We start from the raw sequence: 71227 nt of genomic DNA on the forward strand, positions 1-71227 counted from the left end.
AACTCCCGGAGCGCTCCAATTTAGTGGGGGTCAGGTCCGCACGAACACACGTCTCAGACAAATCCATAGCAAGAAGGAGAGTCTGAATTGGTTCATCTTCATTCATCTCGGGTCTTGGTTCTCTGGGATTCACACCTTCAGGGTTCTGGGGCTGCGGCAATGTCGTCAGGACCATGTACCAGCTTTAGTTCTGGATAAGAAGTCCATTTCCAGACAAACACATTTAATAATAATTCTAAATTTTATTATTAGGTTTCAAATAGTTGTTTTCATTACAATATAGCGAATGTGTTATTTTCTATGTCAGTGATTTACTGGAAATCCCCATCTTAAGTTTAAAGAGGCATCCTAAATCGCCCTACCAACGATGGAAAAGTCAAAGTTATTCTCTTGAAGATAAATGCATATTGTGGAACAGAAACAATTTAAGTGTTAGGAACAACACAATATCTCATAACATGAATCTTTGACAAAAATGTTGTCAATTTTCTGACAGTAATGTTTTCAAATGCACACAGGATCGAGAATCAGGTGAAGGTGTCTAGAAACAGAGGACACTGAGGTCATTGTTACCTACTTTTAGGCCTGCATCCTAATCAGCATTAGCTGGCAATTAATATACACGAACCACATAAATGACAATTCAAAAATATTCCGTTAAATAACGATCGTGCAGATTTTTATTGTTGGGTTGAAGACGTTTCAAGGAACTTTCCAACTGTCAATGCAGAGTCCATTAAATGACTGAATGTTTCCTTTAAATAAAGTAGTCAAGATCATTGATTTTATATTTCTGTACAAAGATGTATATTTTTTATCTACAAATTGAACATAATATTAGTCTGACGCAGTATCTTTAAGGGGAAGGATCTGCAACGATTTTTAGACTAAGAACACATTATTATTATTATTATTATTATTATTATTATTATTATTATCTTGGTGAATGAGACTCCACTTCATTTGATACTCATCCCCTTATTCAGGTCTGAAAATGACGTCATTTCATCATTATAACAGAGGGCCAATTAACTCATAGCCTCTTCTGCCAAATCATTACTTTTAAACGGTTTGTGTTCAAGTTTTGATCATAAACTTTAATGGCATTACTGTGACCTTCTTATTTGAATAAAGGGACACATTAATAGTATTCATTTTAATACTGAAAGTACACCGTGTTTTTTCCCCTCAACATTACTATATACTGCACACATGTTTTAACATGTATGTGTTTGCGCCACTGTTGATATGTTTAAAGATCCATACGGTGTTTGTGTTCTTTGTTTATTGCAGGTTGGCTGCAAATATACAGGAGCTGGCAGTAAGATAGATACTGAAAATACAATTGCCTAATCTTCTAATGTACCTACGCGATTTGATGAAGTTGAAGGTGTTTGCAGGCGGGACAAGGGTTGGACATTACCTCACTCTGAACGCTTACTGGGGGGAGAAACGAGCGAGTAATTAGCTGATTAGAGGCCCGTCAGAGCCGCTCTGCCTCCAGCCAATGGGAGCAGGACGGCGGACGGACAGGGACGCGCACACCTCTGTTGTTTGTGAAGTTGGTGTTGGACATCAAGACGGACGGGATGTGCAAACAGTTTCTTGAAGAAATTAGTCGATAACCCACTTGTCGATAGCGTGTTGATACTCATTTTGAATTTTCTGATCAATCCAGCTCGAACTTTTACGAAAGAAGAGAATATATGAGTTGGTGACTCTCTCAGGCTCGGCTGTCTGCGCGCTGACGCACAGCACAGGTGCGCGCACCCACCAAACTTTACGCATTCGTTTATTCCTCAATCATCTTGGGTGAAGCCCGTCATGGAGAAATCCAGAAACTTCAGAATCGACGCTCTGTTGGCTGATGAGACCAACCGGGTGAACAGAGACCTGTCCCCCGGTCTGAGCAGCGACAGCCCCGCAGGCAGCCCGGTGTCCTGTCGGCGCGCTGACACCCCGTCTCCGCGGGCCGCACAACTTCAGACTGGAATAATTCCCAAACCGGGAATCCTTAATCTTCCACATCCAGGACTCGCTTCAATTCCCGGCATGTATCATGCACCCATGTACCCATTGCCGGCTTTGGGTGGCCAGCACCCCGCATTCGCATATACAGGCTTCACACAACTAACACAAAACTACCCAGAGCACATGAAGGCGGCTGCCTTGGCCGGATCTCTGCCGCTGGAGCACTGGATCCGCGCTGGGATTATGATGCCACGACTGCCAGATTACGCCTGTAAGTATATGATCATAATGATTTCAGATTAAAAATGTCAAAACTTTAAAAACGCACGGATCACGTACAACGAGGGTATTTGACATTTACAGATTTTCTTCTTCTTCTTTTAATTCAAATCCCCTACAGGTTATAGTCTGTCAATTATGAACCGCTTTACTTATCAGTTTTACAGATAGGATGAAATCAGGCGGCTTGACTTCAAAGAACCGCTGTGGCGTCACAGAGTCAGGAACGCAGTAAAGTCATTCTGATTGACGTCCCGATGATGATGCTGATGATGATGACGGTTTTTTATTTTTATTATTATTGGAATTTGTGGTATTGATATTATAACATACATACATCTTAAAATAGCATATATACAATATAAAACAAATAAAATAATCATACGCATAATCATTTTGTTAATCGTTTCTGATTATTTTCTTTTTCAGAATTGTCAAAGATTTAATAGGACTATATTCTCTCTGTTAGATTTCTTCAGCTGACGTTTCTTCCTCAGCTTTAGATTTTGTTAAGATGAGAAAAATATTCCTGATCTAAACCAGGGTCAGGCAGTTTCCTTAATTCAAGAGGATAAAATCTTACTGACACCAAGAAACAACAGGCAGTAGAATTACATATTTACAAACAGTTTTTAAATGTACTTTTTGGATCTTTAAATATTTCACGTGAATAACAGACAAACATACTATCTTTAGTACACTTGCCTCATTTTATTGCTTTTCAGTCATATTATAATTTTTGGCCAATTTATCCCTCTATAAATGCCAACTCGATGAAAATTGTCTTTGTGTGATGAACAAACTATAAACAAACACCTAAAACGTTCTGTAGTTCATCAATAAAATCCCCAAAGCCTTCATTGAATTTTCATTAAGTTAATGGCATGCCTGTGTTTTTATGGCCTCTGCACCCGCTTCTGCTTTGTCCCCCATCAACAATAAACTGGAGTAAAGCTATTATAGTTAATGATGGCCAGAGAGTGCGGGCATATGGGTGCCTGTTCCCACCCACAAAATTACATTGAACTTCCTATGTCCTTGGTATCATATAAATAAGACAATAGTCACAGTTAATGGTCAGATACATCTGATTCTTCTCTGAAGGACAGATACCATAAGATAACTTCAAGTTGAATTGTTTAAACGAGGATTTTTCTGTTGATATCAATGAGAAACTCGTCATAAAATGTGGAAATGTAACTTCACACTTACATGAAGTTAAAATAAAATCTTTGCTCTCTCTCCTATAGCGGGCCCTCAGTCTGGTCTTCTAGGGAAGTGCCGGAGGCCCCGCACCGCTTTTACCAGTCAGCAGCTGCTGGAGCTGGAGAACCAGTTTAAACTCAACAAGTACCTGTCCAGACCCAAACGCTTCGAAGTGGCCACCTCACTCATGCTGACCGAAACACAGGTGAGAAACCTCATTCGGCTCCAGCAGCACACACCTCACTGTGGAGGAGAAACCATCAGAGTTCAAAGGCCGAAAGAGTACTGAACTTATGATGGAGATGATGATGATGATAATAATTGTTATTATTATTGTTATTACTATTATTATTATTATTTTGTGCAGTTGTATAACAGTATTTTAAGAGAGTAAACCTTCAGTATTTTAAAATCCACTCATATTTTGATATGTCATGTCTGTGACACTTTTATTTATTTTTTTCAGTTACTTGATTTTTCTAGAAATTCAGGATCATGAATATACATGTGACTATAAGGTTATGAACACCATTACAAATAGGATTGTATACATAATTTTATCGTATAAAACAACAACAGCAACAACAACAAAGACGACTATAAATAAACTATGAGCTAAAGAATTACGTATAAAAAAATATACATTTCATAAAATAGTCACTTCATGTACCAATTTAACAGAGAATTGATGTATTAAATAAATGTTAGTCCTGTAGATGTGCTCATTGTTCTACTGATCCATTAATGTTTGTTTCTGCTTCATTACTTTCATGATATTTAACTTCCAAGAGTTTTAACATCTCAGTTTTGTAATATCATTTAGATTATAACTGAATTTATATTTTCAATTCATACATCTAAATAATCCTGGTAATACTGATGAATTTCAATTAATATAGATCATAAATAATGATGTATTGCAAGTTATTTATAACTCTAAACCACATAAATAATATTTTCAATTTTTTTTATGGTCGGGTTGTTTTTAATGTCAAATGTCCCAGGCATTTGCAGATAAATATAAATACTCTGTGGCTAAGACTGGATCCTTCTTTAACGATTGCCATTGAGAGAAACTATTGAAAGAATATCAAAAATTCCAACAATATTTTTGTGACATTTCTCATTTTTTTCCACACAAACTCATCTAACTATCTAACTGAATATATCTATCTGACTCTTCCATCCTTCAAGGTCAAGATCTGGTTCCAGAATAGGAGGATGAAGTGGAAACGCAGCCGGAAGGCGAAGGAGCAGGCCACCGCCTCGGCCCAGTCTGAGGCGCAGCGACTACGCAGCGGAGGAAAAGCAGCAAAAGACAAATCTGACGAGAGCAAACCAGCAGCAAACACAGACGACATCGAGCTCGACTTGGATGACGGGGAGGAGGAGGAGGAGGACGATGAAGAAGAGGAGGAAGAAGAAGATGAAGCTCAGCATGGTTTTAATGCTGGAATGGCACGATCCACAGACTTTATGCAACACAGTACTACTGATATTGCCTACAACCCCCACAGTCCTTTCTCTGAAGATGAGCTTGGAGGGGTTCAAGTAGGGGGAGGTGACAGGAAGATTGGGGCAGGGCTGTGAGAAAACAGACATTTACACGACATTTGGGACATGAGTTTGTGGTCACTAGAAAAGACAAGCTTAGATCTTTGTCTCGTCTGCTCTGTGAATGTTTCTGTGGTCAAGTTGGGACATTTTGGGGATCACAAACTCATCACCCACGTGACCAAACATTCACGACACTGTGAGTGACGCAAATATACTGCATAATCTGTCTGTCAATAAAACCATCTCTGAGGATTTCATTGCATGTGAAAAAGTTGTAACTCCCCCCCTTCAAAGTTAGTTGTTTGTGTTGGCATCTCCCCACATCGCCTTCTGTTCCCCGTGTCTCTGCTCCATCCACCCAGTGGAATCACGACATGAATGAAGAATGTGAAGAAAGACAAGCAAACTGTGCTGCGTTCGCATTATTTGAGAATGTGCAGTACGTGTAGCTGCCATCACGACACGGAAACAAAAAAAAAGAAACATGCCGTGTAGAAAAACACTGGTATTACATTCACTTTTGTGTATTTCACATGTACAATAATGTTTTGTTTTTTTGAAAACATGATGTTTATGAATTTGTCACTTACATGTAAATGAACATAATTTATTTGAATGATTGCAAAGATGATTATAACTTGTATTTATCTGAAACTTGTTTGTTGGTGTAACTGAAATAAAATTCAAAAACATAAGAGGAAAAACGGTAATGTGTCAATAAAACGGGACGTGCTGACATATAACACTGCAGGTATTTTTATATATATATTTAGATATAATATTTACCATTAACCATAGGTTTGTTATGTTATGTGAACAGGTCTGACCACAGTTAATGTTATTTGTTGAGCAGACATTTGTCCTTGAGCTAAAGATCTTTTTGTTGTTCAATGGCGCTTAAAGAAAAGTCAGGACCACCATGGAAAATAATAACTTGTTCTGACTCAGAATGATGAACAGCCTGGAGAAGAAAAAAAACAAAACGCTGAATTTGGTAATTATTATTAATTTGATAATTTAATGTGGACTGTAACTGCCCTGAAAATATAGTGATTAAAACACCGATAATATTATTATTATAAATAATTATGTATAATAGTATTATATAATACCTCAATTATAAATGATAATTGAGTAACAATAATAACAGTTAACTTTTGGCCCCATGATGAGCTGGCATCTTGTCTGGGGCGTGTGCCGTCTTCCAGCAGACCTGTGGGTACACGGAGGATATGATCCTGAGGATGGGGCAATTGGTATTGTCTCGTCTACGAGAAGATGGAAGGTTGGACAAAGGGACAGATGGATGGATGGATGGATGGATGAATGGATGGATGGATAGACGGACAAACAATAAATATGGCCCACAACACTTTATATTCATTGATAGTAAAATAATGAAATTCGACAATAAAAAATAGATTAAAAATTGTAAAATAAAATAAAATGGGAAAAAAAACATTAAATGAACAACAATTGAATGGTAAATATTAGTTAGTACAAATAAATTAAAAAGCTTTTGAGACATTGTTTTAAAATGCTCCAGAGTTTGAATCTCCATGTCTTGCAGGGCGTTCTGGGGTTTTGCAGTTCGAAAAAGCTGTGCTGCCTATTTCCTGCAATGGATCAAAGAAAAACCATTAAGTGCTGCATAAAGAAGTACGTAAAATGTACTTTATTCTAAAACATACTTTTAGATGAAGAAATCACTAAAATCCGTAATATTCTTTCTCTTTCATGTCTATTTAAATGTTCAGTAACACTGTTCTGTAAATATAAGTTTGTAAATTCAATGCTTCAGAAGACTAGTAAAATGAGCATTAATAGCCTCATCTAATTAAAATAAAAGTATAAAGCAATTGTTTTTTAAACACCTTTAAAGTCCGTCTATGGGAACACAAATATACTTTCATCACAACCTGCAATTGTTGGAATATTATAGTCAGCATCAAAATTGGCTTCAAGACAGTCTTGTTGGTGAAGAAAAGAAAAATATTACAGAAGTGAATGCAAACTTCATTGAAGAATAAAATATGTTTTCATATACAATATACTGTATATATACTGTGTGTATATACTGTATATATACACAGTGTGTGTGTATGTATATATATATATATATATATATACATGTGTGTGTTTATATATATATACACACACACACACACACACACATATATACATATATTTTATATATATATATATATATATATATATATATATATATATATATATATATAGTATATATGCACACACAATATATATGCAGCATAAAAATCTCTTCACATCCCCTTCGGTCTTCCCTGTTACTCTCCATCCACTGTGTTTCTTCTGCTTGCAAAGCAAAGCAAAATTAATTGTCAATTCACAGTTTTAATTTACAGCAAAGGCTCTTAGATATTAATTACTCGGTGAGGTTTACTGATAGCCAAATAATTAAGTTAATGAAGAGGAAGTAAAGCAATCAAAAGCCTGATGCTGATGTCCCACAGACCCACTTTAATTTCCAAGAGCAACAGCGTGATGAGTGTGTGTAACTGCAGCAGGGCGTTTTATTGGGCGGCCGGGTAAGGAGTTGTGATTAAAGACCAGGTCTGAGGACGAGCAGGACGGTGTCGTTTGGCCCCTTCTTAGACCACAGTCACATGTTTACAACATGCTAAGATTCATAACCTTTCTTACCATCAGGACAGTAGCATGATGAGAAGTGGAGCCATTTATTTTGTAGTCCTTGGCATTCTTTTGGCGGTGATGTCTCAGAATTAAAGAATATTATCCCATTTGGCATAAATCTCAATTCAATGATAATCAGATTACATTTTGGTGATCAGAGTTCAAATGTCAACATCACTATGACCTCCATTTCATCCAGAACTAATGAACACAACATCACAAGAGTGCCCAAACAGAACTGTCCACTTGGACTCAATGCTAAACCCATTAGAATGGGAATTTAAAATTATTTTATATTTACCATATGAACTGAAAAATTTAGTGGCAACTGTAAATTAATTGTCAAAAATATCGTATGGCATACATTTCAAAGTGAGGAGACATTTTCTATTCAAAAGGTCAAAGGTCAGCCTCCCTGCGATATCATAATATTTTGCAGAAACAAGACTTGATATTAGTGGAATGGTAGTGTTATCCAGATTGATTCACACATTTTTATAACAATGGGCATCACCACAGTGGGTAGCGCTGTCGCCTCACAGCTTGAAGGGTTTCTGGGTTTAATGCCTTTCAATGAGGAGTTTGTATGTTCTTTTCTTGTCTGTGTTGGTTATGTCCTGGTTCTCCAGCTTCCTCCCACCTCCAAAAACATGCAGCTTAGGTGAACTAGTCACAACAAATTGTCTGTAGGTGTGTGGCGTCTCATCCGGGGTATACCCCTCTTCTTAGGTGGCTACAGGTGATGTTCTAGCAGTACCAGTCTTTCAGATTCGCTGACACAAGAGGATAACCTAGAGTAGTTCATGTTGTCAGATAAGACACTGGTGTAACACACTTATCCAGTTTATTCTGCCACACAACATATTTGGTTGACAATTTGTAATAATGGATGTGATTTTTTTTTAAAATTCTTTTTGACTAATGGGAAAATGAAAATCCTCACGATAGGAATCACCCAGGAATAACTTTGTTTGTAATTGAAGAGCTGATTCTATTCATTCATTCGTTTACCAGTTGCATGTTGAACTTAAAGGGTTTCAGCGGAGTTTGGGTTGAACTTTTTACACTTGATTTAAGAGGGGAGAATGGAATATATTACAGACCTGCAGACTAGACCACTATCAAACTGCATCTTTTAATTTGGCTGATGAAATATCCTGCAAATCAATAGGAACTCATTTAGTTGTATAACTTGTCAGCTCTATGACGAACACTATTTGGCCTGCTTTATGACACAGGACCCTGACACAGAACAAAAATCACAGCTAATTGATAATGCCGTGGAACAATATATGGAGGTCATTGATTCTGTTTCTCTTCTAATTTCATCTGAATGCACCAGTCATGTTGATTAAAAATTTGCTCCATAAATTCCAGCTACAGCTGATAATACTGTCAGTTGTTCTCAACTGCCTGCCACTAAAGTGCTGACAGCCTTCTTACATTTGTCTTTGTTTTTCTTTTTTTTGCCAATGACAGTGAGTCTGAGACTTTCTATAAAAATGCTTCACTGTCTATTAAATAACTCAAGTCTGTCCTGAGGTGGAACAGTTACCAGAAACTCCAATTTTCATATTTAGACAAATAAATCGGTGTGTTGTTTGCTTTGTCGGATTGTAAATCAGATGCCTCTTCAAATATTTACTCCCAGTTGTTTAATCAATCAGCAAATGTTGCTCTCATTACCTAAATATCAACAGATTGTGCGGTGTTTTAACGTAATCACAGGCATTGGTGCAGGTTTCTCCCGGCCCCGTCCTGTCACTTAACTAATGGGGGAGTCAGAGTGAGTGACGGGCCCCAATAAATTCACATGTGCCTGACTTAAAACACTGTTCTAAAGCATAAAAAAGGCACCGTTTTTGCCAGTAAAGTTTATTGAAAAGGCGTGGCCGAGGGTGGGGTGGGGGGGGGGGTGTATTCATGAGCGTCATTCATTGTTGTAGGAAATGCATGTTACAGGTGTTTTGCAAATTACAGTGGGTACCCCGTGATGTTCGTGGCCCTTCTTTGTGCCGTTGTAACCTTCAGTTTTGCTGAGTTGCAGTGTCAAAGAATAGAATGCCAACATTAATATAGTTGTCAGATAAATCAAACAAAAGAATATGGAATTTCAAAAAACATACACACGTCTTAAGGTTTTTGACATTCATAACAAACATTGGGATCACATTTTCAATAAATATTTAAAAACGTGGTAAATAGATGAAAATCATTGCTGGGACTGTAAACTAGAAAATGAAATGTAGCAGCATGCATTCATACATGATCAGTCAGTCTAATGTTGTCAGTAGTGTTAAAGTAGAAATTAAAAATAGAGAAAATGCATTTCATATTTGCATTGCTACCTCTGACATGTGCAATGGCAATAAACCTGGGTCTAAATCTAATAATAAGTCATAATAAGTCTTTTTGTGTGTGTGTGTGTGTGTGTGTGTGTGTGTGTGTGTGTGTGTGTGTGTGTGTGTGTGTGTGTGTTTTGTCATTTTTTTGTGTTGTGTCATTTTTTTGTGTTGTGTCATTTTTTTGTGTTGTGTCTAGAGGTTTTAAATGACATTTGAATTACGTTCACATCACGTCTGAATCATCAGAAATACATTTTCAAAGCCAAACAGGCTGGACCGAAGCAGCCACAGTTGGGAGTAATGACGCCTCAAATTTTAGAGCTACATGGAAAGACGCTTCACTGACTGCCCTTATTTTGCTTTCGTCTAAAGACCTGATAGACAGTCAACACACTACTGTTACCGCAAACAAATTAAAAAATGAATGCTGGCAACTCTGACTTACAGTATTTGTTTTGACACTGGCCTGTCCTGCCAGCATGCAGTCATTATGCCCACTGTAAATGGTGGGTCACGGTACAGATCTGTCCACAAAGATATCAGATGAGGGCCACACACACACACACACACACACACAAGAATGTGGACAGTGATGGAAATAGACCACGTTTATAAAAAAGAAATAAGTCGATTCAACCTTCAACCTTACAGTAAACGCAGACCCTCCGTGGAGCAGAAACATCCACCCATCACCAAGGCTCACGTTTGCCCTCTTGTGGCGAAATGAAAGAAGACAGTTCGTCAGACTTCCCCCAGGCTTTCATCAATACAGTATTTATTTGCAAAGATGTGTTTCTCTTTATTACAAAACAAAAGGGCACAAAATGTTCCTATTGAAGTCGTCCACGATGGATTTATAACATCTTTTTTTGTAGTAGGTGACATCAGGTTCTATCAAAAAACGACTGACACATAGAGAAATTAAAAATGGTACTTTATGTATAATTTATTACAGTGTTTTTTTTACATGCGGACTTATATAGAGCTCTAGGATATATATTTAGCGACATTAACGGTGCGTTTTGCACAACTTTACGCACTGAAATGCGCATTTGGAGCGCCGTCGGCTGGATGTGGGGGTGTGCTCGTTTGTGAGGGGCGGTCCGGCGGGGCGGTCCGGCGGGGCGGGGCCGGGACTTTGTGAATTGAAGCACATGATGGATCCATGAGGAACTTATATTGTCAGCCTCAACGAACCCACGCTGCAGTTTCTGCAGGGTTACGCGTGGACGGAACGAACAGGAACCCGGTGGGACACCCACGCAGAGTCTTGTGGAACAAAAACTGTGAACATGGCCGCTTCAGAGCTCGGTGAGAGGTCTCTCCTCTGGATTTAATGGTTTAATTCACCCACTTTCGGTATTAAAAAGTTTGGGTCTGCGGTGCGCACAATGCTAGCTCAGGCTAACGTTAGCCAGCGTGTCCAGCGCGTATTTATCCACAGTAGACTTCATTTCTCCTCCGTGTTCTTCACATAATGAATGAATGATCGTGTTCTTTATTCGTCTTCACAGCTCTTTTGAGTGTCTCAGACAAAACCGGACTGGTGGATTTCGCCAGAAGGCTGGTTAAGGTGGGACTGTCTCTGGTCGCCTCGGGTGGAACAGCCCAAACCCTGCGTGACGCCGGGCTGGATGTCAGGTGCGCAGGAGTCACTTTTTAAAGTTTTAAAGGAGATCCACTTTAGTTCTATACATAAACCTCGTAAATGCCCCTGTGAGGTCTAACCTGTCTTTGTCTCTGCGGGACAGCGACGTGTCTGGGCTGACGGGACATCCAGAGATGCTTGGGGGTCGAGTGAAGACCCTGCATCCAGCTGTCCACGGAGGCATCCTGGCCAGGAAGACCCCTACTGACCTAAAAGACATGGAGAAGTTTGGCTACAGTTTGGTCAGGTGGAACAAAGTTTCAGCTCCTGATTATAATAAGGGATATTCATTTATTTCTTAGTTAGAAGTCATTTTTACAAATCTACAATCAAAGAGCATGCTGAGAAGTTGATGCTTCTCATGTACGTAGTTCCAAGTATAGAAATGTCTTGTGTCATTAGGAGACACGAGTAGTTAATTTAAATGTTGAAATCTGGTCCTGCGTTTTCTGGTCTTGTGACTTCCATTAATTTTACACTACAGGGATGGGATCAGATTAATTAGATTACATAGATTAGATTCCACAGTAGTTTTGAAAATGAAAACCACACACGTGATGAACAGAACCGATTCCATAGAGTATCGTGGTCTTTGTGTTTCCTCAACTGGGTGTGTGCATCGGATAAAGATGTTGAGATTAGATAATGATCATGATGAATCGAAGATGTTTTGATGGGGATCACACCAGGATCTACCCGTTCAAACGGCATCAACAGAATCATTAAGATTCTACCAGATAGTGGTTTCGCATGGCATTGAAATCTTTGTATTTCTGTTTTGCTAGGCAATAAAAAAAGAAATAATTGTTAACTATTTAAGTCACTTAATGTAGGAAGTCTAAGATTTACTGTTTCAAGTTTGCAAATGTGAATATTTACAACTTTTAAAAAATTGTTTCTACAATCTAGAAATTGTCTGTGTGAAATTAGACTGTTTGGATTGAAGAACCAACAGAAAATTTCACATGCATGTTTTTCACCCTTTGTCTTTAGATATTTTGGAAGTTTGAAAAAGAATCAAAGGATGAATGGTAACAGTGTGTTGTCTCAGCTGCTAGTTTGTTATATTAGGATTATTATTTCATATGAAAAAGTGAAAAAAAACTGACTGTGACTCATTCTAGAGTCCATACTTCAGCGTCTGGAACAGTAAAACCTCAAAAATCAGCATCTTAATGATGCCATATTTTTCAACCTTGACTTTTTATTTAACAATCTTTTTTAATTGTTATCACTTTGAGCATTTTCTGACGCAATGATCATAAACACTGCAATTTCAAATTAGCTGCCTGTGTACCCCATATTAATATTTAATCATGGTGGATATTTATTATACATGAAATTAAATAATATAGTTAAATTCCAAGGTCAATGGACAGATGACCTGCTCTTATAGCTTCATGTGTAGACATGCAGCTCGAGGAGACACGAGCAGTTAATTTAGAAGCTGTTTAAAATGGCTGTTCTGGCTTCTTCTGGTCTTGTGACTTCCTCTTGATTTTGTACTAGAGCAGTGTGATCAGATTAGATTCCACAGTGACGTCATTGTAGACTGAAAACCACATGTGATGAACAGACATGATTCCAGAGTATTGGTGGTGTTTGTATTTCCTTAACTTTGTGTGTGCATGGGATACAGATGCTGAGATTAGATGGATCATCTGATTATGATGTCTGGAAAGGATGTTTTGGGATCAAACTGGGATCTACAAGTTCAAACAGCAGCAACACAATCATGAAAATTTGACCTGAATTTTTACAAATCTATAAATTGTCTGATTTTGAGTTAGAACTGTTGGTTTGACTGGAGAAGCACCGGCAGTGTGACATATTTCTTTGTGCACACCGACATGCGTGTTCCGTCTATGGTGCCATATTCTCATAGTCTGAACTTTGTTCCATTCTCACTTTGTTCTGGTCTCTTTGTTCTTCCGCTCGTCCTCATGAAGCCTTGTGGACGTTCATTCTTGATGTGCTCTTTTAAAGAGTGGTGGTGTGCAACCTCTACCCGTTTGTGAAGACTGTCTCTGACCCCAGTGTGACGGTGGAAGATGCTGTGGAACAGATCGATATCGGTGAGCTGTCCAGTGCAATTTCAAAATATTTAGCGAAATTAATTCTGAACCGTGTAAAATAATGCTACTTACAATTGTAAGTAGCATTACAATTGCATGAAGTTGCTCTGCACTAATATTATACAGTACATGCGGTGATTTATTTACATGTGCTTGAAATAGTGTGTTTTTTTCATTTTCTCAAGGTGGTGTAACTTTGTTGAGATCAGCAGCGAAGAATCATGCTCGGGTCACCATCGTCTGTGATCCAGCTGATTATTCAATGGTTGCCATGGAAATGGAACGTGCAGGAGACAAAGATACAACCATAGAAACACGCCGGACTCTTGCCCTCAAAGTAAAGTCACCCCTCCCCACTTTTTTGTTATCTTTTAAATTATTTGAACTCAATTTGAATAAAAGTAACATTGAGAGTGAATTCTAATTTCTAATTTCCATTTTACTACTGAAGTCACTAAACACTCTCCACATTATTTTACAATCAGGACAAGGTTTCCTCTCTGTGACGTAAATGTACTGCATCTGAAAATAGAAAATTTTATATCTAGACACCCAATTTGGAGTAACAGGTGTATTATATCTTTGTTGTTTTTTTAATGAGCAGGTAATTACTGAGTAAAAATCACAAAACACAGTGAGAGGCCTGAAGATTTTTTTTTTTTTGTGTTTGTGTGAAAAAAATAGGTTCAATATGAACAAATCACTTCTGTCCTCAGTTTTAAGCAAAGTCCAGTGGGGAGACTTTATCACAAATGTTGACGCAGATATTGAGGTTGCATTTAAAATTTTGATGACATGAACTTTCCTCTTGTTGCCAAACACTGTTGAATTGATTAATTGAAGGTCAGGCATTGCTTGTGTTTGGTGATTAGCGATATGATCAATGTATGGTCGGTTAAAAAAACAGCAAAAGTTTATGTATAATCCTATAAAATCAAGTGATGCTGTTTGAGGTAAACAACTTTTTGGCACATGGGGACGATATTTTTTTCCCCCTCACTGATATCTGCTTTATGTTCTTTGCTCTTCAGGCCTTCACCCTCACTGCTCAGTATGATGACGCAATCTCTGACTACTTTCGAGGGCAGTACAGCCGTGGGGTTTCCCAACTGCCTCTGCGTTATGGCATGAACCCTCACCAAGCACCCGCCCAGCTCTATACGATGAGATCAGACCTTCCCCTTAAAGGTAGGTAACAGCAAGTGGTCCACACACCAAACATGGTTATGTCATTGTAGAAATCTTAAAACAAATGTATTATGAGGCAAAGATGGGCAAGAATATGCATTTATTTGCGCACAACCACACAAAGAAGTTTCAGAAAATCAAAGACATTGTTTGGTCAGCTGAGGACATTTAGAAAATAGATAGTTCTACTACTTGAACTAGTTCTTGTGGTGCTGGCAGCTCACCAGGCCTGTTCAGTGGTAAACTTGACGATACAATAGAATCACGTATGTGTAGGAAGGTAAAATGGTGCGGTCATAATAGACATCTCACTTTGGCCACATTAAATTATTGGATGATCTCATTTCAAGCTTTTAATGACCTTTTTCATTGCTCCCCCCCCCCACCCATTTTCCCCATTTGACAGATAATTTCATGTATTGATAACTTAATTCCCTGTTGCCTCCCCCACTCAGTGGTCAACGGTTCCCCCGGATTCATCAACCTCTGCGATGCCCTGAACGCCTGGCAGCTGGTCAGAGAGTTAAAGAGTGCCCTCGGCTTGGCTGCTGCCACCTCCTTCAAACACGTCAGCCCTGCAGGTCAGACACGCGCTGACAGTGACAGTGTAAACGTGTGTCTGGAATACAGTTCCTTTTGTGTGTAACTGAAGCTGGAATTACTGTTTCCCCTGAAGGAGCTGCAGTAGCAGTCCCTCTGACTGCAGAGGAAGCCCAGGTGTGTATGGTCCACGACATGCTGAAGGATCTCACCCCACTGGCCACAGCCTATGCCAGGGCCAGAGGTCAGAAACACTTCTTTATATCCTAGAGCTGAAGTATTTTATACTATATTACTACAAGTAGTACTAGTAATACTGAGGGTTCTGGTAATTCTCTGAATCCAACTCTGACCCAGGTTCAGACCGGATGTCTTCTTTTGGAGACTTCATCGCCGTGTCAGATGTGTGTGACGTTCCCACAGCCAAGATTATATCGAGAGAGGTAAAAATTATTTTATCAAACAACAAACAAAACACATTTTTCCTCGTGTAACATCGTTTTCCATAACTGGTTTGACTTTCTTTCAGGTGTCAGATGGGATCATTGCTCCCGGCTATGATGAGGAGGCCCTCAAGATCCTGTCTAAGAAGAAGAACGGTAACTACTGCGTGCTTCAGGTGAGCTGCTGCCAACTGTCTTTTTTTTTTTTTTTTAAATGGCCAGATATTTTATTTATTTGACTGATCATTTGTGGTTATTTTATCTTAGATGGATCCTGACTACGAGCCCGATGAGCCTGAAGTTAGAGTGTTGTTTGGCCTGTATCTCAAACAAAAGAGGAATGGAGCCGTTATTGATAAGGAATTCTTCCGCAACATCGTGTCCAACGGTTCTGTGAGTATTTGCTTCCACACTGCACTTTGTGCTCATCTGTTTTTAAAAATAACTCCCTGATTACTGACCTGTCTGGGTTGCTCTCTCTCTCTGATTCTGTTTTTCAAAGCTTTCTGAGGAAGCTGAGCGAGACTTAACTGTGGCTACCATTGCTGTGAAGTACACTCAGTCTAACTCTGTGTGCTACGCTAAAGACGGTCAGGTGGGTACAGAGAGCTGAATGATGGACACAGGAATCCCATGGTGCCTCTTAATATCAGTTGTTGGGTTTTGTTTTGTTTTTTGATTGCAGTATTTTCCACACTATAAGCGCACTGGATTATAAGACGCACATTTTAACAAAAATTTTTTGGTAATCTTTTTCATACATAAGGCGCACCTTATTATAGGGCGCACTGTAGATTTATGAGGAAATTATAAGCTTTTAGGTGTGCCTTATAGTGCGGAAAATACTGTACTTATTTTTGGTGTTCCTTGTAAGGTGAGGAAAGGGATGTGGTCGAGTTCTAGTATCTGGTCTCTATTACAGGTCATTGGCATCGGTGCGGGTCAGCAGTCTCGTATTCACTGCACACGCCTGGCGGGTGACAAAGCTGATAACTGGTGGTTGAGACACCACCCTCGTGTCCTCAACATGAAGTTCTGCAGCGGCGTGAAGCGAGCTGAGATGGCAAACGCCATCGACCAGTACGTGAGCGATACCATTGGCGAGGTAATGAGCTAACCATAGGGACGAAGAATAACCAGAGTGTTTTCTTTCTCTACATGCGTATTTTCTATTAGTTTTTTCCGATGCATAGATGTGTGAAGACTCAATGATGGAAGTGTCTGGACACATGACATGTCATCTGAGTGAGAGCAGGAACAAAACACCAGTTGTAGTCATAGAACAGGAGCTAAATACATGACTATAATGTTGTAACGTAATATTTTTATACGGCTCTTCTATGGAACTTATGAAATGGATTTTATTAGCACTTACATATTAATGCATTAAATACCTAAACCATGCACCAGCATTTAATATACAGTGTGATTCTTATATTCTGTTTTGATAGGGCCCAGACCTGAATTTATGGAAGTCAAAGTTTGAAGAGGTGCCTGAGTTCCTGTCACAGGAAGACAAGAAGAAATGGATCAGCTCCCTGAGCGCCGTGGCTGTCAGCTCTGATGCCTTCTTCCCCTTCAGAGATAACATCGATCGTGCCAAACGGGTAAATAATAGCTCACATTCCACAAAATGCATGTGTTTGTTCTGTTTGAACTCTGTTGAGATATTGCATGGGAATCGCCTGCGTTTGACTTTCAGAGACAGAAATGTCACCTCTGTTTCTTTAAACCTTTACGCCGTTGTGTTCCGACGGGCTTTTGAACCATCTTTACTAACGTTTCCCTCCCGTGTGTCTGACTCCAGAGTGGTGTTGAGTTCATCGCAGCTCCTGCTGGCTCTGCTGCTGATGCCGTAGTGATTAATGCCTGCAATGAGCAGGGCATCACTCTGGTGCACACCAACCGCCGACTCTTCCACCACTGAACACCTGAAATGCTTTTCATCACTTTAAACTTCACTCACACTTTACTACAAGGGCTGGCATGGTGGTTGCTAAAAGATTTTTTTAAAAATCTGAAGTCATGTTGAAACAAACTGGAACGGGTTTGTAACACAATAACATCTTTCATGACTTGTGGTTCTGATAACGGCTCATTTCTGTATTGAATAAAATAACTGACAGATCATTGTTTCCTTGTTTTTTATATTTATATTTTATTTTTGTATTGTGATTGCAATTAATGTTTTTGGCCCATTTTTTTTTGGGTAGAAAATATGAAGTGAGGTTTTTCTCAAGGTTATATCACACAAAGTGTGTCCACAACTGGAAGATAACTTTATCAGTTCTCTTAATATTTATGGTAAGACAAAAGTACTTTTAATAGATACAACAATATAAGTAAATTATCCCTCTGAATCAAAGCATATATAGTGCAGCATTTCTCACAAGAGATGCATTTGAATATGTTGATCAAACATGGACTTGGTTTCATAAGCCAATGAACATTATTGATTATCCTGGGTAAACTCAGCTTTCCAGATATGGAAGTGTTTTCCCATGAGGAACGGGCTGAGAGTCCTTAGAAATTCAGCCAGAAGCTGATGTGTATGTAAACATTCATTCATTAATATCATTAATTCATAATAATGCTTAACACCTATGATAAATATAATTTTGCCAGTAAGACTAAAGTACATATTGAATATATTTGAGCGTCCATATCGAGCCCGCTGTGTGACGCTGCGCTGCCCGCAGCCGGGCCGTTTCCTGTGCGCTTCCCCCGAATGAGTGAGCAGCCGAGGCGGAACTGCCCGTGTTAAGGGCGGATCTGCCCCGGTGTCGGGTGTTACGTGGGATCTTTCATGCACACACGGTCAACAAATTGTTTGTGTGTCACACACACACACACACACACCTGCTGCTCATCACCGGCACCTCCCCTAAATTACCTGTGTCCCTTCGATGGAGGAAGTCAGAAGTGCTCCACCTGGTGTTTAAACCACAACACTGCACGCAACGGCAACTGCCCGGTTGCCCTGCCCGCTCCCTTGGGTGGCTCCTACATCTCTATTTTACCCGTTCTGACATGACAGCTCACCAGTGCTTCTTCTCGGTTGGGAAGTAGGGCTGGACTGCCGGTTTATTTGGTAATACTTTTCCCCTGTGTAGTTAGGAAGCTTAGATCCTGTCATTTGTTTTTCTGTCAGGTTAATTATTATTCTTTTGCAGATAGGATCGTTTTGTTTATTTTGGCATTAGTCCAACCTAAAGCAAGCTCAACATACTATTTGATATTTAGTTCTTGGAAATAAAAACTGATTTTCCATATGTACTTAAACTATTCGTCTGGTGGCTCATTGGGACTTGGGGAAGATGGGGCCTGTTCATGTTATGGCTCATGGCTCGTCCGTCTTGTTGCGCTTCAGCGTTTTGTTTTGTTTTTTTGGGGGGGGGGGGTTGTCGTCTGGTTGGAGGTGTTTTTTGGTTTGTGGCAAGATTTACGAGTGATGGGAGCCAGCACACCAGAAAACTTTCTGAAAAACAACAACAAAAAAACACGATAATGACCACATTTACCAAGAAAGCGCCGCAAAGCTCTCTTGGCCTGTGGGAAGGGGAAATCAGTTGCAGCACTGACTTGTCGGTAATTATTGTTACCGACAGGAGGAGTGTTGTCAGTGTTGTTGGGACAAAAACGTTCAACAGGTCGGACTTTTTGTTGTCGAGACGCTCAGTTTTAATTTAGATGTGTGCCAGATTTTCAGGGGCCAATTCACACGCGTTATGGAGACGCTCACGAAAGGAACTCACACGGTGTTCACGTTTGTTCTCCTCGGGGGCTACAGCAGAGCAGAGACACTAGTCATTTTTCTGAGCATGAAAAATGCACTCGTGGAGCTCTCCGTGTGGACAGCTAGACCATGTTCAACCAGATATTTTACGTCTTGCTGCATCAGGGCCCGTTTAGTCGGATTAACCCGGTATGGGCGCTGTTTAAAGGGTGTGTTTAATAAGTGCGTAACTCTAACCAGCGGCTCCTGCGCTGGTCTCTGCTTTTGCAGGATTTTAATGTGCAGGTCTCCCATAAAAAGGGTACAGAGAAATAAAAAAAAAACTAAGTTAAAAAAAAAAAAAAGTACGGATAACGTTATTGCTGACGCCCTTTGAAGGTGATTTTTTGTTCATTAGAAATAAAAAATTATAGGGGAATGTTTGAATCTTGGGTATGGGGGTGTTTGGGTTTGTTCCCTTGCTCCGTTTTCTGTATACTCATTGTGGTATGCAGATATGCAGATTAGCCTGTGCCATTGCCCGACGGTGATTGGAGTAGTGCACCTGTTCCCTCTCCTGATTGGCTGCACCAAGGCCTGAACGACTCGGCGTAACAGTTTGTGAAACTGAAATCCCTGCTTTTCCAAATTCAGGTTAAGTCAACCCAGAACCGCAGGTTCACCGCAGGGTTTGTTAAACCTGCCTTCGTGAAATGGGCCCAATGAAGGCAGATGTTGAACGCAATGGAGACCAATCTTGGAAAAACTCAGCTTTGTATGAAAGTAAATTAACATCATAATGGATAGGTGTTAGGATCTCTCCAGCTTTATTAAAATAAGGGACTTCTTTGGTCTAATCTTTGGCACGAACAACAAAATACAAAAATAGAAAAGTTTAAATTCTCACATCCCAGTTCACACATTCACACATTGAGATTAAAAGGATAAATTAGTCAGGAGACATTGGGGTTCAGAATGTGTCAATCACACAGAGCAACCCCTCAGCGACAGAAAAGCCCCAGAAAAACATTTTCATTAAAACATTTAACTTCAACATTCATTCACACTGATTTCTAACTTTATAGGTATGTTTTATATTTCAATGTAAAACGCATGCCAATCTAACAAAAAGCCTAGAAACCTTGATTGTGAAAAATACATCGAGAAATATTACACACAAAAACAAAAAAACAACAACTGGTAAATCAGGAACCTGCATTTACAAACGGAACGTGAATTCAGAATTCTTGACAGCAAAAAGATGATGGAGCAGCTGATTGATTAACACCTTGAGCTGAAAGTGTGTCAGACGGTGAAAATGCAGTGCGTTCAGTTGCAGACAGTATTGTTTCTACAGGGTGAGACAGCGCAGTGACTGGATGAGAGGGGAAAACAAGCGGTGACACTTTTTTTGTGTGTGTGTGTCTGATGACTGATCTTTTACTCCCGAGGATCTTGAGGAACGTGTGTGTCTGCCAGTAGGTCGGGTCGGAGGCACTCAATGGGGCAGTGAATATTCTGGAGGAAGATTTCAAGAGGTGAGACCTCATGTCTACTTATGAACACTTGTGTATTTTCACTGGATTTAATCTCACTATTGAAGAGATGCTACTTTATATGCTCACATGACCTATTTATAGACATTACATGTAAGAGGTTATTAAATCTACATGCAGTTTGGCTTGGAAAAACCATATAGAGTGAAAAATCTTTGACTGACCAGTTTGCGCAGTGTGTTGTCTCCATATCTAGAAGGCTGCAGCGGACTGGCAACGACATCAGCCCCTGGTCTGTGGCAGTTCTCACATCTCCAGCCCTGATGACACAAAATTGGATTCAAAAATGCTTCTGAACAATTCAGAATGACCTGAAGTCAATGTGAAGAATCAGTCAATACGCTGAGCATCAGACCCAAAAGCACGAAAGCTGATGTGTCCTTACCTGTTGACCTCCAAAGCATGTGCAGGTGCAGATCGCACCCAGGTACTCCTTCTGCCACTGGTTTCCTACCTGGTAGGTTTTACCTTCATCGTAGCACACTGAATCATCTGTGTGGACATGATGCTTTTAAGTTCACATTCATCTACTCTCTGAGACACTCAACAGAACGCTTCTTCGGGGTGCAAACACGACTTACGTGGTTCACACTTGAACTCTCCTTTGCCATTTCCCAAGCAAGTACAGCTCATTAAGTGACCGTTTTCTGCACGGCGATCCCACTTCTGTCCGATGCGATAATTGTAGCCACTATCATGGCACCATTCTAGTGAAAAGCAAAATATCAGTTGTAGAAACCAAGGGAATGTAAAGTAATCTCAATTATGCAAAAATAGAAAAAAAAGAAACCCTAAATCATACTTGATGAATCGCATCTGAAGTGGCCACTGCCCAGTCCCAGGCACTGGCACCACAGCTTGAAGCCAGTCTCAGACATCCGCTCCCATTCACTTCCAACATCATGGTAGGTGGCAGTAAAGGCATCATAACACGCGTCCGTAGTGGAGGGCACTGCCTCTGGGACTTAAGGAAGATGGTGGGAAAGGAATTTGAATTTAATTATATTTTAGCTGCGTTGCTTTTCAGTCAATATTTAGACTTCTTGTCAGCATTATATTGCCATAAGAATAAAAAATGTCCTGAAGAAATTTGAAATTTACACTCTCACCAGCTCTTTGAATAATGCTCCCTTTATTTTTCACTGAAAAAAAAACTACTTAAAAAATTTACAAAAATATCTTACATCCCAATGATACAGAACATAAATTTAAAAAACCCCAAACACCCCTCTGATCTGGATCCCAGTAAAATTTAAGTTTCCCATGCAGGATCTTTACAACAAATTTCATTGATATTAAGGTTGATTTTTTTGTGTGTTTTTTGTTAACAGGCTAACTAATGACAATGAAACACAACCTACTTGGCAGAGATAATAAAAACCTGTCTCTAAAATTAAAATGTCTGATTGCCTCTTTAACTAAGATAACTATTTGAGCGTACATACTATCTACTCATGACACTTGTTTCAGAAACTCAAGCTGCTTCATTTTATCTACTAGAGGATTCTTTAACTAATTCTCTTCACACAGATGTGTGAAGAATTATTTTACACACGGTTCTCTTTATATCTAACCTAGTTTAGACCAGTCATGACTGCAGAATGCTTACTTGTGTTTCCAGCAGTGACAACCTGCTCCAGAATCTTGTGTTTGAGTGCCCCTATCAGAGCCTCCACGATCACATTATAGTTTGCACCGGGGGTCAGTCCTATTAGGGTGGCAGTGCTGGTTGTGCCCGGAAGCTGGACCTGAAGACGAAGAAGGAGTGAAAGTTTATCTATTTGAAATAAAACACTTCAAACAATATGCTGGATTTATCTTTGGTTGTTCTGGAACAAATTTCCGGTATTCCGGTTTCTCACCTGGAACATCTTCTCATTTAAGTGTGTGAGAGGATGGCAGGACACCAGGTAAGCGTTGCTCTGCCCGTAAGGCTCCCAGGAGATAGAGGTCTGAGTTTGAGCTTCCTGTGGTAACCCGGTTTCATTCCCCAAAGCAGAGCCCAGGGGTTCGTTCAGCTTCACGATGGGCAGTCTCCTGCCCTCTGCATCAGGAAGGGGCAGAAAGACCAGGGGCTCACGATATTGCCCATAGGGAGACTGTGGGCGATCACGGTTCCCATTATATCTGTTGTGTCCATCATTGTTGTACTCCACATGTTGGATCTGACCACCATGCCCATCCTGTTCACTGTTTCCCACTAACTGGACTTTGTTCAGAGATTCAGGCACGTCCAGCCTGTCAACGTTGGTTCCAGGAATGTGGGGCAAAGGCAGGGGAAGCAAAGAATCTGGTTCTGGGCAGGAGAGATGGGGTTAGGGAAGCAAGTCGGTTAGACAAAGAGGGGTAGAGTAGAGTTGCAATAAATGATCTAAGCTAACAGAAGGTGATGCATAAGCAGCATTGCTAGGTCACTACTTTGCAGCGAAGCGTCTCAATGCAGGATTGTAAACACACAAGATTTTTGAATGCCATTTCAAGGCATTCAAAATGGAAGGGAACGTTATAGTTTTGGGAGAATGATAATTCATAGCACAGTTTAAAACATTTGCCCCTGCTGCACAAAATTAAAAAGCTGCCATTCAATCCTTATGTTTGATAGGATATCCATCCCTGACAATTAATGTACAGCATTTGATGGCAAACTCCAACCAGTTCATTTGTAATCATACAGAGCAGAGGTGTGATACTTACGAGTCCTGATTCTGCCCACCAGAGGTGTGCTCCTCTTTGTGTTCTGGATGGCAATGATCTTGACGGTGTACTCTGTAGCTGGCTTCAGGTCTGAGGAGATATAATGGTATTAGGAGTCATCAAAAGGCGTTTACAATATGTAATGTGTGAATACTGTTTAAAGTGAAAACAGTCCTTGAACACGCACTGGATATGGTGGCGTAATTTTGTCCCGCGTGGGGTCGTGGGATGAGCTCTCGTGGTATTCCTCCCGTCTCCTCGTAGGTGATGTAATATCCTGTGATATGTGTGACGGGGGGCTGCCAGGTGAAGGAGATGGTGGTGGGGGTAAACGATGTGAACAGGAGGCTGGTGGGAGCCTGGACCACGGGTTCAGCTGTGAAGAATGATGTCAGGTTATATCACGTGCTTGAAAAGCTCCCTCTGGAACTACAAAAGTTGAGGAGTAAAATCTGAAAAATATTTATGGTGACAAAGAGACACCATACAGAAATTTCTATAATACCTGTTTGAATGGTGAGGGTAAATGGAGCACTCTTTGTGTAGCCATTCAGAGTATACAGGCTAACAGAGTAAGTGGTGCCAGGCTGAAGACCTGAAAAACACAACGTAAAAGCTTTTAAGACTCAAAACCTTCACTTTCCCCAAGCTTGTGTTCATATTGTTAGAAGGTGTGGTGGACCTGTGAGAGTGTAGGTGTTCGTGTCTCCTGGGATGTTTCTGCTGATGATGGGGTGTGAGCCGCTGATGGGCGTGGCATCGATGAGATAGCCGGTGATGGTTTCAGCCTTCGAGCGCCAGGTGAGCGTGAAAGAAGTGTCCTTCACATCGGAGATCCGCACACGCCGAGGTGGACTTACATCTGCACGGAAGAGGAAAGAACCTGCGTTAATCAGAGCGGCGGAGAAGACCGGGAACGTCTCCGTTTACGGTGAAGGCAGTTACCTTCCAATGTGGTCGCCTCTCCCTCTAGTGGTCTGCTGGTGACAGAGTTTTTCAGAGCGTAGACGTGTATCTGGTACGCGGTTGCCACCTGTGGTACACACATACGCAGTATTACACTATTTCCGCTACTATGAAGCCTCATGAATACTGACAGAATTCTGTTTACCATGAGCCCTGGTACGACGACACGCGTGGTGTCTGGAGCGACGTTCATCTCTTTGGTGGGGCCGTTGATGTTCTTGGGGCTGACAACCACACGGTAGCCTGTCAGACGTGCGCTGGGGGCTCGCCATGACACAGTGAAGGAAGAGGAACCAACCTCTGAGATCACCAGCCTGGTTGGTGCAGGGATCACTGAGGTGGTAAAAACATATTTAGAATTGGAGTTGGCGGACATAAAAAACTAAGGTGTGAATGTTGGTGGTGCTTTCTTTGTGTTCATACCTGTGGCCTGGTTTCCCATCAGTGGTTTACTTGGCAAACGGTCATGAAGGGCAATGACTTTAACGGTGTACTCTGTTCCAGGGCGAAGACCTCTTAGCATCACGCTGTCTTGGTCACCCCTGGGTGCTGGATGAACCTCTCTCTCGCCCTCTTCTGGGCTGGAGTAGAGGACACGGTATGATGTCACGGTGCCATCTGGACTGTCCCACGTGATACGCATGGAGCTGGAGTCGATGTCAGAGAAGGTCAGGTCTTTAGGACGATCCATAGCTGCAGAAGAGGAGGAAATTAATGGGCATTTATATTGAGTCAATGGTAGTAAATTTACCTGATATTAAATACTAACAAGGACCATTTTACTGCACAATGAGTTTGTTTTGATGTTTTATGCTCTGCATTTTGCTAATAATACTTAGCTATTTGAATATAAGTCTGTTACTTGTGGAATATTTTCACAGGACGATATTAGTACTTTTTTTAAACATATGTCAATACATATATGATTTAAATACGATATAAATACATACTACCGCACTACCATTGGATATTCATACTTTTTTTTTCACATTCATTGGGGTGACATCATCAAATGGGCTCTATATGGCATTTTTCTATGTACATAAGAAAATGACTGTCCAACGGATTTTCTTTTTATTCTATTATATACCACATGTGCTAACAAAACATTTTGTATGTAATTATGTGACTAATCACTATCTTGCTCTGGTAACAGCACTCAATCCGTCACCAATCATCGTTACCCGCTACATTGAGAAGTTATTCCTATGTAATGATTGCTACCCCATTACTGAAGTGAATGTAAACGTGACGAACTGACTGACTGACATCTTTCTGTCAGATATAACTGTAAAGTGACAGACGAACCAGTGATAGCATTCTCCACCACAGGGGAAGATGGCTGTCCATCATTGCTCAGAGCGTAGACACTCACAACGTACTCGACAGTGGGCATCAAACCTGTGAACGTTATCTCTGTTTGATCTGAAACAGAGGAGCGGACAGTCAACAAGATATTATTATGTGTGTGAAATAAATATCGGAGCCTTCTGAATAGCTGTGTCTTCTTGTCTTACCAGGGGCCACCAGCTCAGAATATGAGGGCCCCAGGCCGTTCTTTGGGACACTGGTGACTCTGTAGCCGCTGATTGGCCCCTGTGCAGGAGACCAGCGGACTGTGATGGCGTTGTCGCTCACTTCAGTCAGTTTCATGCTAGTTGGAGGCTCCGTATCTGGAGGAAGAACACACAGTAAGCTTCAGATTTGGTTTAACCTCCTACTTAAATAAAATAAAAACCTGTTTCATTTTTCTGTACCAGTCCTGTGTATGATGTAGACGCCGGTGTTAGAGGCGGGGCTGTCCCCTCTTCCGGTAACAGCAAAGACTGTGATAGTGTACTCCGTCCCAGGCTTCAGACCTGTGATGGTCGCTGTTGTCTGAGAACCTGGGATCGTGAACTCTTGAGGGATCTTGTCATCTAGACAAAATGAAGAAGGAAATCTCTGACTAAATCTGAGGTTTTTGAAGATATCATTTATTCAAATAATGTGCAAACCTGGTCCTGCATAGGTAATCCTGTAGTTCTTCACTGAGACAGAGGGGGCATCCCAGCGAATAGTGATGCTGGTGGGGGTGGATGATGTTACCTCCAGGTCAGTGGGGGCATCAGAGACTAGAAATAATGACAACATAGTGAGGATTCAAACAAATCTCAGCAAAAAAGAAGAGGAGCTGACAGAATGTGATGAAGGAACTCACTGGTAGCCTGTGTGCCAGTCAGAGGTTGACTCTCCACATTATTGCTGACAGCATACACATATATCAAATACTCCGTCTCCGGGGTGAGTCCAGTCAAAGTGAAGTAGTTCCTGGTTGGGGGCAGCCTCTCATCCTTGGCCCGCCCACCACTTGTCTTCAGGTAGCGGATACGGTAGCCAGTGATGGGAGAAATTGGACGCAGCCATTGGACAGTAAAGGAGTTTGTGCGAATGTCAGAGAAGACCAAACCCGTGGGGGAGTCCAGAGCTGGAGAAAAATGTTCGATGTAAACAGAAGTGACTTAACAAGTCTGAAATATAGTAGAAATCTATTTTCTACTTTTTCAAATCTTAACCACACTATGGAAATCATACTTGTCCTCTGTGTTCCTGTTGCTGGTTGACTTTCTCGTTCCCCGTAGACACACACAATACTGATTCGGTACTCCGTGTTGGGCATTAGATCTATATGGAAATTGCAGTTAGCAACAGCATATTTGTGTCATTAAAGCGTCAGACATGTTGGAATATGCGTCCTATCCATGACTTCTTACTCTGCAGCAGGAAGGTGTTAGTGGCTCCACCGACATTAACCTCCTTGACGTCATTATCCGTGGCCACGGGATGGTAGCGGATGACAAACCGAGAGATGTCTCTCGGTGAGGTAACATGGGGGACTGTCCAAGTCACCCTAATCTGGTCAGGAGCCACCCCTCCAAATTGCAGGTTGGTGGGGGCAGGAATGGCTGAAAGAATTAGAAGTGAAAAGTTAATAACGCAACACAATAACACAAAACTATAACTGCACACAGAAAATACATTTAATTAGCATTTTATGATTCTGAAATGTACTGTAGCTTTTGAGTTTTCCATGTTCTGTTAATGAAAGTGATGTTAATGTGTGTCCATCAATTCTATAACATCAAACACACACACACACACACACACACACACACACACACACACAGGTGTTTGCTTTGTGTGTGTGCTTGGCTCACTTTCCCGCTGTTCTGTAACAGTGAAAATACTGATATCATAGTCCACGCCAGACTCCAACCATGAATTGTGTAATAAACAGAAGATGCTGAAAATGCTCTTTAATATGATTTTTTAAACTTGAAAAATTACATTTATTTCATATAATACTTGACCAAAACCTCTATTTACACAATCTGATCCCATATGTCACAGTTTTTCTATAACATGTTTTTTTAATTCCCTGATCTTTGACACACAGGCACCACCGCCTAGAGACACTTTAAAATCTCTCCTCCTACAACAGAAAATACAGACGTTCAATGTCAAATATTTAATACAGTAATTAAAGCACTGATTAACTCTACTGTTCTTTGCATGCTTAAAAAAACCCAAACACTGCAGCTATTTTAACTCGCTTTTTCAGATTTACCACTTTTATATTTGTGGTGAATCTTTACACAGCTGATAGCTAAATCTAGCAACATGCGGGTAAAGTACAACAAGTAATATGATACTTGTGAGTTTGCTGGTGGAGAACAAAACAGAGGAAAAGGGGCTGTGAGCATTGAAAAAAATTCAGTCAGGTAGCCGCCTAGTGGATTGATTATGGTGTGAATTATCACATAATTTTGAAGATATTCTGCACTGTTTTTTCTTCTTTAAAACAACACCATTTTCAAAAGAATTAATTTGTATTGAGAAAGGTTCCATCATGAGGTCGAATGTATTATATTGGTGAAAATACTGTAAATATTACCATAGTGACAGGATGTGACTCCAGGGTAATGGATCTATAATGGCAAATCTATCTAACTTTTTGTGACACTGTTGAACATGGGTACGATTTTCATGTCTTTTAACATGTCTGAATACAATCTAAACAGTTCTTACCTGGTGTAACAATTGTAGACACAGGAACACTCTCCAAATGACCTTTGGTAGTGAAAACACTGATGTTGTACTCAACTCCGGGATTCAAGCTCTCCAGGATGCAGAGGGTCTGATCAGCTCGGACAAACTCTTCCAGGGAGTTTTCTCTCTGGCCATTGGTTGGTGTGCTTGTCACTCTATAGCCTGTGATGCCTGCAGAGGATGGATGAACAGTTCAAATATGGAGGAGAAAGAACATAATGCCAAGAGGCTTTTCGCAATTTATGACTCACTATGAGAAATGAAAAGGAAATACCAGGAAGAGACATTTGTCCTGATGAAAAAAATACCATTCGAAGGCCGAGGTCTAGACTTGGCGTGCTTCAATATGCGTGGGGGGAGCAGAGTCAATATTTACCTGGCGATTTGGAGGCTACCCAATGGACAGTGAGATCTCCTGTGTTCGGGTTGGACTCCACTCTGAGGTCAGTAGGAGGAGACAGGGCTGCAAAGAGGGGAAAATAGACATGAAACAGGCATGAGAAACTGGTTTTGATGTAGCAGTAAGTTAAACCCTCGTAAAATGCTAAGAGTGGTGCTAAAAGCTCTTCCAAATCTAGAGATCGGCTACGGATCTTTTAAATTTTGTCTTTAAATCAGATAACGTGAATTAAATACATACATGTGACAACATTTCTGGTGATGGGATTTCCACGGTTGCGTCCACTAAAGATAGGCTGAACGCTGTAAGTGTACTGAGTTCCAGGAATCAAGCCAAGAATATAAATGCGTCCAGAATCTGAGGTCTCCTCTCTGGGAGACTCGCCTTCCTGGCTGGGGAGGACAGACACCTGGAGGGGGAGGAAGCAGATATATCATAAATCTGCACTATAACCCTAACCACAGCTAATACATTAAATCTGCATTAAATTTCGGACCACCTGGAGCAACACAACAAGCTGCAAACACACTATCGATATATCTTTTGAGTTGATATAGTGAACACATTAAAACAACATCTAACAGGCAGGCAGAAACATCATCAGATGTATTCACACCTAATATTTTCTCCTTTAAACATTTCTTTATCTGATGTTCACCAGCAATTTTCTGTCTGTCTTTGCGCTGAGCAAACAGTTTGATGTAGGTTTACAGCTGACGTGAGTGATGAGTCTTTAAATTTAAATTTTTATTTAAATTTAATTATTACAATTGAAGTAAAAATTTTTTAAAAAGCCTAAAGAATGTGTTCATTTCATTCATTCATTTATTTCAGGCAAGGCAAGGAAAAAACAAAAAACAATAATTAAATAAGCAAATAACTTAATAACTTAGTTTTTATTCAACCCATGTAAAAAGATGTAAGTCTCTACCTTGTAGCTGAACCTGGTGATCGGTATCCAGGTGACAATGATAGAGGTATCAGTGACTTCAGTGCTGAAAGGAGGTGCATTCCCCAACCGAGGAGCTAGATTGAAAACAAATCGGGGGGGGGGGGGGCATATAAATTTATTGCAGGAATGCTTTCGTCTATGCTGATGTTCTGTTACTCTTTAATACTAACTGGTAGTAAAATATGAAGTGATGCCCTCGCTGAGGTCATTGTCCAGTTCAGACTTGAGGGTGGCGGTGTACTGGGTGTCTGGACGTAAATTCCTGAAAGGGTACTGGGTGACCCTGCCTGGGATCCTCTTCTCAATGGCGTTAGAGCCGTGGATGCTCAGGAAGAGACGATATCCTGTGACGATGGCACGAGGAGCCTCCCAGGAGGCCAATGCACTGTCAGGACCGACGTCGGTGAAACGCAGATTGGTGGGCGCGTCTGGCTCTGAAGAATTAAAACAGTTCAACTCATCGATGGCAAAAGATGTCATTGTTTTAGTTTGGTAACTATTCCTTTGTGTATAATTTAAGGTCGACTTACTGGTAGACTTTTCTCCTTTCAGTGGCTTACTCTCTACTCCACCGTTGATGGCGTAGATGTAGAAGCGGTACAGCGTTCCCGGTTGCAAGTGGGTGATGTCGGCATACGCATTGGGTGAGATGGGCAGTGGCAGGGGCCTCATCTCAGTGCCATCAGGACCAACGGGGGAGAAGGACACTTTGTACCCAGTCACTTCACTGGGTGGACCAGTCCAGGTGAGGGTAATCCTTACATCTGAAACCTCATAGAACTGTAGGTCTGTGGGTGCTGGAACCACCTCTATGGACAGGAAATGGTAGGGTGATTGAGAAGTGACATCATTAGTATGCTTCATTTGGGTCATCAGTTTTGGGAAAATTAAGGAAATTAAAATATCACAAGGTTAAGCCAAAGACTCTAAGTTTAGAACAGCTATCTTTATTGGTGTGGCTTTGTAAAAATGTGAACTTCAAAATCAGGAGTTCATAGTTTCCAGTTGGAGTTGGAGAGGAGTAATGGTTTATATAAACAGAAAAAGGACATACCAGGCCACATATAACAATTTACAGGCATTCTTAAGGCATTCAGCATCTGGTTTGGTTTCTCAAGCATAACAAAGTATGAATTTTGTCGTGCCAGGCACACAAAGGAGGGAGTCATAAATGGAAGTCCAATTTAAGACATACAGAAGTTTTTATGAAGTGTGTGCACCCCTGGGCTGTTCCTTCATACTCCCCTCAGAAGAGGTTGAAAAACATCTGAATGAGCATTTGAATATGAGCCCACCATAAAACACTATAGACATTTCACTTTACCCATACTTAACCAGGCCTGTTTATTTTTGATTTCTATGCTATTTATGATTTTCTATTTATATATTCTTGATGGGTTGTTTATTACTCTATTTGGTGTTGTACTACTTTCTATGTGCTGGTGCTTTTTGTGTGATTTTTTTCTGTGTTTTGTCTACTTACTGTGCTGTGTGCGACAGAGAAATTAATTTCCCTGACGGAACCTCCTTAAGGGATAAATAAAGTTATACTCTACTCTACTCTACTCTACTCATAAAAAGAGTCCCTTTAGGGTTATACATTAAAATAATATAGCTGTAGCTTGAAAACAATATTTTGTCAACAGTGCTTTGACAGCCTCAGCCAATCCCAAACACTGGAAAGCTTCTCTTAAAAGCCCAAAACCCTGTACGGAATCTTTAAATGAAAGTATGATTTGAGTCTAAGAATGGTCTAAATTTACATCTAACGAATAGAATAAAGTACTGCCAATGTTATGAATCAATTAAAAAAAAAAGAAGACCTTAGTTACATTCTGTGTCTGGTTGAAAACGCGTACCTGGTAGAGGAGATCCAGCAGTGTTGACTTGTACAAAAACAGGCTCACTTTCCCGTTCCTCCTCCACAGCATAAATGCTGATGTTGTACAGGAGACCAGGGCGGAGGTCAACCAGGTTCACCGAGGTCTCTGAGTCTGGCAAGGTCAGCTCAGTGCTGCTGCCTTCAACGGATGGCGTGTAAACCACACGGTAACCTGGAAGGTACAAAATGTTACACACAGTCCACTCACTATGGATCTCTATTGTTAACCATTCAAATGAATACAGTCGAGGTCCTTACCGGTGATCGGGGCCTGAGGCTTGGACCAGCTGATCCGGATTGAAGTCTCTCCCACCTCACCAACTGCATGCTGAGCTGGTTTGTCAGGAGCTGCAGGGAGGAAAGGAATCATTCATATTGTATTTTGTGAAAGTTTTAAAGCATTTAAATAATTTTTGATTCTACTATAATGTCACAGAAAGCACAGATGTTCTCCGACCTGTGGTCTGAGAGGTACTCAGAATGAGGTTTGGCTGTCCTTGATTTGGAAGTTCGTAAACATTGACGTTGTATCTGCGTCCTGGCAAGAGGTCGCCGATGGTGACGGAGGTGGTCGCACGAGGAACATCTTGAGAAAGGGTACGAAACGTTGGTTATTGGATCAACCAGTATATTTTCATTTTATACAAATTATACCATGAAAGCCCTTTGGCCTATGGTGCAAGTCAGTGAGGGGAGCTGCAGGGTACTGGATCAAATGATTCCTGCATAAATGGTGATGTTAGGTTAGGATTTTTTAGGCTTTTAAACCAGAAATAGGTAAATATGTATAATTATTTTACAGTTTTGTTGCCGTGTGATAATTATGAACACTTTGAAGCAACAATAAAGTGTTTTCAATATCAAACTGTGACTTAAAGGAGGCTTCACAGTGGATCTTACCCAGTACTTTGGGCTTGGCCCCGTCCTCACTGAGCTCATACTCCACCCTGAACCCAGAGATGGTGGAAGAAGCTGACGTCCAGGAAACAACAAAGCTGTTGGAGGTGATTTCTGTCACAGACTCAGAGGTGTCCACCACCGGAGGAGGCTGGGTCGTCTCGCCCTCAGATGTTTCCACTTGAGAGATAAAGATAAAATAATATTTTTGTGAAAAATTTTGCAATTTTTTTTTTTTTCATAAAGAGAATACCACTGTTCTAATCTACTCACAAGAACCGTGTGTAGTAGTGAAATCAAAGCGTGTGACCTCGCGCCGCCCGTAGCGGAGGATGCTGATCAGCTGACCCTCGTAGGTCATGCCGGGACGCAGCCCGGTAATGGTGTAGGAATTCATCTGGCCAGGAATGGTGACCTCCCTCCAGGGCAAACGAGTATTTTTCTAAGAGAGAACATAAAATTAAAAACTTTAAACAACTATTTGATGTAGATCACTACTGTATTTTAAGGCCAAAAGCTCCAGGTTCTAAGTGGAAATTATGAAAAGCCCATTTTGTCAATTGAATTATTCATATTTTTAAGTCTTCAGTGTTTCAAGTAACTGTTGCTCTCAGCAGGAAGGACCGACGGGGGGCTTTGAACGACTTAGAAAAAATATACAAACCCTTCCCAAGGAAATGTTTTTGACTTTAAGCAAGCTTCATAAACATTTCCACAGCTTCATCTGTGTTTGATGTCCTAAGAGAGATAATTAGGTATGTTCGAAAAGTCATCAGGAAGGGGATGTTTTCCTTGGAATCTGCAGAAAGCCGTGTTTCTGTGTGCAGACCGTAACGTTCAAGTGCCCTTTAATCCCTCTGTTTGTCCACGCTCAAATTCAAGTCAACATTACCAAAAGCTGCTGTTTGCTTACCAGTCAGCAGATTCAAAACCCAATTTTGAAATTTAAATAAAATGCGGTATTTAAAAATGAACAGCAAATCTAATTACTGCCAAGGGGTGACTCACCATTCTCCATTTGAGGATGTACTGGGTGATGTGGACCGATGAGGGTGGGTCCCATTGAATCGGGTGGGAGTCTGGTTGTTTCCCTGCCTCTGTGATGATCACCTGGACAGGTCTGTGGCCGTCTGGGGAATTTGGAAAAGATTGAAGGGAAGACAGCAATGGAGAGAACCACAGACATGAACAAGCTGGCTGTTAGAAACAAGACTTGTACATCATGAAAGACATGTATTAAACCAGTGTTACCAGTGGAGAGTGGGTGACAGTTAGCCACACCACCAGACAGTGATAAACCAGTTCAAACACCCAGTGACATCTTACAGTGTGACATAACACCAGGGTACTATATTCAACACAGTTCATCCAGGAACCCACATGTGGTTTCTAAACCGCTGTATTGCACTGTTCACAAACACGCGTCAGATAAACTCTGGAGCTGGAACTTTTAAGGTCAATGTTTGTTTCAGGAGACTTTAGTACAAAGTACCACATTAAGCAACATTCACCCAACCAAAGGGAAATACTGGAGGCAGGAAGTGTGTATATAAAGCGAGCCCCCCCCCACCACCACCACCACCACCCTTTGCCCAGCCCGGCATCCGTTTTAGCAAATCAGACCAGCAACAAGTGGTGAAGGAAAAACCTCTTAAACAATGACCGAGTGGAAAAACAGGAGTGGTGTAATTATCCAGTTTGTCTCCATTTGCAAGACTACAAAGTTGAGACTAATCACATTATGAAACTATCAAGTGAAAGTCTCATTTCAGTTACATTTGGTGGGAGACTATCTGAAAGGACGGGGTTTAATAAATGGGTGAGTTCAGTACAACAAATAGAAAATAGTCTCTGACAGACTGTGGATACGCTTCTGGAGGAAAGTTAGATAAAATACTAAAGCAGCTTCAATGCACTTTGCATTACACCAAATGAATACTTTAAATAGGTAACATAACGTCCTGTCCCCAGACAGATCCTCAGACTAAACAAAGGTGTCACAACTTCAAATGTATATCAAATATTTGATTTTGTACTGCCAACAACTGCAGCTTTCCACCCTCTAGTTTTGCGAGAATTTCATCCTCTTTCTTAACACACTATGAGAGGATGCAAGACCCACTATACTCCTAAGATACTTGCTCATAGTACTTATATTCCGTGACCTCACACTTAACATAATAGTTAAGATAATGGGATAACCTTCCTTAGGGTGGAGACAGGGGTGAGATTTCTGGGTGGGTGATATGAACACTGAAATCCCATCTGTATTTGTAATGTGATATTATGTTGAAAAGCAATAAAAATTGTCCAAATAAAAAATAAAAAAACCCTGATTTTTGTAATCTGATCTTCCACAAATTGGAGTATGATGTGAGGTGAAACTGGAACAGGGTTTGCTTATAGTAGCTTGCTTCCAGGCCAGCAAAGACCACAAAGGATTTGTAGCTGGAGGGGTGCCAGTTTTAATTAAGGCCTATAGGTGTTTGGATCGCTCTTCTACTCTTGTTTTTACTCATTTGATTTTAAAATTTCAGCATCACTTCAGTAATTTCTTTATATTTATTAGCACTTCAGCTACAGACCATATGGATTCACCATCAACAGCTCTAAACCACATGCTCCTACCTTGATATGTCTGCTGGGGTTCACATCTCATTTCTCCGACACCGTTTCCATAGCAATAACAACGGTACAAGATGTTATGGATGACTTTATCCCATGTTTCCCCAATCTGGTGAAATGCTCTGGTTTGTGGCTCCTGACACTGATCTATTGATGGGATTATATAAAAAAATAAAAATTAGCTGAAAAGATTGTTAGCATTTTAATTCCCATGCAGCGGCTCTGGTGACCCGTGGACGTACCTGTAGCGTCACACTTCCAGCGACCACGCCCCTGTCCGAAGCAGGTGCAGTTCATCATGTAACCCTCGTCGTGGCGTTTGGAAAATTCCTGGTTTACTTCGTAGTACAAGCCGTCAACGATGCACTGGTCTGGACACATAGAAGACAGAACGTGTCAAATTACAAGATATAACTCAGTTTAAGATGACTTCAATCAATCAATCAAACAATCAATCAATCAAATTTCCCAAATATCTCTAACTTCTAAAATACTTCAGTCGGGATGTTTTTGCTCTCAGACCTCGCAGCTGTGAGTGGGCCACACAGCTCCACTCCCCACGTCCGTTTCCCAGGCATGTGCACTCCATCATGTGACCCATGACATCATGGCGTTTGTCCCACTTGTCGCCTACACGGTGCATTGCTCCGTCATTGGTGGTGCACAACTCCTCGTGGGCTTGATTAAAGAAAGAGAGGGAAAAGAAATGATCATCAGAGAGAACTTTGCTCTGAGAGCACCTGTAGAGTGTTTTTGAGAAATAATTCACGACTAGCCATCCTCAAAATGTCGGACACTGACCTGCCATTGGGCAGAATCCAAAGTGCTGGTCTGTGTCATAGTCGTGGGTTGTGCCGCACCATCTCATGCCATCACGCCGCCCATCGGAGGTGCAGTCAGTGTAATTACGACCACTATAGAGGAAGGGGAAGTGGCAAAGGGCACCGTTGGAGTTTCCACCTCGTGTTGCCACAATGGCTGAAATAGAGACAATATAAAAGGGTTAATGTGCTGCCCGTCTTAGTATAGCTGGATTTGACTGGCTGAGACTTCAATAATGGATCAAAATCATCAACAAAACCTGTCTTTTTACACCCATCTCACCATTCTTCTCGGTACAAAAAGAGTACTGTAGGTCTTTCTCGTAGTCTGAGGTTGTGGAGCACCAGAGCTGTCCGTCCGTGCGTCCGTCTGAGGTACAGGAATAGTAGGTTTTCCCCATGAAGACAAAGGGGAATGCACATGGCTGACCGTTTGAGTTGCCACCATACGCCTGGTTCCTGCCCTCTGCATAGACATGAGATGAAGGAGCATCAGAGTTACAGCCAAGCTGAGACTCGTCTCCACCCCCCCACCGCCCCCCCTTCATGAACTCACCCCACTCCTGACAGCTGACTCCGTTACCCAGACAAGTACAGATCATCTGCTTGCTTCCTTGGCTTCTGAACCAGCGCTGTCCATCATTGTAAGTGGTTCCAGAGTCTGTGCGACAAGTCCCTTCAATGGGGGGCTCAGGGAGCTGCATGGAGCGGACGGGGTTCACCACAACAGCACCTGTGGCTGTAAAACCACCGAACAGAATGAAAGAATAATGAATGCCGGGGATGAGATTAAAATAAAACTTTTGCCATTTTAGCAAATTCAACCTCAAGAAGGAGCCCCCCCCCCCCTTACATCTGCCAGCGTTGAGTCTTTCACACTTCCACTGTCCTCGGGCGTTTCCGAAGCACTGACACTGCTGGATGTACCCACTCTCGTCCGTCTTTGTCCATGTGTCTCCGATACGATAGGCCATCCTTGTCTCCTGATCATTACAGCGGTCTGCGTAGGAGAAATGCAGAAGTCAACAGCTGGAACGTCTGAAATGTAAAACTGTGTGTTCAAGTGTGTTTTTAATTCTTCTTACTCCTGGAGGTGCAGGTGATGCGTCCATTTCCTTCTCCCAGACAAGTGCAGTCCAGCATCATCCAGTCCTGGTACGGTTTCTCCCACGTCTCCCCAACGACGTAAGATGACGCAGCGTTGCTGTCGTAGCATCGCTCAGCTGCAACACCAAACACACACATGATCTTATTTATCAGCATCTGGATTTTTTTTGTCAGAAAATACATCATGTAAATCAAACTGTAGAAAAAGAGAGAATATCAACACTTGTGGTGTAAAGTCAGCAAAGAGAAATCCCGTGCTTCCTCCAAAGCTTACCTCATTTGTCTGGACTGTGGTCAAATATTTACTATGGAATCAAATACAATCATGCTTTTTGAAAAAGTACCTCGTCTCTGAGATTGTGCGTTCATACCAGGTATGCACCTATTTGTATGGTAGCAGCTGAATATACAAAACGTTCTTGTTTAAGTTCCAGTACTTCATATTATCCGCATTCCAGGGCTCATATGGAAAGACGAGACGCTACGCTTCACGTTTATGAGGTGAAGCGCCCCACTCACCCACGGGCTTGCAGGTCCACTCTCCTTTGCCATTTCCAAGACAGACGCATTCCAGCATGTAGTCAGCTGTGTCATGGGGCCTCTGCCATGTGTCCCCGATTTTATAAGACCTACCACCTTCATGGCAGCGATCTATGAATGGCAAAAAGAGGTTTTTATTACGTTCTGTGACTGCCTGACACCTACAGTGACATATAGACACCTTATAGTTTAAGTAAAATATGTAATTTAATCATCCTGAGGTGATGCAGCTTACCAAGCTTTTTAATTTCAATCAAAAAACATAATAAGTTCATTTCAGAAAATACTTGCATCATGTTCCAGTTTTTTTTTCTGAATTGTGGACAGTTTAATATTCAAGTTACTCACTTGCAATAGTACAGCTGATTTTGCCACGACCAGAACCAATACAGGTGCAGTCCCACATCATTCCATCCTTGGGTCTTTCATAGGTTTCACCCACCCGGTATGTCTGGTCATTGTATTTATCATAACAGGTCTCATCCACTGCAAGCAAAACAGAGGAAACATTCAAAAGTCTGGATGTTGTTATTGAGCACCTGTTGTGGAAATTACTGTTAGAGCTTCAAGAGGACACACGGACTATATTGAACTATTCTGTTGCTGGGTTTGGTTGTTTTTCTCAGGGTATAGGTGTTGGAGTTGTGTGTTTACAGAAATATCATGAAAATTTGTGATGTTTGTAAGTGCAGGAGGCATCAGTTTGAATGCAAAGTCAGCTTCCATTGGTTTTGGATATATATAAAAAAAGAGAAATAATGTCCTCCAGACATATTTTTGAGTTCAACTGGTTGGTCTCACACTGACCTTCAGGCTTGGTTTTACATTTGATGCCTGCTGATCCATAGCAGGTGCACACCATTGTCCTACCGAGGTAAGGTTTCTCCCACTGCTCGTTCAGTCTGAACGACCGACCGTTTTCCTCACAGCCAACTACAAATAATATGTAATGAGAATATTGTAACATACCGAAACTGTTACAATAATTGATTTCAACACAGCCATCAAATGTCAGGCTGATTCGGTTCATCTCCAAGGAAATATTAAGTCAAATTAATGCAAAGTATAATAAGTAGTAATTTTTAATGTAAGGCACATTGACTACTAAGTACGGCATAAGAATAATTTTAAGAAAAGAAATAAAAATTATTTCATGCTGGAAAAAAAACAGCTTTTTAAAAACTTAAGCATAATAAAATTCAACAATAGGTTAAAGTACGAACCTGGAGTAACGTCGTGGATGTCAGGATACACCTGATACTGGCCAGCTTGTCTTTTGCTCTGCTTTGGGAGGCTGTGAACTGCGCTGCATACGCAGAGTGCAAATAGCAACCCAGTCAGTGGGCTGTTGGTCATTTTTGTATTTTTGTATTTTTTTTAATTTAAAATAGAAAAAAAGATTGTTAGCAAGACAAACTATAAAGAAATAAAGCAGGGAAGAATTTAAGTCTAGCGTCGACAATTTGAATTTGTGTCCCTTTCAGCTGCCGCCTCGCAGCTGGTGCGTCAGACAGACTGAGGGGAGCGCGCTGCTTTTATACCCGGACGCACCGCTGAGGAGGAGGAGGAGGAGGAGGAGGAGGAGGAGGAGGAGGAGGAGGAGGAGGAGGAGGAGGAGGAGGAGGAGGAGGAGGAGGAGGAGGAGGAGGAGGAGGAGGAGGAGGAGGAGGAGGAGGAGGAGGAGGAGGAGGAGGAGGAGGAGGAGGAGGAGGAGGAGGAGGAGGAGGAGGAGGAGGAGGAGGAGGAGGAGGAGGAGGAGGAGGAGGAGGAGGAGGAGGAGGAGGAGGAGGAGGAGGAGGAGGAGGAGGAGGAGGAGGAGGAGGAGGAGGAGGAGGAGGAGGAGGAGGAGGAGGAGGAGGAGGAGGAGGAGGAGGAGGAGGAGGAGGAGGAGGAGGAGGAGGAGGAGGAGGAGGAGGAGGAGGAGGAGGACGGCTCTAACCGGAGCTCAGACGACCCGCCCGACTGCTGGACAATGCGCCCACCAGACACTTGACTTTAAAGGAACAACAACAACAAAAATCACAAGAAACAACTTGAAATTACAAATCAGAATGAAGACTCAAAGGCTGTTATCCGTCTTTATGACGCGCAAAACCAAAATTGTAAATGCATATATTCAAATAACATAATTAAATGGATTTGTACCTGTTTAAATGGTTAAGGAGCCATTTTAGAAAAAAAATTCAACCATTGCGTCGAATCTTAATTCTTGTGCAATCCAACTACCACATGTCGATGTTGAATTGAAGCTAAGAATTAAAATAGTTTTAAGCAGAATTTAAATATATTCAGTAAAGATTTCATGGTCCTACACTTTGGAGGGTCGTGGTGGTTGTTAATCCCTCTGGGAACAACGTTGTAGTTACTAGTTCCACTTTAAACAGTTGAATGGGACTTGCTGCTGACCAGACAGTTTTATGAACCCATGAGAAATAAGGACAATCATTCTCATTCTCATCATTCTATGATCAGAACACTTCATCTTTTGTATTTATCGATCATTTCATGTGTAAAAGTGTGTGAATGCAATTTTCTGTTGTTGTTATGTCTGCACGAGGTAGGCAAAAAAAAAAACCGCACATGGCATAAATTACTAACAACAAATTACTGACAGCATTTCAGCACGAAAATAAATAGTCTTATCACCATTTCAGTATATTCATTATTTGTGTAGTGTTGCGGATGTTACGAAAGCTGGGGGTAATCTTTGAAGAATTTCACACAATGACTTTTCCTTAAATAAACATAAATATGTAAAACCTTTTGTTATTATCCATGTTAGACTTTGTTCCATCCTGGTAATGCAAATTTAAACCTAAAAATAGTGAAATATATATTTGAGGTGTTAATTCTAAGCCAATAAAGTTACATTTGATAGACAACTCCAAATGTGTGGCGCAATATTTTGCACTTTCCAGCATAATTATTCCCAAAATAATGCATAGGGTTTAAACATTTGGATACAGTGTTATGAACTAAAAATATCTGTGGTTTAACTGTCTGCACATGTGGTTGATGGTTGGGAAGTTACGTTCTGTGTGAGGTAAATGTGAAGGAAATCAGTTTATCTGCCAAGAAATTAAACATTTTAAAGCATGAAGTGCAGAAGAGGAAAGAAAACCCAGCACTGACCACAGCCTGATGCCCTGGTCATGCCGTGCTGCAGGGGCAACTGGACCTGCTTCCAGTCATGGTTCTGGTCTAGAGAACAACTCCTGTGTTGGAGATTACAATGTCATAATTCCTGTCAAATGGAATTAGTCGTCACTTAGGACTGAAGAATGAACCAGATGTTGTTGTTGTTGTTGTTGTTGTTGTTTTTTTGGGGGGGGGGTAGAGGAGGAAACCAGCAAAAACACAGTTGTTGATTCTAATAGTGAGTGCAGACGAGTCACAAATCTCTTTGTATGGAAAAAGCCTCCACATACTTTCCACTTATGAAACAGCACCAAGCTGTGGAGGATCAAAATGAAGTCTAACTTCAAGCTGCAAAAATGTTGGTTGAATTGTGCAATTTCTATGTTCGGTAATTCTATACAACTTTTTGTTTTATTTATATATGCACTCAATCAGTGTGGAGGAGGGACTGACGTGAAAGACTGATACCTTTGAACAAATGAGAACTTCAGTTTGCACTAAACTGGTGAATTTAGGCCATTACTTACCATACTGTCCTGTTAAGTGTTCATATCAGATTTATGAGCTCTCTGTGTCGAAGCCAGAAGGCTGTCTGGATCGTATCAGAGTGAACAACTGCATCTCTTTCCTCTCTGTTTCTGTTTTCTATAAGTAACTTCTATATTTCAGCAGAGATTTATCTCTACTCTGGCTGTTTTCACAGACAATTTTTGTTGAGCCTCAGTGAACAATTTTCATTTGGAAGATGAATGTGAAAACTTATGATAAATCTTAAGACTCTGGAACTCACATTACAGCCTGCAGAGGGATCGTACGGTATAGAAGTGGTTCCTTATGTTTCAATTTGTCATGATCTCCTCTATTTATTTCAAAACATCATTAACAAATTATTATTAAATGGAATCTGGTTTCTTCCTTTCAAAGATACAATTAATTAGAATGAAAGTTCAAGCTATAATTATTTCAGAAGTCTGCTGTGATTTGCCGAGTTAAATGATTTTTCCCTTCTGTTGTCAAAAGTTAAAGTGAAAATAATGTTTGAAGATTGTCGGTCCTCCAGGTCGTGGTCGATCTTTCTGTTGAAGTCAAGTCAACTGGACTTGTAGACAAAGCTTGAAAAGATGTTTCACCTCTCGACCCCGCGATGCGTGAAGTGAATCACGTGCAGCCAATAGATATTTATCATAGCATCAACTGCAAACAAATATAGCCTGGATCTGTTCAAACATATACAATCTACCTCCCATCACATCTAAATCTCGTTATTTAATGGGGATTTTCAACGAAAACATATTTCCAGCTTTGTTGAACTTATAAAAAGCTCTTGGAAATGGAAAAAAACAAACTACAATGGTCAATGCAAGACGGGCAAAACATACCGCATATATTCTTATGTAATGCATTCGTATCACCACAAAACCGTAGATAGAGAACTTTGGGAGTGACAGCCAGATGGTCAGAGCTGAATATTTCAAGGAAGAGTTGAATGATTTGTAGGGGGAAAAAAGGATAAAGATGGAAGAGAGAAATTTGCTGGTTAATGGTGGAAAACAGAATCTGCATCAACAACTTTCACCTTTTTGTCTGCATCCTGCTGTTTGCTGTGAAAGTGGGAGAAGTTGTAAAATTTCAGTGTAAATATCGACTGAAAAATGCACTTTACATTCAAAGTCCTAAAAATATGATATAGAAAACATGCAGTTGCACAAAAGTTCGGACTTGAAATGGCTGTAGGATGAATACCAAACAGCTGACCAACATAGTTTTAGCGTGTCAGCATTTTCCTTGCTCCTTGTCACGACTCAGCCCTGATTCACGCTGGATTTTCTGTGCAGGGTGTGAGAAGGATCTGCTGCTCTGCTGACGACAAAAAGCTAGAGGTTTCTGTCTTGACGGGGGGAACGCTCTGACCAAGCATTTCCAAGAAGATTCCACAACAAAGTGCTGCAACACACCGTTACCATGGAAATCAGTGGACTTGACAAGTGACAGTCCTGATATCTGACTCAATCATCTGGTGAGTCACAGAAGTCGCACCCTTGGGTTGAGATTACCTCAGGGGAGAGAAGCAAAGGGATCAGCCAAAAAATATTTTATCACCACTGTTTTTCTATAATACTTTAATTCGCAGTGATTTTATTGGTATTTTTTAGAAAAACCTGAAAATAGAAAGAAATAGTTTTGTCAAAATAAGAGGTCAAGAAAAAAAACGGCAGTGTTCAGAAACACCTCTCCTTTTTTTATGAATATATTTTCACACCATTATACCAGGTGCAAATTATTAGTATAACATATAACACAAATTAGTAGCATAACACATATAACACAAATTAGTAGCATAACACATATGTTTCTGCTTTTGCAGTGTTGTGTGTTTGTGTGAGAGAGGAAGAAGAGACGGAGAAAAGAAATGTCTTGGTTGAATTGCTCATTCTCTGCTATAAGAATGTATCTTAGCACAATCTTTGGTTAGCCGTATTGAGTCTACATAACATGAAATGGAGAAGTTTAACTTTCTCTGCAAGTTCAGGGTCCCAGAGTGTCTTTGTGGTTTTAATATGACTAATGTGAAAACTACAGCAAATAAGTCTGAGTCCCTTAATGGAAAAAAAACAATTGTTGAAGAATTTGAGATTCATGTAAAAACTTGTTTTTTTTGTTTTTGGTACATCAACTAAGACTGAATATGCTACGTGTCAAACTCAAGGCCCGGGGGCCAAATGTGGCCCGCCACATCATTTCATGTGGCCGGTGAGAGCAAAAAAGGTTTTTCTGCGTAACTGTAATGTTTGTAACTTGAATAAGTCATACATCTAGAGTTATTTAACATTAAGGAAGAGTTACATTTATTTTGCATTACATTGAGTTACATTTAGTTACATTTATTAGTTACATCTGGCCCTTTGAGGACAGCCATTCAGCTGATGTGGCCCCTCTGTGAAAATGAGTTTGACGCCCCTGGAATATGCTCTAAGGTCACAATTCATCACATGAATGAATTCCCAAAGAAGGTCGTCAGTGGAAAGGTGATGAATTCACACAGACGAGGAACATTTCCAAAGGAATTATAGAAACCTGCCCTGACCCCGGTCAGACATGTTACTCACCCTGCTAGCGTGTCTGCTACGTGCATTGGTGCTCAAACGCCAACACACAACCTGCCTCATCCTCCATCACTGAGACAGACTGACATACGCCAGTCAACAGGAAAAAAACTATTCACAAGAAAACACAAACATGGGTTTGTTGTCAGTGAATACATCAAATTCACTGTGTGACACCTAAAAGAAAGAGAATTAACATTGAAAAATACCTTAGCAAAAGCAAAGTATGAGAATATGTAGTCACATCCTCTCTGAATGTGTGTTATCACTGTGGTCACAAGAAACGTGACGACAAAAACTTTTCCTTTCAAAGCAGCGATTGTTGGTGAAAACTCAGCCGCTCTGTGAGTCACAAACACGCACACAAACAAACATTAAATCTTAACTATCCCATTCATGGACTGCAAGTGAGCGCTGGTGATGCAGAAACACTTTCCAAACTGGTGAAGAGAAATGTCGTTAACTGTGTACCTTTCTGTGAGCGTCACCGTTAGTCACCGATTCCCGTCTAGACGTGCCAGCTTACCTGCGGGGGTACGGAGGGGGGCCCTCCTGCCCCATCCCAGGTGAAGTCAGCCTATTTGGGAAAAGCAGTGCATGGCAACCTCACTGATTCTGTTAACATTGTACATACAGTCAGTGATTAAAGATTCATGTTGGGTACTAGAGTGTGATTCATTCCCCACTGGCCCTCCTGTGCAGACCACTGCAGTCCTTCAACACATTCGAGCAGCCAGACACCTCCAACAAATAAACACATTCACAGAAATACACAGACACCTTTGCAAACACAGTCTGCAAAGCATGCTGGGTGTTTGTTCTCAGTCTCCATTCAAGGTGTCACCCCATCATTCTTCATTCTAGTTGATTATTGTACCAGTGTGTCATTTCCAGTGATCAGTTACTGTGCATTATAAGGTCACATTTGTTTCAGCTCACACTTTTTTGTTGAGACTGACAATAATATTTTTAAATGCATTTGTATAAATGATGGTTATTAAAAAAAACAAAACAACAACAACAACAACCTAACCCACACACTAAAACACAACTATGATGTTTGATGTATATGAGAAATAATAAATGAATGTTATTCTGTAAAGAAAAGTGTGGATGTGCCCTGCCTCACCATATAGGTGTGATACATGTGATTAACTAAGGTTTTTGTATAAAAGAAAAAAAAAAAAATAGAACAAGAATGGAGGTGTCATTCTTCCCACAGTGAAACATTTCCTCTGTCTTCACATTTGATTCACATTTGACACCACTGCTATAATAATGATACACGGGTCATTCTATTAGCTGTGCTGACATGAATGCATCAGTGCCGTGTGGACTTGATTCATTCTGGGTGATGGTGGAGGAACACGTCTGCTGAAGCTGCTGAATGAATGGTGGAGTTCACAACCAGACCACGATCCGACCAGCGGATAACAGGGAGCATATAATGGATTTTCTCTACGACGGTTCGGTGATAATGATACTGGAGACTAACATTTCACATCATCAGACATGATGATTTTTTTTTTTAAAAAGAAAAAAAGTTATGATTAGTTTGGTATTTCATTACATTCATTTCCAGCATTATTTAAATTCTTGAAATATTCCAGATGTGTGGCAGATTCAGAATGACTAATAGGGAAAGATTGCAGTTACATTTATTGAACTTGTCTCCCATGTTACAGCATGAATTCCATTACTTGTTCCCTGGCTAATAGACATTTGGGAACAGGTGATTGCATTTTGGGAAGAGTCCAACTCAACAAAAAAGGAAATTCTTTTGGAAAGGCTTCTGTCTTTAAGCCACAACTTGTGTCTGCTCTCATGGTGAGAGAATCCAAGTGCAGGTGTTAAGAGTTAGGAGTGTTCCTTGTGGCATCCTGAAGGGATTCTTTGGAGCAAATCACCTTAGTGGAGGTTTGTGGTCTGCAAACTCTGTCTGAACATTTGGAAAAAAGAACCTAGTGTTAACTCAGCTCTATTTCTACCTCACTTAATCTTTGTTTCACAGTTGATCCTGTTTTCCAGGTAGTCATCAATAAAGTGAAATTAATAGTGGAAAACATTAGGGTTAACATTACTATTGCCATTATTGTCTTTGTCAATACAATGCTACCAAACCACAATGCTGATGTGGTTTGATAAATCATAAATTTACTAAAAATATTAATCCAGAAAAGCATTGTGCGCAGTTCTCCAAGAATATCCATGAAATCTCACACATTTAGAAGCTTCACGATTTCAGATTATAAAAAAAAAAAGAAAATCCCTCAGATCTTAAATGTTTTATTGAGAGTAAATCACCAACAAAATATTTTCAGAACATGAATGTTGTTCTATTCTAAAACTATGTAATTGGGATATGAGTAACACTGACTTAATACTGACTGGGATGAACTGACGTTCAAACATGTTGCACGTCTCTGTAAGTTGTTTTTCATATTACAACTGGAGACTCCAAGTCAAAGAAAACTGGATTTACTGTTGTGATGACCGGACCCTTCCTGCACACATAAAGCTTTGTGAGTTGTTCACACGTTGCTGTCTCATTACACCGACATGAGAGTCCTTGGATTACTTTTATATTTTTTGCACTGAAACAAAAATATATAAATGGAGGCTACAAACGTAATCTGCAAAAATCTGTCTGGATTCTAGAGTAAGGTTATAGAATAGATTTATAGTGATGTTTAGGTATTTGGATGCCATCCTCCTCACTCCTGTCTGCTACCGTTTTTGGTCTCTAAACTCTCCACTCCATTTGGCTCCATTTGGTTACAGCTCTCCTCAAGACTATTTAACACAGGGTTGTTTTACTGTCTGTGCCACAGAGAGTCAAACATTATAACCACAACACAACCAAAGCAAATTTTTGACCTCTTCAGCTGACAATAAAGCAACGTTGTAATAAAACTCATTTTGGTAATGGCTCTGGTGAAAGCTCCATGTTTGGCTGTGACTCACTAGTATGGCAGAGCAGCACACACACACAAAAAAATCATAACCAGTCCGTGAAAGAATGACTCACGGTCTGTGGACAAGCCCACTGACAGACCATATTACACTATTTCCCGGCAGAATTTTTTTTTTTCTGCATACAGAACACATTAAGCAGGAACTGTCAGGAGATTCCCAAAGCTTTCCCTGCTAAAATCGAAAAAACAGACACACCATTATACAACTCTTTATTGCAAGTAGGTTTACAAACTTATTAAAACTCTCATGCGGCTCTTGGAAACAAATTTGTCTTGTAAAAAATCAGAACAGTTTGCTGCATGACTTACTATTTTAATCATTTATGCCAGTAACACACACACTTCTGGTGTGCGGTAAACTTACGAGAACAAACAGCAAACAAGAGCACAACGAATCTCTAACATCGCAGAACCCTGAACTTTACCAGACCATCTAAAAAAAACATCAGACCCGCCTCACGTCAGCCTCGGCTGACTTGGTAATTATTTGTCAAACAATCAACGTAGGATAATTAGTTTAAACCTCATGTTTAAAAAGATGACGACTGCTACTATAAAAAAAAGTATTACATAATCGCAGTGTGTGTATGTGTGTGTATATATCTGTATTTGTGCATGTTTAGGTGTGTTTTATTACTATGCATAACTACCCACTTAACCAGAGGTAACTGGCTGACATTTAATAGATTCATTATAGAGATTAAAACTGTTGGAAGTTTCACTGAATAAACAGCATTCAGTACCTGGAAGGTAGAAAACAAATATCTCTCCCGACATTTATTTAAATTGCAAATTTCAGTTTAAACTGTGGTTGAACTGCATGTCTGGTAAACTGAGAAAAAAGCTTAAGACTCAGCAGAATTTAAACTGTACTGTTCAGTATAATCTAAATATAATGTCAGACGGTAAACATGTGATGATGACGTGGAGGCTGTGAAAGGGCTTTTGTTGTGGAGACAAATGTTTTGGAACCAAGAGGAAGTCTGGAGGTTTCTGCGGTGAGGTCACGAACTTAAGGCCGCATTAGCTACCAGTTTTCTTCATTGAATTATCTGTCATTCTAAAAGAAGTAATGTAATGACCAAATGACACTTAAAAAGCTCCATGAAACAAATTTAAAGATTCATTTTACACATTTAAAACAAAATGTTACTTTTAATGAGTGCTGAAGTTAAAAATTAGTCAGCTTCCTCAAAACCTCCCTCACAAGGGACTTGTTTGCAGATGTGGTGAAACTCACCACCAAACCTCACAGACAGGAGATTCCTGCATTCTGTTAAGGATTAAATTTACAGAAGGACTCAATGTTGGAGCTGCAGCAGCTCTAAAATGTGTAGGTTATACCAGACATCAGAATTAAGAATCAAATCAAGAATACTTCCCTTTATAAACTCCCAGAAAACTCTGTCTGTAACTTTATTATAGATTATAGAAAAGTTGTCTCAATATTCTTACATGTCTTTACTCAAGGAGTTATTTAAAATGCAAGTAGCTCAGATATTCTTATTAAAGTTGTATCTGTAATATTGAAATATAAAGGAAATTGATGGGCTCTTGTAAAAAATCAATAACTGGAACTAACTATGCATTTGTTTTTCTCAAAAACAAAAACAATAAAGAAAATTTCATGGCATCTATTTAATGACTCTAACTGATGCTTGGCTTTTTCTAATCTGATTTTTTTTTTAAAAATCAGTTCTTTAAGAAATTCTCTTTCCAAATTAAAATTTAAAGGAATCTTTTTTTTCATTGTCATCAGACTAATAAACCAGTGACTCAGACTAAGTTACATGATTATTTGGCATGAATATTAATAAAATTGGTTTCACTGATATTCTAAATTCATATGCTCTTCTTTTTCCAACTGTCTGTGATACAGGATGGAGGCAGAGACAAACCACGATGGATGACGACTCCCACCAATATTTTTCCAAAACTTTTAGACTTCCCAAAAGTTCACTATAATTAGAAGTAATTTCATCCGAGTTATAGTAAAAAAAATACAGTATTTCAGTTATGTAATAAATCATTTGACAATTTTTGTTTTTCTTTCCATTCTCACGTACACATAGAACGATTTATTTCTCCTCAGCACCTTGATTAGAGAACAAATGCCAAATGTAATTATAAAAGAAATAGAAAGACTAAATACATTCATAAAATTTGCTGCTCACTGGTGTGTGTGTGTGTGTGTGTGTGTGTGTGTGTGTGTGTGTGTGTGTGTGTGTGTGTGTGTGTGTGTGTGTGTGTGTGTGTGTGTGTGTGTGTGTGTGTGTGTGTGTGTGTGTGTGTGTGTGCAGGAGTGTGTTGTGCTTCATTATTGACTTTAACAAGACTGACCCAGACTGTGAGTCCCTGAAGGCCCGGCAAAGGAAAACACAACCTCTCTTTTGTGGTTGTGTTCAGCTCGACCCTCTTTCCTGTGCATACACTGCTAGTCTGACAGCGCGTCACAGACACACACACACACACACACACACACACAGAGACACACTTGCTTCATCTCCACTGGCCCTCTGCTGTGGTGGAAATGCCGTGGACAGTGACATCATCATTCCGAGACCATCACAGAGAACAGTGGAAAAGTAATCCCATTATAACACCGTGACCCGGTGTTACTGTAAGTACTGAAGGACGACCACAGCAGAAAAAGTTCTTTGGCGCAACAAGGAGGACACTAGAAACGTGCAAAGGACAAATTAGAAGAAACATCTTCCTAGGAAAACAAAATGAGTTTGTTTATTCTCAGAAGTCCTCTCTGTTGTGTAGAAAATGAAGGAATAAATGATCCAATGTCATTACATGTTCTAGACTAATGGCGTTTGTGTTTTTATTCTCTCTCATTTCATTCCCCTCCATCATTTCTCCATCCAGTATCTCTAAAGCCACCTGTCAATAAACACTCCAAAGGGGGTCGGGGGGGGGGTATTCCCAGATATGTTTATCTGTGCTGTGGAAGATAAGAGGTTCTGGTACATTCTTGTGCTTACTAGCTTTTCACTCTCTCCTGTGGATTGGAAGCATATGGCTTTATAGCATAACTTTGACCAAGAGGGTTACAAAAATAAAAAATAAAAGTTGGAAGACCCCCCCCTGTCCCTTGACTCGCCTGACTCAACCTAGAGGATTCAGTCGTAAAATGAAAAGGCAACTTGCAGATGTTTGCAAAAAACAATAATGAGGTTTAAATACTTCAGATTCGGTCTTCAATGAGTTGTGATAATAATAATAATAATAATAATAATAATAATAATAATAATAATAATAAACTCTATATTCGTCCCCTAGAGGGGAAATAATTTTTCCACCCTAGTTAGTACGTTACATGCAGAGCGGACTGAGCTGCTGCTGCCGGTAATGAAAGCTTTAGTTTCACCTGAAACTCATGACACAGACATGCCTGACCCATCTCAGAGTGACTCAGTGTGATTATTGTGAGAAAAAACGACGCCGGAGAGCCGACACGACTCACAAATGTGTCCAAAGAAGGACTCACATCAAACAAGAAGCTGTGAATTTGACCTCAACAGTTCATTCATGACCCTGGAAAAACCTCTATTTGACTCAAGGACGGAAAACGATGGATGATGTTTCTTTCTCATTTTTGTCCTAAATTGGCCAAATTGACAAACGTCAAGAAGAAAATACATGGATGAATCATTTCTGTGGGTGGGGGTGGGGGGTGAAGGCTCTGTCTGTGTGTGTGTGTGTGTGTGTGTGTGTGTGTGTGTGTGTGTGTGTGTGAGTGTGTGTGTGTGTGTGTGTGTGTGTGTGTGTGTGTGTGTGTGTGTGTGTGTGTGTGTGTGTGTGTGTGTGTGTGTGTGTGTGTGTGTGTGTGTGTGTGTGTGTGTGTGTGTGTGTGTGTGTGTGAAATCATTCAGCGCTCCTGAGGATGGCACCAGGCTGTCTGAGGTAGTGAGAATGTTGGAGGTCCGAATAAAGGCTGGAAACGATGAAACAGTCCTTCGAAGGTTTATTACAGAATATTCTGGGCACAGGGAACTTACAGAAAGAGCTGCAGGGGTGCACATGTGCAAAGATAAGAGAGGATCACACATCATTTATACTCTAAAAGGCAGGATTGTGGGCGGTGAATCAATGGTTTAACCTCGAAATATCTGCTCTAAACCGGTTTCAGTTGGTACATCATGATCTCTAGGCGTTAACACAAAATGTCAAGTCGACAGTTTCACAAAATTATCTGAGAATACAGCATTATTAATAACGCGGACCCAGTGGGGACATATCTGTTGCAGGTTATAATTGTACACAGATGCCGACAGTTATGCAGGCATTTCCAAATATGATTAATTTCCATACAGAACCTTCATGACCTCAGACAGCCTGGTGCCATCCTCAGGAGCGCTGAATGATTTGACACACACACACACACACACACACACACACACACACACAGAGCCTTCAGGGGTCAGAGAGGTCACTGTCTTTTGAAGCCACAACAAGGCAGAGTGACGCACTCTCGTTTTGCACTGTGACTTTTTATCCCACTGGTCAGTGAACTGGTCTCCTGTCACAACACCTTACCAAATACAAATCAGTGTGTTTTAACCTTTTGGTTTTCTGTATTTTATGTGAAATGCACTGCTGACAGTTACTGACCAATAAAAAAAAATTCTGTCTAGTTGTGAGTTTTTTTCAGTGCTAATACAAATACAGTTCACATATTTCTGATGCTGTGCCCCCTCTTACAGTCGTAGGCACCATTTTTCATATTTTGTATATATTACCATTTGGCAGATATGAAGCAGCCTCCAGGCAATCTAATCTGCTGATCTGTTTCTTTCTTGGCTGAACAGATGTGTTCAGGTTAAGGGCCCAGTGACTGATGGGCCTGAGCAGCAGAAGGGAGTCAGACTGTAAGCTGAGATAACACAGCTGTCTGGGAGGTTGTGTTACACTAAAATACTCAAAACACGTTGCTTGGTGGTACTGAGGAGAGGTTCACTGAGGAGCGTTTAAATGCTCACTGGAAACATCTGGATTAATGGGTATTTATCACCTGTAGCAGAAGCTGATCCAGATGTGCAGAGAACACCATTAACACAAGCAAATAGTGCTAAAACAAAGTAGTAGAAACAAAATACTAGAAACACACACAAATTTTTTCATATGAAATCGAATATGCAGACTTACATGAGTGTGTAGTTTGTTTTTTGTTCTTAAAAAAGTTTGTTGGGCAAAGTGAACTTTGACAGTGACTCTAATTAAAAAGCCATTAAAGTGCTTATGATTTAATCATTTTCATGAAACAAGTTTGACAGAAATCCATCTACTGTAATAGCTGTTGAGATTTAAACCACTGAACTCAAGGTACCACTAGAAGAAAGGGTGGGGGGTCACTGACATCATCAATGTTCGTGTGTTTGGGACCAGGTCCACAAAATTCATCCAAGACTAGAATAAATACTTCCTTTTTAGCCAAGACCCTTAGTATTTCCCAAGTATTCCTTAAGGTATGAAGACGATGATGTGATCAAACGTTCCAGAACAGCACAGAGTAAACCGATTGTTTGGTTAACATTTATTTGGAACATTCGGAATGTATGAATTCATGCTAGGTTTGAAAGCATGTTCTTCTCTCCACAACGAAACATTTACAGTACGTCTCTAAAACAGAAATGATCTCATCATCATCTTCATCTTTCAGACTGTGAGTGTTGATATTTCACAACAGCCTTAACTGTTCTTCTGTGAAAGGACACACTTTGAAGCCCTTAACTTCATAATCCTCTGGCCCGAATGATCAGTCCTCCTAAAACCACAACAAACGCGCCCAGCGTCTATTAAATCCCCTCCGTTTACAGCATCCACTTTAAACTAGTCTGCTTGGAGGCAGTTTTCCAGAGAAAGAAAATGACGTCAAAGAAATCTGGTTCTCTTGCAGGCCGACGTACACAGTGTTGTACATAAGACTGTTTACAGGTAAGAATGTCTGACCCAATGTTTCAGCTGGCTGTGCTTTCAGTCACGACCATCGAGCAGCAGCAGCACCATGAGGTCGATCTTATCCTGTTTCAGCTGAGTCAGGTTTGTGTGCTACACAGACGTCTTCATCGTGGCCCCAGACACTGTGTTGCTGTCTCTTATGGCCTCTATGCAGGACGGACATCCCATTTGGAATCTGGAATCACACTCAGACCATCTGACTTCTCACGGAAGTCTGACCTCTGAAAATATCTCAGCTGTGTTTTACAGCCGGCTAGAGTGATGATTCAGCACTTTGAGCAGACACTTTGAGCAGACAGTTGGATGAAGATGTGCTCATCATCTACAAAGAGGACATTATTCTATAACCCTAAATCAAGTTTAAAGCATTTAAATAAAAACATGATAGTGTCTTATGCCTAGTGATCACTTCAGATGACTTTCCTTAATATTAGTTTATTTGTTCTCCAGCTGTAGTTACTGGCATAAATACAAAATATGTAATTAAATATGATGAATTATTATAGTTTGATTACAGATTATAGATTTTGAATAAAATTCAGTCTAACACCAAACAACAGTGAAAAGATACTTATCCAGTAATTTCTGATTCTGATAGATTTTCAGATCAACAGTATAATAATAAACTCATCTGAAGCATATTTGAATCTTTTCAGGTTTTATGAATAATTTCTCATCTTTGACGTTAAAAAATGTTGTGCTGGTCGTAAAGATTTCAGATAGGATCAAAAATGATGTAACCCGAAGATCTTTACAGTCAGTTCACTGGCAGAAAGCTACGTCTGTTGTAACTGTGTCTAGTTAGTATATACTAGACAGGGTGGAGAAAGAACACATGTTCTATGTTCTCTGCTGTCACTGGAATTACAACAAAATGATTTACATCTCTGGCTTAGATCCTGTGAATCCATTATAGACTTTTTTTTTCAAAGCTGTAATAAACCAACAGTGATCCTGGCTGATGGGGCCAGAGTTCAATCTGAGAACACAACTCCTCTTACTAGAAAACTTTTTCTGTATTCACTTGGTGTGCATTCAGTCAGGTGATTTATAAACTAGCGTCTGCAGCATCTCCTGTTCAGAACAAACGCGCTGGCAGCACCCGTATGCTGAGACCCACATTTTAAAGAAATGTTTCATGGCCGCCGGGTTTTGTGTTTTCATCTGAAGAAAACAGCATGTCATGTTTCTGGATTTGACATCCCGTTTTCTTTGTAAAAAGCTAAACATTAAAAACTTACAACTCAGTGGAGAAAAGTAGGAACAGATGACTTATTTTATGGCTGATAATTCACTTGTAAGTTTGCTGTTATTTGTAAATCTTGAAAAACTTATCATTTATCCTTACAATGATGAAACAACATTTTCCTCTCAACTATTGGCCAACATCGTAGACAAAGCCACTCTTTTGGTCTATTAAGACACTTCATCACACATTCTAGTATGTAATCCATGTTGTTTCAACAAGAAACATATCCTTACACAATTGTTTACAACCAAATTCAACAAAATTGTGAAGCAATTCCAAGAAGTTTATCTTTGGAGAGAATTATAGGACTCAAAAGTTGCACAAAACCTCTCAAGTGACGTCAACTCCGGCTGAAATGACCAACCTGTTAGGCATCAAAAAGAGCACCGCTTCCTGCGTTTGTTCCCATATAACACCAACTATTGCTCCATCCAGTGGTAGAACAGGTGTTATACCAACAATCAACAACAGCTTACAGAAAAATAATGAAAAAATGTGTAACAAAACAGGTATTCATTGATGATACCTTTTTAAGTTTAAAAACCTGCTCTCTGGACAGTAAAATTAATCACAAAAGCACACACTAGTTTTTATCCATACATATTTATTTTATATAAAAGAAAACAAGGGTTCCATTATTAACACTCACACACACAGGGCCATCACTGAAAAACTACGGTATCCAACATGGCAGCTAGGCACTGAACAATGTTGGATGTCATTAAAACATCTACGTGCTCCTCCAAGTGCCTTTTGGGATCCTGCAAGAAAGAACAAAAGAAAAAAAGGGACAATTTCCATCAACAACTAGATGAGCCCTGGACACAGCAACCTAAACCAGTAACATGTTTCTACTTTTAATGAAACATGTACACAATCTGACTGTGTAATTAGTGAACACCAATCACAAACTCAGACAGATGGATGATTTTTCGTATCAGTAAATAAAATGTTACCAGAAGATGAACTTTAAAAGTCACCTGTTTTCCAACGTTCTTGATTGCCAGCTGCTCTGGGGTCATTTTGTCCTCTTCTTCCACAGCCTGAGGTGGAAACACAACAGAACCTTAATATGAAGCTTGTTTCATTCTCTTTATGCTTCTCAATGTTCTGTCTTTGTTCTTTGTTTGTTTTTTAAAATAAATGTTACTGTGTTTTAAGTCAAGAGTACTCAAATATTTCATTATAAAAACATTATGCAAAAAAACCAACATCAACTTAATTTACTAGAACTGGCCAGTGTACATGATTGTTTGTTTTTATGTCATTTTAAGGTTTAGAGTTTAACAAAAGGTTTTATAATGAAGTGTAGAAGGTGCACCTTATTGTAGTTCTTAGCCAGCTCCAGCATCTCCTTGACGATGGTCTCATTGAGCTTACAGTGCTCACTGTAGTCCTGCAGGGTCAGGCCCTCCATCCAGCTCTTCTTGTGCAGATTCAACAGCATCTGGATACAAACACATTTATACTTTTCATGTTGTAAAAACCCCCAAACAAACCCATAAAACATTTTGAGATGAGCACATTCCCAAACCTTTTGCTCCAGTTCATTTTTCCTGTAGTTGATGGTGATGGAGTAGTAATGTCTGTTCAGTCCATGAATCAGAGCCTGAGAATACAAGTGTGTGAAGAGATAAAATGTTTAAAAGCTGGGATGAAGAGAAAAATATCTCAATGTCAGAATTAATGTTACACCACTTTATTGTAAATTGATCCTATTCTTTCTCACGTGACATTATGATCTTTGTTATTTGACCACTATGGAAAAGACAAAATTTATTAAATCGTTGAATAGATGATTGTCAAAAAAGTGGTAGAAATTTGATCCTTTTCACAGAGAGAATGGGAAGATGATTTTATTATTTCCAAACCACCAGTCTTTTAAAAAGAAATGGTGTCATGGATGATGTGTTACCTGAATTGATGGCTTGTTCAGATGACCCAGGTTGGAGGTGGTCTGTCTTGGTTCATGACCCAACACCATCATGTTGGCATTGATCAGTCTGAAGGCATCAATGACAACCTGCAGAGGACAGGGGCCACGCGTTAAACCAGCAGGTTGAAAAGCAAGATATTTCACAAGTAATTGCAGAGCATTACATAACTGATCTTGAATACATCTAAAATGAGACATAAGTTACAAGGCTCATCTGTGACAGACACATATTGTTACCTTTCCTTTGACGCTCTGAATTGGATCAACCACAACTGCAACGGCGCGCTCCGATAAGGCCTCGAAGCTCTGCTGTGTGTTGATGTCCACACCAGACAACCAGCAGCCAAAACCAGGGTGACTATGGTACCAGCCAACAACCATCTCTGGTCTGATCCGTGACAAAAATCAAGATTAGCAAACACATTTGGAAGAGAGTAAAAAGGTCCAAGTTTAGCCATTAATTTATTGTTGTATTTTCAAAGTAATTTTTGATTATAAATACTCAGGCCTATAAAAATTGTTAGACACATTAATAGAAGTTTGGCAACAATATTTACTGGGTTACACAGACAAATTCAATACGCATACTTGTGTACTAAACCTACTAACAGCAAATACTTGTGAAAAACATTACCTGCTAGTTTGCTTCAGCATGTCCAACATCTTAGCCTGAAACACCGGGTCCACTGCTTCAACACTCACACCCTGTGAAGAAGAAGAGTTAGCACCACAACACTTTATAAAATATCTGAATCAGCAAACATACAATGACCAAACTACTTGAAAAGAACAAACGACCAAGAAACAAGTCAGTTCTCTGGATTACTTAAAGCGGGATCTGAGATTAACTCCTTGGCTGCCAGCACTTTGTAGCAATTGATCTACTTTGGCAGACTTTCTCCAACATTTGTCTGTGTTTTCTTTCTGGTCTTGACCGATCGCAAGACGCTTTGCTCAAAGCAACACTGGGTGAGTTCTGACATACGCAAACTTTGTTGCACCGTAAGCAGCCCCAACTTCTCAGTCTTCCTCTTATTCGCCATCCTCTGTTCTCTAACTGGATCAGTCATTATTACTGTACATCAAATTCCATGATTTAAGCCTGATTTTCACTGACAAGATCTGCCAGAAACGTCCCCCACCCCTCCATGAAAAACGTGGCCGCTAATAACGGCCAGTGATTTATGTATTATCCCACAGTAAATCATCTTACATACTATTAGAGTTGGAAGAAATACATACTGTTCCTGACTGGGGCATGGCAAACACATCAATCACACGCACAGTGTAGTCATCAACAAATTCTCCCAGCATCAATCCCATGACCTCCATTGGTACTCCAGCACGCCCATGCTTCAACATCTAACAAGAAATGCAAACAAAATAGTCCAAGATGAATTTATTTGAATACTAAAACAGATTCGACCACCTCTGAGGAACACATGTGAACACATAAAATCTGAATACCTTGAGCAGGGCGAGGGAGGAGATGTACACCTGCTCAGCTGTGTCTACAGCAGGGGCATCTGTTGGGGGGCCCTGAAGAACGAAAACAACATTCAAGCTTTCAATACAAATCAATCCAATCCTTAATTTAGATTCTCATCTAGTACCTCAAATGGACATTCATGTACTGTTTAATGCTATGACTATGAGTTATCCTCTATTCCTCTAGTATACTTCATTTATGGGTTTGACATGAAACTTGCTTGACCAACCGTGTCAGTATACTGACCTCATCTGACAGACTGAAACATGAAGTTATATTGGATGATACTATAATGACTCCTAAACACTCTTTGTCTAGTAAGACTTTGAAAGTGTAAGTTAGTTTGGATAGATTTAAGTCAAAATTATCATTTTTATTTCTATCTACCTGGCCGAGCCCTGGCATTCCACCTCCAAGCCTCAGCAACCGATCCATATCGGAATCTGCTCAAGAAACAAACAAAAAAACAAAACAAGACATTTTCTTGCTTTCAAAATACTCTGCTGGCAAACAGACTGCAATATCAGAAATATAATCAGAGATCCATTTATTCTTTTAGTTCTTTACAAGATCACGAGAAACACATCAAGAACTTTAAAGCGCACACGGTACAAAGGTCCAAACAGACGACTGACTTCTACAAGATTGTTGACTTCTGATTGGAATTACTATACATCTTGAAAACTGTGTTTTTCAGCACATCGATAAGAATACGCGTGGAAATGTGCTTTCTTTACTCTACTTAGCGATTTAATCGCTACCGTTATATAAACATCTATTTTTCTAACTAGCATCAACCCTAAGGAGGCTCGACAGAAGGAACTATAATATACTTTATAACATCGCTAAATTTGAGGGTAAAGCGCAAGTTAGCAACCAAGCTGTCAGTTAGCGTTAGGTAGCCAGCTAAGGTACATGAAAACAGCACAATATGCCGATTAACGATGCAGTTATTTATGAGCCGTATAATAATTTACAGCGTGTTAGTTATCAACAGACAGGGCGATTTTATTAGATTGCTCGATTCATCAACTAGACGTCTGTATAATAACAGCGCCGCCGCACTGTTAGCTACTGAAATGTAGCCTGTCATCTCGCTCAGAAAAAAGCAACAACTTGAGCAAACTGATTCTATCTGACTGTACTTTATGAAAAATATCAGATATATCATATTCTAAATCTGCTTACCTGTTGTCGAATTTTTCGGATGTTCTTAAAAGTGTATTTCTTTATTTCGTCCACTCACCGAAATCGACGACAATGAATCAGCCCGAATGATTTTTTTGTAACTACTTCCGTCGCACTGATGACGATTTTAAACATGCGTCACTTGTAACAGTAAGAACTGAGACACAAGGGGGCGCTATAAGTACAATACTGTATTTAATTATTACAACAACCACTGATACCATTATTATTATTATTATTATTATTATTATTAATAATAATAATAATAATAATATTGTTGTTGTTACATGAGAATATAATTATTTTACAAATTTATATGTAAATAATAATAATAATAACAATAATTACCTTTATTATTACTGTTATTTTATTATTATAATATTATGTTTTAGTCCATAATTAATTGTAATTTGACATGCATTTTTAAATCATTTGTAACGTGGCGCCTCTGTTTTGCTTTTAAGCACTTACAGCACCATCACGTTGATAAAAAAAATTTCACACCGAAATAATTTATATTTGTTAAAAAGTAATGAAAGTATCTCTGTTGTCAGGGTGGGCTGTCATATTTTAACAAGCAAGCAATCCATTATTGCAAGAGGACTCACTAATGGAAAACCTTTTATGTTAACCTTCACCTTTACCTTTACATTTACCTTTTTGCAGTCCTGGTGGGCAGCTGGAAACCTCACAGCACATGTTGATTAATCTCACCTGACAGTGTTACAGCTCGCTCTGGCCAGCAAGATGGAATGCTACAATCATCAGCAGGAAATTTAAATTCTTTAATTCCTCATTTGGCGATAAAAGAACCCGTAATCACCCACATTTCTTAGTCGTCCACCCCCCCCCCCACACACACACACACACACCGCCACACACACACACACACACACACACACACACACACACACACACATCCACATGAGCACTTGTTACCTCACCATGAGTCAGTACACTCAGTAGCCTTAACCAGGATGTACATCCTTATAATGGGCCCAACTAGTTTCCTCTGCTGTCAAGTGTTAACCTAAATTATTAATGTTATCTCCAAACACATCGGCTTCAGGGTTCTATGCTGGAATATTGCTGATACAGCTTGAAACAGGGCTCATACATTGACATGTATTCCCCATTGAAGTAGTAACTTTATCACAGAGACAATAATACAGGGAGCAAACTCATTATTTTTCCTTCGATCTACATTGGTTTTATTGTTTACTGAATCATTCATGCTGACTGGGTTATCTCACTGAATTCAGCTCTGCTCACGATTAGCTGACAGCTTCCCAGTGGTCCAATTTGAAATCCAATCATTTCCTTGGTTCAAACAAAAAGATTCGAGTTCTCAAGTTTTTTGATAAATTACCCAAATAAACAATGGATAGAAGAACAAATGAGAAGGCGGGTACGCATCACTTGACCTATTTAATGCACAATCTGTTTGACGCAGAGGTTAGAAATAGAGAGCAAAAAGAAGTGATTTGTGAGACATTTACATCTGAATCTTGAAATCTCGTAAAAACAGGCAGTTTGTCCATATTTGAGGAAATGGGATTTAAAAAGTTAATTCCTGCCAAACTGTGTGAAATCATCGACAAAAGAACCCTGGAAGTCTATGCAGATAAGAACAGCTGGACATTTCAGGGAACATCAGAAGGAGATTGTAACACGGCACCACCAAAACTTAATCCTACCAGCGGAGGAAATTAAGGAAGTGAAATTTGATACTTTAAGAGCTTCCCTGCACCCTGATGGGATTTGGATTTAACTCCGTTTTATACATCTCCATCAGGACCTGCAGCAGGATGGCTGCTCAGTGTTAGCACTGCTTTGTGTTCTTAAGTATCTGTATGTGGATATTAAATAAGTATAATTACATAAAAATGAATGGTATACATTTTCATATCTTGCTTAATCTAGAAACTCCTTTACCGTATACTGTGTTCTTTTTGCATCTTTAACAATTGGTCCACTTTAGATGTCTGAATAGACACAAAACTTGATTGTACCAGTAAAAATGCTTTCTGGGTTTTGATCTTGGCTTATAGATCACACTTTCTTCAGTTCCATTCCTTTTTGATGTCACCACTTTTCAAAAAGAAAAAAAGAAAAACGTCGAAAAGATTCTTAAACCACATAAACTCTTTAGTGGACTTTGGTGCTGATGAATTAAAACGGAATGATTTATATACTAATAAAAATGATTTATACCTGTTTTCTGGTGATGCTACATTTCAGTATTTCAGACGTTTCAGTATCTTTTTGGCTATATATTGTGTTCTACTGTGTGATCTCATATTGCAGTATAATAAATGCTGGATTAAATATCTTGTATCATATTGAGAAACAGAGGGGTGTTTGTGGGATTTGTTTTTAAAAAAGTTAAGCGCACACTGAAAACTGTCGACGTCTCCAACATTAATCTTTGAAAACTATCGGTATTGAAATCTGTATTTTAAAAAAAAAAACAGATGCCACAACATCATCACTTGACTTCATCACTTGGGAGGGGACCTGTAGGTTTTCCTCTTTACCCTCCAACAGCGGCTGTGGAATTTGTCTCAACTGATTTCCTGTGGGTTTGCCCTCTAAATCCTTCCTTCAGTTGTCTGGCAGTGGAGCTGACAACAAAAACTCTGCAACAAAACCTCTCAACTTGGTGGACTCCTATGGTCCAACCACTATGTGCAGCTTGAGTAGCGAGGCTGGTACATTGTGTTCTTTTATGTTTACTGACTATTTCTACTGCATCCTGTCAGAGGACTGGTGGTTCCAAGGCAGACCAGAGGACCAGATCTGGTCCCTGGTTGTTTCTACAGTTTCTGTTTTGAAACTTAGTGTCTTGTCTTTTTTTAAACGCATTTCCCAAAATCATGCTGTGTTGACCAGGCTTGAATAAAAAGGCTCCTTCAAGAATGAAGACGGTGGCTGAAGGAACTTTTGTGGGTTGAGAGGCGTAGCTTTGTTGAATAAACTCTTACGCTGTTATCCTGATGTATTTTTCTTCTGACAAGTTGGTTTTACATCCAAGATGCGCTTCAAGATTGCAGGACCACAGCGCCGAGGACAGGCTGGGTCTTCTCCTTGCCAAATATTTATGTTTGCTGGACAGGGAATGATGTAAAATGTGGCTCAATGGATCTTTCCACGTGTTCTTCCTCCTCTCAGCTTCCCATCTTGTCCAGCTGCCTTATTGTGTAGGTTTAGTCTCTGGCACACCTAGCAGCATCCTCTTGGTTTTGCACCTCCTCTACCACCACAAACAGGTATTAGATCAAGTTGCGTTTTACCAAGTAGGTATTATGTCTCCTGGAATCTGCTGGAGCAACTCTCCCAGTTTTGGGGTTCCTGTCCTGAGTGTAATTACTACAACTGGGACCACATTGATTTTCACCTTCCACAAATTTTCCAGTCATTCTTTCAACCCTTGACATTTGTCAACCTTGCCCTCTTCTACTCTTTATTTATCACCACAATGTCCAGTTGGTTAGCCAATAGCTGTTGGTTTTATATATACAGTGTGTATATATAGATACATACACACTGTATATTATACATATATATATATATACAGTACTGTATATAAATATACTAAAAGTAGATATATAGTATATAGTTACCACAATAGTAACAACATTGTAGTAGTTGTACATAAATGAGTCTAAACCTAGATATGTTCATGGAAATAAACACCATTATTATGGGACATAAAAAGTCCAATAAAATTCTAAACAAACTATTTCCTGAAAAAACTATTTCTGTACAATGACTTCTTTGTCCTCAATTATGTTAACATTCACTATATAAAAAGAATTAGCAAGTAAAAGGCTTAAAACACACATGGACACAATGATAAAAATGAGTGATTGTGCTGAGGGGGTGACCCTGGTGTAATGAGGGAGGCTGGTCCTCAGTCAGGGCCCTACAACTGAAGGCTTTGGTCAATTTAAGGCCATGCTTGATGAACCCAAAGGGTGTCAAAGGTCAAATGCAGGAGATCAGGAATGGAGAAGCCATCTAAACTCTGAAAGAAAAATGTGATCACCTACTTATGGAACATGTTTTAATCTGAATTTTAGACTGTTCTTAAAATTTACTGTTTTTGATCGTAACAAATTGATTTGTGTAAATTGGAACAAAATACATTTCAGCAAATGGATTTGTCTACTCAAATCCATTTGCTGACATGGATTTGAGTAGACAATCCATTAAGAATTTTGTTTTTAATTCTTTTAGACAGCTTATAGCAGCACTGACTTCACAACAAGATGTTCTGGGTTCTAATCCCAGCTGGGGTCTTCCTGTTTGGGGTTTGAATTCTTTTAGGCTCTCTCCCTATGTTTTTATTTTTATTTTTTATGCTCCACCAACATGCAATATTGATCACTATCAACTGACATTATATTATAACAACAACTAATCTTATAAAAAATAATTCAGGAATGACAATATGATGAATTTTTGGATTTCCCTTCTTTACCATGAAACCCACCGGCAGTCCATTGATACCAGGGACACATTCAGAAAGCAGCGTGAGTGAAACGGTTATAATGCATGTTATTTTAAGGATCCTTTCTCATAGTGGGTTTATGGGGAGACTGTGACCTCCAGCTCAGGCCAGCCTCCTGCTTGTATTTCATTGCATCCTCATTCTCTGACATGTTGTGTGTCGGATGGGGGGAAGGGTAGGAAAAGGAAGAGGGTGTGTGTGTGTGTGTGGGTGTGCGTGTGTGTGTGTGTGTGTGTGTGTGTGTGTGGCTGGTGGAGGTGGGGGTGAAGAATGCTTGGTATGCGCGGACGACATCATCATGAAATCAGACGAGTGTTCCGTGCAGCTGATCGTGCGCCTGTGAATTCCACCCCAAAGCCTTTTGGTCTGCATCAAAAAACGGGCAACACTGTTTAAAGTTGTTAACCAGCCTTTGATACAAAGAGTCGAACACGAGCGCGTCTTTTAACGAGCGCACCGCTCGGTTTATGCTACGCGCGCACCCCGCAGGGGCGGAGATGGTTCGGTCTGTAGTAGGTGGGACTGGCGAGCGGTTTGCAGCAGGACGTTGTAGATCAATGAACCGGATCGGAGGCTTGGTCCAGCGCCTGTGTGCATCTGCCTAGAATCAGTAGATGTGTCGGGACACCTATGCGGGACCGAAGCGTTATTGCCCCCCAACCCCCCCAGCCTGTGTGCAGAATGCGGATGTGTTAACCCGATCGGCCCGACTCTCTGATTGGATCCTCGCAGACGGTTCCACTCTGTCTACTGGCTCATCGCTGCGATTTAATTTCTGGGAAATAAACCGTATCTATAAGCTCCAGGATGATCTTTGCAAACACAGGCAACCCGCTGAAGACAGCCAATCGTAAGCAGGTAGGCCAAAAAGACATTCTTTCAAAATATTTCTGCCTACTTTTCTTTTTTCTTTTTTTTCTGCTTAGAGTGAAGGCAGAATGAATAGCAGCCGCCACAAATGACATTGGAAAGCCCTCTTTGGATTCCATATGGAATATGTGGGTTTATTTATTCAGTACAATAGAAAACTAATTTATTCCATAAAGCAGATCCTCTCTTCTAAGTCGATTTTTTTTTTTTTTTACAAATGTGATCCACTGGTGGAGGATGAATCCAGCTGCTGACCCGATCTAGCTCCATTACCGACACTTTAATTATTATGTCCATATAACCTTGGTTTCCCACTCACTCGCCCACTCTAGTCAATATGCACGGCGGTGATTGTTGTCCATTTTATAGATTAATGCATTCTGGGTGAATCCACGCACACACACACACACACGCACACACACACACACACACACACACACACACACACACACACACACACGCAGAGCGAGAGGGAGCTGTGGAGAGAGAGTCATTTAATGTATGTCAGTGAGCTGGAGTGAACTGCGCTGCTTGCATTCTTCATTTTGACCTCTCAGGTGAACAAAAAAAAAGGTAATTGCGGGCTGTGCCCCCTTTTGCTTTCCCGTCACACCTTTTTATTTAGATGGAGGATGGGAATACAAAACAGACACAGAGGTGAGATTCTGCTGTCATTATACTGCCGAAGAATGCAATGTGAGCAGATCTGAGGCTTCAGTTTTACCCTGCAGGAGCATGGTTACCCAACTCTCAGATTTATACTGTATATTTGCCCATCAGAAGGTCCCATGGGTTGTATTGAGGATAGAATCTGATGCCACAGATGAATCCCAGCAGGGAAGCTGTGAATGATTTTTTTCCCCCTTTGGTGTGGGTGTGACACATTTTTTAATCCACTACTGGGTGTTCTCGTATGGAATGAAGCTCCCCAATGAAACAGGTTAGTCTCAGAAGCTTCACGTGACCCCGTCGAGGCCTTGAAGACTTAACAGACCCGTAACAGATGTTCCTCCAGCAATGATCTATGCTCCACTTGTGAATGACTACAAGCTGCTATGGACACTTAAACACCACAGAAATGTGGAAGAATGTCTCAGCGATTCCTCCTGGCGTGGTTATAGTTGTATTTGTGGTTTTGGCTGTGGAAGAGGATTGTCCTTTGGTTATGGACAGATGGTGTGACTCTTCTGTGCTTTGACGTCTGCCCGATCAGGACGTGGCTTTGGGTGACTGGGAGCTATTTTATTGAATGACTAAAGGGAAGGAAATGCTTTGCAGGGCAGAAGTGCATGCTTGATCTTACACGCATGAGAAGACTGAAGGTTTTGAACACTACAACAGGATGTAACATGGACTTAATCAGTTTGTTCTTCTTAAAGACCCACATGCAAGACCAGATGTATTTGAATGGTCTCTGGTATGTTTGTGGATAAAATAATCTGTTTATAATAGCCTAAAAATATATAATGAAAGAAATTTACATGAAGCATTATTCTGTTCTATTCTATTCTATTCTATTCTATTCTATTCTATTCTATTCTATTCTATTCTGTTCTGTTCTGTTCTGTTCTGTTCTGTTATCTTTTCATGTTATCAATAATCCATATCAGCAAAGTGTATTAGTATATTTTATAATCCCCTTACATGTTTTATGTAAAACCAGATGTAACCTAAAACAATTGTGTGCGATATATACACGTGTTTATGTATATACATATGTGTATGTGTGTGTATATTTATGCATACATACACACACACACACACACACACACACACACACACACACACACACACACACACACACACACACACACACACACACACACACACACTTCTGACAGTGGCTTTCCTGTGTGCAGTCCTACCCCATGACGCCGTCCAGTCCCAGCAGCAGCAGCAACAGCAGCAGCACAGGCCTGGAGCAGCTCAGCAAAACCAACCTGTACATCCGTGGGCTGCCCCCCGCCACTACAGACCTGGACCTGGTCAAACTCTGTCACCAGTGAGTACACACTCGTGCAAAGCCTGAACATCAGAGCACCAGTGTCTGACAGTGATATACTTGTTTTAAATTAAAGGACACACGCCACTAGCTGTGCAAGTTAGGCCACCATTTAGCAGCTATTTTAAATGCAAAATATAAAACTTTGATGCAAACAGAATTTAATTGATTTTTATTTTAAAGGCATTTTTAATTTAGCTGAGCTTATCATAGTACAGCACATCTTAGTGCAAAGACAGAAAGCAGAAAGAAAAATGAGCATGACTGTATCCAGGAGGTAATAAAACACATCTAAAGCTGCTTTGAGCTAACTCTAACAATGTGCAATGTTTTGTGTTTTCTTTTTTGTGTTGTTGAAAAGAACATCATCAATCTCGTTTAAGTAAATTAAAACCTAATCTAAATGGTAACATGTGCAAATGATAACAATAACACTTAAAAAAAAAACCTCCTTATCTGTAAGGAAATGACAGAATTTTTCCAGATCAACTTCAAAATGACTTCTTCAACAGTGCGTGCCGTGCCCTTCCGCCGAGTTTGATTGTAATGCATCAGGTAGTTTATGTGTAATTTACGATCATGTATCATGTTTCTAAAAAGCCCCGTCAATGTTGGAAAAAATGACTGAATCCATGTCTGCATCTGAATTCATCCTGACATCAAAATCTCCCTACAGGCACAATCCTAAAACAAGTCTCAACAGGTCAAATTCTGCCACGACAGCCACGCTAAAAACACAAAACAAAAATCCTGTTGGGTGGAGGTAATTACTGGATTCCATAGGACTGGTAATTTATTGCTTTTTGTTATGTTATGTTAGCTGTTTCTTCTTGTATCGTATCTGTTTGCTAAGTAAACCTACGCACTTTATATGTATCTTGCAAATATGTTAGTTATGACAGTTTTTTCATTTCAACCGAACAATGAGTATATATAATGAGCAACCTTTCTTAACCTTCCCAGATAGCCTTTTGACTCCGCCCCGGCGTCGGGTGCTATATTATGATAAGATGAGATGAGATAAGATAAAATAGAATTGTATTAATCCGAAGGGAAATTCAGTTTCCAGGTGGCTCCAAAGAGTTACAGAAAAAGAAACAGGACTATTGAAATATAAATATGAATATAAATAATAAATAACTTCACTGAGCAGAATAAATAAGGTGACAGTAACAGCAACACAATGACATTACAGCAGAACACAAAAGATACTGAGGAAAGGTTTTACATTCAAATGACTAAATACTCCAGCTTTAGTGTGAAAGCTAACACACACTGGTTTCAACATAACGTACATGCTCGTAAAATTCTCCAACCATTCCTCTATAAACAGAAATGTTTATGGAAAACTCCTGTGCAGTATGTAGAGTGTAGAAATGAGCAATGCCTTAGTGGAAAAAAAAAAAAGCAGTTATGTAAAAGCAAACCAGTGAACATGTTGGATGCTTCATACTCAAGGCTGCGGCCTGAATGGTGAGGGTGGTGGATGGATGGATGGATGGATGGATGGATGGCGTAATTAGTTAGAGGAAGTTTGCATTCTCGTTCAGTCTGACTCACCAGCACATGGAGGAAGGCATCGGAGCGTTCTCCCAGCAGCAGCAGCTGTTTGCGCACCGTTTGCTTGTGTTTCGTCCCTCGGTGGTGTTTATTGCTTCTCAGATCCACAGGGTCTGAACGGCGATGTCAGCTTCACCATGAATGTGTGTCCTCAAGACAGCAGTTTGATGTCTGTGACGCACTTTCATATGAGTATAATTCACTGATAGCACTAGATGAACAGTGCTTGGAGAAATGCTGGGGGAGAGAACCGACGTTTGTGATGTAACGTACCCATCGCAGATCTGCTCCTCCAGTTCTATCAGTTTTTATTATTTCTATGATTTGGAATTTTCTCCTTGTGTTGCATTTTATTTTTTAGACTCCAAATATATGAAGTGTGTAGATCTGGAAGGACACACACGCACGCACGCACGCACACACACACACACACACACACACACACACACACACACACACACGCATTTGCTGGTAAATGTTTTTCAGCACTTCTAATGGTGATGTCTGTCCAGGTATGGAAAAATTCAGTCTGCAAAGGCGATCCTGGACAAAACAACCAACAAATGCAAAGGTCAGTAAGGTCATTAACTTATTATTATTATTATTATTATTAACCAGTGATCAGGACTGCATGATGATATGAAAAATAGATATTTAACAACATAAATTATCTTCCAGTACAGGATCATAATTTTTAACATCACACAAACCTCACACCAGCACCGCATTTCATATAGTGCTACATTTTTTACTTACTTGTACAATTGCATTTTTGTGAGGTATAATAAAATATCATTGTTCTGGATTTTTTTAAAATCCATTTTCTTACCTTTCGAGGCAGAAACTGTTTCCATTCATTTCCAAAGTGTATGAAAAAGAATGTGCACTGAGTAGATTGGGTAATCCATCAACGGGGACATGAATAGTAAATGTGTCTGCTTTTATTTTTGTCACGGTTGTCATATTGTTTTGTGATATCAACGACAGAAAGTGTGGCACGATTTGCAAGGTTTCAATGAATTGGAATGTAATAATGACATAAATTTGACAAAAACATTGACGGAATTAAAGAGAGAAACTGGAAACTGGAAATCAGGATTGACAGGAAGTGGGGACAATAAATGCTGAATAAATGTCTCTATCGTTCTTTGGATGGATGAATATTTACGTATACACACACGTGTTTAACAAATGGTGCCTAATCTTATTGTCCATGCTACTCCTGTAAATATAGGTTACGGTTTTGTGGACTTCGACAGCCCGGCGGCGGCGTTGAAGGCGGTGCATGCTCTGAAAACCAGCGGTATACAGGCACAGATGGCCAAGGTGAGTTTGGTGCAGCCACGAATGTGTACTTGCAAATGTGTATTGTGTGTGTGTGTGTGTGTGTGTGTGTGTTGGGGAATGACATTAGACGAGTCATGTGACCTCAGCTGACAAGCTGTTCTTCTCATGACCCCATTTTAATTTCACGAGAGAAACCAGATGTCATGTTTCTGCCCCGCCAAATCACCTGTCAAGTCTGTGTAACACGTTTCGCAGAAGCCCACCAGCTAGACGCTCGCCATCGTGCACACCTAACGTGTCCTGCGTAGGTTACACCGTCGATCACAAGTGGAATTCTGCTTACCGTGTGTTCATGCATACTGATGTAGGCAGAAATGCAGCAAAGCTCTGTAGCAGCGGCGCCTCTGCTCCGAGCCCCACTTCACCCTCTGTGACTAATGTAAAGTAAAGCGCACCAGTCTTACATTACAAACAGGGTATTTTCCCTCACAGCTGTGATTTGTCTTGTGTGCAGCATGAATTTGCCTGGACCATTATGTATTTTTTTCAGGTTTTTTCTCAGCCCCAGCATGTGTTGCTGTACTTAAAATCCAGCGTGAGAGTTCATCGATGAGGGGGTTGTTCTCTGGAGAAAACAGTTGTGTGTTGTGGTAGCTAGGCTACACCGCTCTCCTGCTGTTTCTAGGGAAGACCATAGAGACGACGAGCTGTAGCCAAATAGAGATGAAGAGTTTCTGTGTGTGTGTGTGTGTGTGTGTGTTTGTTTGGTCATGTATGCAGGAGAGCTTAACTCGTGTTTGTTTCACCAAGCGTCTTTCTCCGACCTCCGACATCCTTTTACTAGAGTGTCAAATCCTGATCCGCAGAAACGGGTTTCATCACATAGAAAGAGATGATTTAGCAGCTTTTTTTTATTTTTTATGTTAGTGACAAAATTGAAGCTGCATTGCTCAGAACAAAATTTTCCTTGTAAATTGGTGGCAATTACAGTATTTCAACTAAAATCCTTTAATTTTCTCAAAAACCGACAGTAAGCCTTATAATCCAGTGCGCCTTAAATATGGAAACAGTTTTAAAATGGGCTACTCTTTGATGATGCACCTTATCATCAGATGGACCTGATAATCCAGTCCGCCTTAAATAAGCAATCCTTGGTTTTCGAGCGCTTTAGACATCGAACGAATCGGAAATCGACCAAAAATTTTGGAATTTTTGTTATTTGTAATGGGAAAAAAGTATTTGGAATTCGAACAAATCGCTATTCGAACAGCCTTCCGGAATGAATTGTGGTCAGAAAACGAGGTTTGCTTGTGTTATGAAAAATGTTGTAGAATGGGCCGTTTATTGAAGGTGCGCCTTTATAGTCCAGTGTGCCTTATAGTGCGGAACATACTGTAAACACGTCCTTCTAAGGACAGATCCCACATGCTAAATTCTATTTATTAAACATATTTCTTCTTCCAATGTCGTCCGTACGAGCAGCAACAGGAGCAGGACCCCACCAATCTGTACATTTCCAATCTGCCTCTCTCTGTGGATGAGAAGGAGCTGGAGAACATGCTGCAGCCCTTCGGCCAGGTCGTCTCCACGCGGATCCTCCGGGATTACAGTGGCAACAGCCGAGGCGTGGGCTTCGCCAGGTCAGTCACACTGAATGGAGATAAAGGAGCGTGTCTCATCTTCTCTGGGTAATCGTTTTATTTTCAGAATAAGTCTATGATGAGAAATTCTTCAAAAAATGTATCCACTGCTTAGCAGTGGCATCCTGTTGGTTCTGTTC

The 71227-nt window shown here is 40.3% G+C and overlaps 5 protein-coding genes across 6 annotated transcripts in view; 3 read left to right on the forward strand and 2 right to left on the reverse strand.

Moving 5' to 3' along the window:
* The first annotated feature begins 1824 nt into the window (after positions 1–1824).
* Positions 1825–5046, forward strand: mnx2b (motor neuron and pancreas homeobox 2b). The gene is made up of 3 exons (XM_068321021.1): positions 1825–2242; positions 3501–3661; positions 4651–5046. Exons 1-3 carry the CDS (start codon positions 1825–1827, stop codon positions 5044–5046), a joined length of 975 nt encoding a protein of 324 aa, XP_068177122.1.
* A 6102-nt stretch (positions 5047–11148) lies between these two features.
* On the forward strand, positions 11149–18053 carry atic (5-aminoimidazole-4-carboxamide ribonucleotide formyltransferase/IMP cyclohydrolase). Its single transcript, XM_068320070.1, has 15 exons — positions 11149–11342; positions 11546–11672; positions 11783–11926; positions 13666–13754; positions 13940–14091; positions 14786–14942; positions 15398–15523; positions 15619–15726; positions 15840–15925; positions 16012–16101; positions 16193–16318; positions 16428–16520; positions 16848–17030; positions 17377–17532; positions 17733–18053. Exons 1-15 carry the CDS (start codon positions 11324–11326, stop codon positions 17850–17852), a joined length of 1776 nt encoding a protein of 591 aa, XP_068176171.1. The 5' UTR covers positions 11149–11323; the 3' UTR covers positions 17853–18053.
* A 2391-nt stretch (positions 18054–20444) lies between these two features.
* fn1b (fibronectin 1b) lies at positions 20445–39665 on the reverse strand. 2 transcript variants are annotated; one of them, XM_068320058.1, is made up of 45 exons: positions 39393–39665; positions 38977–39102; positions 38518–38655; positions 38149–38280; positions 37608–37745; positions 37376–37522; positions 37079–37261; positions 36806–36988; positions 36503–36679; positions 36224–36379; positions 35944–36072; positions 35705–35848; positions 34085–34206; positions 33350–33518; positions 33080–33256; positions 32637–32765; positions 32438–32527; positions 32157–32351; positions 30828–31106; positions 30468–30731; positions 30277–30371; positions 29586–29754; positions 29322–29408; positions 28925–29116; positions 27610–27801; positions 27431–27520; positions 27057–27323; positions 26854–26970; positions 26614–26775; positions 26374–26529; positions 26165–26281; positions 25280–25549; positions 25002–25189; positions 24836–24923; positions 24573–24752; positions 24396–24485; positions 24078–24266; positions 23891–23980; positions 23059–23492; positions 22806–22944; positions 21999–22160; positions 21778–21903; positions 21582–21688; positions 21361–21456; positions 20445–21158 (listed from the first exon to the last, which is right to left on the reverse strand). In XM_068320058.1, the coding sequence occupies exons 1-45, from the start codon at positions 39523–39525 to the stop codon at positions 21081–21083; spliced, it is 7092 nt and encodes a 2363-aa protein (XP_068176159.1). In that variant the 5' UTR covers positions 39526–39665; the 3' UTR covers positions 20445–21080. The 2 variants fall into 2 exon arrangements, with proteins under 2 accessions (XP_068176159.1, XP_068176152.1); XM_068320051.1 differs by having other exon boundaries at positions 37079–37522.
* Positions 39666–55189: 15524 nt separating this feature from the next.
* Positions 55190–59331, reverse strand: psmd14 (proteasome 26S subunit, non-ATPase 14). The gene is made up of 11 exons (XM_068315420.1): positions 59216–59331; positions 58415–58470; positions 58006–58077; positions 57781–57900; positions 57173–57243; positions 56776–56926; positions 56518–56625; positions 56137–56211; positions 55924–56049; positions 55583–55645; positions 55190–55363 (listed from the first exon to the last, which is right to left on the reverse strand). Exons 2-11 carry the CDS (start codon positions 58460–58462, stop codon positions 55265–55267), a joined length of 933 nt encoding a protein of 310 aa, XP_068171521.1. The 5' UTR covers positions 58463–58470; positions 59216–59331; the 3' UTR covers positions 55190–55264.
* Positions 59332–64092: 4761 nt separating this feature from the next.
* Positions 64093–71227, forward strand: part of LOC137597403 (RNA-binding motif, single-stranded-interacting protein 1-like) — a 14297-nt gene continuing 7162 nt past the window's right edge. Inside the window, exons 1-5 of the mRNA XM_068318336.1 lie at positions 64093–64586; positions 66458–66600; positions 68673–68731; positions 69395–69486; positions 70930–71087. Of these exons, the coding sequence (XP_068174437.1) occupies positions 64536–64586; positions 66458–66600; positions 68673–68731; positions 69395–69486; positions 70930–71087 (503 nt within the window). The 5' untranslated portion in view covers positions 64093–64535. The remainder of the gene's footprint in view (positions 64587–66457; positions 66601–68672; positions 68732–69394; positions 69487–70929; positions 71088–71227) is intronic.

Source organism: Antennarius striatus, chromosome 1 (genome assembly GCF_040054535.1).
Source record: "Antennarius striatus isolate MH-2024 chromosome 1, ASM4005453v1, whole genome shotgun sequence".
In the NCBI taxonomy this organism is placed as follows: Eukaryota; Metazoa; Chordata; class Actinopteri; order Lophiiformes; family Antennariidae; genus Antennarius; species Antennarius striatus.

Coding starts and splice junctions, on each gene's coding strand:
- psmd14 (XM_068315420.1), bottom strand. CDS start 58,462: ATGGATCGGTTGCTGAGGCTTGGAGGTGGAATGCCAGGGCTCGGCCAG. Junction 56,927..57,172: donor ATGCTGAAGCAAACTAGCAG/GTAATGTTTTTC, acceptor GTCACGGATCAG/ACCAGAGATGGTTGTTGGCT. Junction 55,646..55,923: donor TGGCTAAGAACTACAATAAG/GTGCACCTTCTA, acceptor TTTCCACCTCAG/GCTGTGGAAGAAGAGGACAA.
- atic (XM_068320070.1), top strand. Junction 14,092..14,785: donor GCCGGACTCTTGCCCTCAAA/GTAAAGTCACCC, acceptor TTTGCTCTTCAG/GCCTTCACCCTCACTGCTCA. Junction 15,727..15,839: donor AGCCTATGCCAGGGCCAGAG/GTCAGAAACACT, acceptor ACTCTGACCCAG/GTTCAGACCGGATGTCTTCT.
- fn1b (XM_068320051.1), bottom strand. CDS start 39,525: ATGACCAACAGCCCACTGACTGGGTTGCTATTTGCACTCTGCGTATGC. Junction 36,073..36,223: donor GGCCCACTCACAGCTGCGAG/GTCTGAGAGCAA, acceptor CTATGTGTCCAG/ACCAGTGCATCGTTGACGGC. Junction 35,849..35,943: donor CTGGAAGTGTGACGCTACAG/GTACGTCCACGG, acceptor TCCCATCAATAG/ATCAGTGTCAGGAGCCACAA.
- mnx2b (XM_068321021.1), top strand. CDS start 1,825: ATGGAGAAATCCAGAAACTTCAGAATCGACGCTCTGTTGGCTGATGAG. Junction 2,243..3,500: donor ACGACTGCCAGATTACGCCT/GTAAGTATATGA, acceptor TCTCTCCTATAG/CGGGCCCTCAGTCTGGTCTT. Junction 3,662..4,650: donor TCATGCTGACCGAAACACAG/GTGAGAAACCTC, acceptor CCATCCTTCAAG/GTCAAGATCTGGTTCCAGAA.